General features: G+C 34.5%; 4 protein-coding genes and 1 long non-coding RNA gene across 6 annotated transcripts; 3 read left to right on the top strand and 2 right to left on the bottom strand.

Annotated features, from left to right (window-relative positions):
• Positions 1 to 24,380: 24,380 nt before the first annotated feature.
• Positions 24,381 to 27,575, bottom strand: LOC100796298 (uncharacterized). The gene has a single exon (XM_003533070.1). It carries the CDS (start codon positions 27,573 to 27,575, stop codon positions 24,381 to 24,383), a length of 3,195 nt encoding a protein of 1,064 aa, XP_003533118.1.
• Positions 27,576 to 32,100: 4,525 nt separating this feature from the next.
• Positions 32,101 to 32,472, top strand: LOC102666440 (uncharacterized). Its single transcript, XR_005886334.1, has 3 exons — positions 32,101 to 32,175; positions 32,265 to 32,309; positions 32,419 to 32,472. It is a non-coding gene; the product is annotated as an uncharacterized lncRNA (long non-coding RNA).
• Positions 32,473 to 36,942: 4,470 nt separating this feature from the next.
• Positions 36,943 to 37,521, top strand: LOC121172838 (uncharacterized). The gene has a single exon (XM_041005479.1). It carries the CDS (start codon positions 36,943 to 36,945, stop codon positions 37,519 to 37,521), a length of 579 nt encoding a protein of 192 aa, XP_040861413.1.
• A 9,458-nt stretch (positions 37,522 to 46,979) lies between these two features.
• Positions 46,980 to 47,915, top strand: LOC100795238 (chitinase 2). Its single transcript, XM_003533068.4, has one exon. It carries the CDS (start codon positions 46,980 to 46,982, stop codon positions 47,913 to 47,915), a length of 936 nt encoding a protein of 311 aa, XP_003533116.1.
• Positions 47,916 to 65,320: 17,405 nt separating this feature from the next.
• Positions 65,321 to 69,325, bottom strand: LOC100794710 (myosin-binding protein 3). Of its 2 annotated transcripts, XM_006587188.4 has the most exons (5): positions 68,081 to 69,325; positions 67,700 to 67,936; positions 67,443 to 67,589; positions 66,020 to 67,194; positions 65,321 to 65,911 (listed from the first exon to the last, which is right to left on the bottom strand). In XM_006587188.4, the coding sequence occupies exons 1-4, from the start codon at positions 69,024 to 69,026 to the stop codon at positions 66,053 to 66,055; spliced, it is 2,472 nt and encodes an 823-aa protein (XP_006587251.1). In that variant the 5' UTR covers positions 69,027 to 69,325; the 3' UTR covers positions 65,321 to 65,911; positions 66,020 to 66,052. The 2 variants fall into 2 exon arrangements, with proteins under 2 accessions (XP_006587251.1, XP_003533115.1); XM_003533067.5 differs by having other exon boundaries at positions 67,700 to 69,324.
• Positions 69,326 to 72,089: the final 2,764 nt, after the last annotated feature.

Genomic DNA, 72,089 nt, shown 5'->3' with positions numbered 1-72,089 from the left:
ACTAGATGTCTCGACATCAAAGAGGGCCAAGAAATCTGGGAGAAAGGTGCCTGGAAATGTTCCTGATGCACCATTGGACAACATCTCATTCCACTCCATTGGCAATGCTGAAAGGTGGAAATACGTGTATCAACGCAGACTTGCCTTGGAAAGAGAACTGGGAAGAAATGCCTTGGATTGCAAGGAGACCATGGAACTCATCAAGGCTGCTGGACTGCTGAAGACTGTCACCAAGTTGGGAGACTGTTATGAAAGCCTAGTCAGGGAATTTATTGTCAACATTCCCTCTGACATAACAAACAGAAAAAGTGATGATTATCAAAGAGTGTTTGTCAGAGGAAAGTGTGTTAGATTCTCCCCTGCTGTGATCAACAAATACCTGGGCAGACCAACAGATGGAGTGATGGATATTGCTGTCTCTGAGCATCAAATTGCCAAGGAAATCACTGCCAAACAAGTCCAGCATTGGCCAAAGAAAGGGAAGCTTTCTGCAGGGAAGCTGAGTGTGAAGTATGCAATTCTGCATAGGATTGGTGCTGCAAACTGGGTACCCACCAATCATACTTCCACTGTTGCCACAGGTTTGGGTAAATTTCTGTATGCTGTTGGAACCAAGTCCAAATTTAATTTTGGAAACTATATTTTTGATCAAACTGTTAAGCATTCAGAATCCTTTGCTGCCAAATTACCCATTGCCTTCCCTACTGTATTGTGTGGCATTATGTTGAGTCAACACCCCAATATTTTAAACTACACTGACTCTGTGATGAAGAGAGAATCTCCTCTATCCCTGCATTACAAATTGTTTGAGGGGACACATGTCCCAGACATTGTCTCGACATCAGGGAAAGATGCTTCAGGTGCTGTGTCCAAGGATGCCTTGATTGCTGAACTCAAGGACACATGCAAGGTGCTGGAAGCAACCATCAAAGCCAACACAGAGAAGAAGATGGAGCTGGAACGGCTGATCAAAAGGCTCTCAGAAAGTGGCATTGATGATGGTGAAGCAGCCGAGGAAGAAGAAGCAGCAGCTGAAGAAGAGGAAGAAGCAGCCGAGGAAGAAGAAGAAGCTGCTGAGGAAGAGGAAGATGCAGCAGAGGATACAGATCCAGATGATGATGATGATTCTGAAGCCACCCCATGACCATCAGACCTCTATTTTTGCTTTTTACTAGTTATTGGTCTGTAATATTTGCACCTTAAGTTCATGCATTCTACTTTTGTCAAATTCTGTCTAAAAAGGGGGAGTAATAGTATTATGCTTGCTATTATGCATGATTTTAAGCAGTAGGATACTATGTATGCAATAGTCGTATTATGCATGATTGATACGATGTATGGCAGTAGGAAACGATGTATGCATGATTCATGATTCTGAGGGGGAGTTGTATGAATATGATCTTGAGGGGGAGACTGCTGCTGCTGAGGATGACTGATGTAAGCTACTAGAAGCTGATAGAAGATGCTGCAGTAAGAGCATGAAGACAGGGGGAGCAGAAAGCGCCTGGAAAAGACTAGTAGCTGATAGAAGATGCTGCAGTAAGCATGAAGACAGGGGGAGCAGAAGCAGAAAGCTGATGTCACGTGAGATGTCTTGACATCCTGGAGAAGACTTGTAGATTTGCAACTTGAAGAATTTCCGCTGTGCTTGATTACTCTGATAATGAAAGTTGCTGATCCCACTTGCATAACTGCTCGTACCTGCTCAGGAAGTGTCTAAGTATGTTTTAGACAAAATTTGCCAAAGGGGGAGATTGTTAGTGCTTAGCTCTACGGAGTTTTAAAAGATTGGCTAAGATTTTGTTAAAACATAAGCACTTAGACAATGAAGGAAAGCTGGAGTTGCTGCACATGATGTCCAACGTTATGTCAAGGAATAAGATCGGGCTGCACAATGCACAAGGCAAGATAAAATGTCAAATGAAGAATTGAAGTTGCAGGATCCACGATGTCGGATACAATGTCCTGACATCCTGCCCGAAAATACTGGAGTTGCTGCACAATGCATAAGTCAAGATAAAATGTCAAATGAAGCATTGAAGCTGCAGGATCCACGATGTCGGATACGATGTCCTGACATCTTGCCCGAAAATACTGGACACATAAATCTGTTATATCTTTAACAGATTATTGTGCAGTTAGCAAGAGATTAGATGATCTATCTTTAGGAACGAATTAAAAGATAATTAAAGTTCGAATTTCAAAGTAGAAGAGTTCGTTCAGGGATTAAAGATTAAAGATAAAAACTAAAAGATCAAACTGTATCTTTTAGATCTTTAAGTGCAGATTTTCAGGAAAATGATAGATCTCATCCAGCACAAGCAGTTGCAGCCCAGAAACGCACATTGCTATATAATCATGGAGGCTGCACGAGTTCTGTACCAAGTCCGGGATTGAAGAGTTATTTTGTGAGTTTTTGGACTTGAGTGTTTTGTGAGCCACCTTGATGTTATCCTAACATCAAGTGTTGGACCTGTGTGTGTAGAGTTGATCTCTAGTGTGTAGAGTTGATCTCTTGTGTGTAGAGTTGATCTCTAGTGTGTAGGGTTGATCCCTTTTGTTCAGAGTTGATCTCTGGTGCGGGAGTGTGGTTGAGAGGGAGTGAGCGGGGTTCTCATATCTAAGAGTGGCTCTTAGGTAGAGATTGCACGGGTAGTGGTTAGGTGAGAAGGTTGTAAACAGTGGCTGTTAGACCTTGAACTAACACTATTTTAGTGGATTTCCTCCCTGGCTTGGTAGCCCCCAGATGTAGGTGAGGTTGCACCGAACTGGGTTAACAATTCTCTTGTGTTATTTACTTGTTTAATCTGTTCATACAGTCAAAGACAATCTGCATGTTCTGAAGCGTGATGTCGTGACATCCTGTACGACATCTGTCCCCAGTATCAGAATTTCACATTGAACTGCTGTAAAGAAGCAAAATATGATGTCGCTAAATTTGGTGTATTCAAATCGACACCAAATAAATTGGTCATCTATTCATGGTTGGTTGTGCTGACTTACTCGCTAGTCCAGCTAAAAGTTTGATGAACTGGTGAAGAAGTACAATACATTGACTGAGGATGTGGAATTTCAAAATGTGTTTGTTCAACACTTGTCCCTGCAACATTATGGGTAATTATTGTGCGTGAATCATTTAGCTGTTGTGCAATAGACAAGAACAGAGTAATGTTTTTCCTATACCATTCCATGTACGTTGGTGTATGTGTCACTATTCCTTCAACCCATTGCCCAGTTAAAACATCATTGCATTTGTTTTTCCAGATATTAATTCACTTTGCATGATATTCCATTTAGTCACTATAATGATTGTCTCGCATGTCAATTTGGTGAAGTCGATCAAGATTCATGGGATCAACAAGAATATCTTGTTGTAGTCCAAATTGTAGCTTGACCTGGTTTGTTTGATGCCATTTGACTATCAAGAAACAAATAATTGAATTACATGCAAACCAAATCTCCATGTCTCTGTATGCATGTCTCGGTAGGTGTTCTTCAAATCCTCTATATGGGACCCAAGAAAATTGAAATATATGCTAACAATGCAACATTAGTATATGTTAATATGTACATATTGATTGTGCAGTTCATGATAGTATTATACCTCATGACTCTCCATATGATCTATACGAGATTTATATCTGACTAAGTCACCATGAGGTGTGGCCCTATATTCTAATCTACCACCACTTCATCTAAAATGTAAAACATACAAAATCAGTATTCATTGTACTGTTATAATACGCGTCATTGAAATTAAATTTTAGATTTCACTATATGTAAATAACCTTTTAGCTAGTGGATAAGTTTTGGGTCGTGGGATACTTGGTGCAATAAAAGACATGCGGTACCAAGCCCATGACTGCAATAGCATGGCACAACCACCCATAACTTTACCAACCTTCGATGATGCTCGACATAGTTCTCTATACAAGTTTGCTAAACAAGGCAAACCCCAACTATATTTTTTTATGTTGTTCAAATCACGTAATAGGTTCAAATACATTAAATGAACTCTATTTCTAGATTTATCAGGAATTAAAGCACCGCCAATCATGTACATTATGTAAGCTCTACACCTGTATCGTAGTTGGTGTGTTGTTGGTTCTTTAGGCAATGGTGCGTGCAAGATGCTTAGTAACCATGTCAGTTTCAGTGCAGCTCCTTTACGCGCATTTTCGGGAGGGACTTCCCCTAGTAACTCGTCGCATAAATCATCCCAATGTAAGAAGCTAGGTCCAGCCACAACACGACCATCGATTCTAATGCCTAGATGTAGTTCAACATCTTCGAGTGTGATGGTGCACTCTCCCCATCGCAGGTGAAAGGTCTGTGTTTCAGGCCTCCATCGTTCAACCAATGCAGTGATCAATGCAGAATCAATTCTACATTGTTTGATTAGGGCAATATGTTGAAACCTGGTACATGATAATAATGGTATAATTTGTGGTTTTGGTTCAAGTATTGTATGGTAATAGGAAGTGATTAAGTCATTAATTGTAGTACGTAAACAATGAATGTGTTGATGACACAATAGAGGTTTATGAGCCATGACAATGATGTCAAATGGTAAACCGAGTACAAATGATATAAAATTTGAAGTTGGGTGATGCAAATGTGGTGTTGACATGCACCTCCCATCTATTTATCATATAAAATGCATTTAGATTCCAAAGCACAAATACACTTTATCTCTTTGTAAGGCCTCAAGATTCCAAAGCACATTTATAATTTGTCTCATGTAAGGTCTCGAGATTCGAAGGCACGTTAACACGACTGTGCTAGTGTCACACATCGAGATTCTAATTCATGTGAAGCATGGACTCATGATTGATTGCATATATAAACATACCATATCACCCAACACTTTCCATAGTTGCATCAAATCAAATTGTGAGAGTAACAGAGAGAGCAATCAATGAGGTCAGAGCCAATTTGTGCGTACGTTTATATCAATGGTGACAAGACAAAATTGTTACTATTGAATCAATGGAGCAGAAGCTGCATAATTTCCTCAAATTAGAACGTGTGGTGTTGCACACTGTTCACTCATATGCGTATGTTTACCGCATTAACATGGTTCTCAACAATCTGAATGGGCTCGACATTACACTTAATCTCATTGTAAGGTCTCGAGATTCCAAAGCACATTTATAATTTGTCTCATTGTAAGGCCTCGAGATTCCAAAGCACGTTAACACGACTGTGCTAGTGTCACGCATCGAGATTCTAATTCATGTGAATTATGGACCCATTATTGATTGTATATATAAATGCACCATATCACCAAAGACTTTGCATAGTTGCGTCAAATCAAATTTTGAGAGCAAACAGAGACAACAAGCAAAATGAGGTCAGAGCCTATTTGTGCGTATGTTTATATCAATGGTGAAATCATTCAAAGTTCAAGTACAAATGTAGTTTTCAGAGGTGACAAGACAAAATCGTTACTCTTGAATCCAACAATGACTCTGCCAAACATAATCACTGCAATATAGTCATCAATTACAGATAATGATGTTACGCCTATAATTACTGCACTTTGATATTGTTGTCCTGTATATGAATTTAATGGTGAAGTTCAATATAGGGCAATTCAAATTATTGACGAAGAAGGTGTTTTGTGCATGTTTCATACATTTGTAAATATGGCAAGTGTAATATGTATGAAACTTAAAGTTGATGTTCATAATTCCTTATCACCTACTCAAGTTAATGACCTAAGTTGGATTGACATGGAGCAGAAACTAGACAATTCCCTAAAATTAGAATGAATAGTTTAACATACTTTGTTGTTGTATTGCGTTTAAGTTTTTCTCTGTCTTTATTATGTAGTTGTAGTTGTTGCATGCTTTGAAGTTGTTATTTTCAATTTACTTCAGTAACAATAGTCTACACATGCATGATTTCAGAGATGCAGAGGAATGTCAGACCTAACCCTCACATGCACCGACAACCCCATTAATGTGTGGTGTTGCACATTGTTCACTCATATGCATATGTTTACCCTATTAACATGGTTCTCAACAATCCGCGTGACCTTGGCACACGATATAGAACACCGCGGTCAACATTCATGATGCAATGAACAATTTGTCTGTCATGTACATTAATGTGTGGTGTTGCACATTGTTCACTCACATGCGTATACTGTTTCGCAACTGCATAGTATTCACTCACATGCACTGAATATCCCACCTAACTCTCGTAACTAACTTTGCCACCTAACCTTCCAATCTAACTCTCTTACCTAACTTTGCCACCTATCCCTCCCACCTAACTTTGCCACTTATCCCTCCCACCTAAGCCTCGTAGCTAACTTTGCCACCTAACCTTCCAATCTAACTCTCCCACCTAACTTTGCCCCTAACTCTTGTACTAAACTTTCTCAGCCTATATATAATCTCCCCATTTGACAACATATCACACACAATAACATTCTTACAAAACAAAACTTGATTTGTAACTTTCACCGTATTTCCACTCATATCCCACAAGCACCACCATGACTCCACCTAAAGAAATTTCGACCGTCATTTATCACAATGGTCACATACCAGACAACCCAGTTCAGGGATCGGTGTACACATGTGCAAACCTAATATTTATTTACGTTAGTCGTTCTATTACGTTAACATAATTGATTCGGAAAATTAACAACTGTCTCCCTACTCGAGCAACTGAAAAAGTTTCTCAATTATTATTTCGTGTCCCTATTTCATTTCATCGGGGTCAGACACATTACATTTCAGCACAACTACTCAACAATGACGATCTTAGAGGCGCGGCGGAAACAATTCTCCAGAATCCACACTTGAATTCTGCCGAATTCTATGCTGTTACTGACTTTATTCCTCAACTACAATCATCGTCTCCATAACCCTCATGTCCACAACTACAACTACCGCCTCCACAACAATTATCGTACAACAACCTTGACCTTAATGATCCAGTATCTTCATATAACAGCCTTGAAACACAAGACCTCTTTGACATTTATACTTCATACATACAACTATTATTCGAAAATGATTCTTTTTTTTATGCCCAACAAACCTCCTTTGACCAAAAAAACCATCTTTCATCCCCCTTTACATCACCCTCACAACAACCACAAACACAAACATCAAACCGAAATGAACATCCCATCGCTAACGAAGATCCAATTATATGATTTCATGATGAAAACATGGATGATTTTAGTGAGGATGAGGATCAATAGTTCTTTCATCACATCAATCACCAAAGTGATTACCAAAGCGATGACGAGGGTGTTGGCAGACCAATGACACCTCCGTCACCTCCATTGCAATATCGCCAACCTAGGTGTCCAGTAGACTTGAACTTTGACCACCTACCACATTGTAAACGAATTCGACAGACACAATCACACATTTATTGTAATAAAGACCCAATCCCCACTTCAAACACCTAGACCACCTGAAAGGTTTAGAGTAATGTTACAATCCCAAAAGTGTGTGATTGTGATAAATATCAGGCTAAACACTTACCATGTTCTCACGTGTCATGGCTGCCTGTAAATTTGTCAATGTTGATCCCATGAACTTTGTGATGCCGTTATTCACTTTACAACACATTTTGCACGTTTATGACACCTTATTTGGTTTACTTCCACACCAATCAATGTGGCAAGAATATGAAGGAGATCAATGGGGTCCTGATCCAAGGAGAAAGATGACTGCAAAGGGTCGTTTCGTTTCAACTCGCATTCCTACTGAAATGGATGAAGACAAAAATGAATGGGAAAGTAGAAAAAATGTGGAATTTGCTGGCAACATGACCATAACAGAAACAATTGTCCCAACATATCTTCATCTTAAGTTTTTCCTTGGTCAAATGTGATTGTTTAAGTATTTTATTGATAATGTAGTATAATGTTCTTCTATAAATAAATTGTTAAACAAAAAGTATTATCATTTTCAATTAAATCTAATGACATAAAAAAACAAATTATATTTAGTAAAATAATGATATTAAAAGTTTTAATTTATTTTACTAAAATAAATATATTATTAGACAAAATTCAGATTTTTTTAAAAAAAATTTACCTAAAAAATATCTTAAGTAAATTAATTAATATAACAAAAATAATTATATTTAATAATATCATTTTCTTATTAAAAAATTAATTTAATCAACTCTTAAAAAAATTTAAAAAAAGTAATTCAATAAAAATGTAATTTTAAAACCAATTAAAAATATATTTATATAATATAATATTTATATTTTTTTAATAATTTAAATTAAAAAAACAAAAAAAAACAAACTTCAAGCACGAAAGTCGGGGTGGTCAAAGATTTTGAAAGGCATGAGCCTAGCCTACGATGAATCTTTGAGGCTTGAGCTTGGCCTATAGCCTATCAAAGACTTTTATTTTGGCTCGGCCTGACCTTTTTAAAAGTATGGCCTGGCCTGATAGCCTTTTTAAAAGTCTTCTTTGCAATAAATATTTAATATTTTATGGATTAGGAACGTAATAGGAAAGTTAAAGAAAAAAGAAAGTCAATCAAAATAATGAGGAATATAAAAGGAGACATAACTCACACCTAAATTATAATTAAAGTCCTTGATCATAGTAATAGAAGTTACGGAGCAGTAATGTGTAATCAAAGTCTAACAGTTTAACAAAAATTAATTGTATCCAAAAAATAATATTATATATTGGTACCCAAAAAATAATATATATATATATATATATATATATATATATATATATATATATATATATATATATATATAGGCCGGCCTATCAGGCTTCTAAGGCTTTTTAATAAGCCTAAGCCTGGTCTATTTAATTTAATAGGCTTTTAAAAAAGCCTGAGCTTAACCTTTTAATTAAATAAGACAGTTCAGGCCAGACTTTATGTAGGTCAGGTCGTAGGCCCCTGTAGGCTGGCCTGGCCTATTCCCACCCCTAGTTGTAGCCAAAAGTACTATAGATTGGGAAAAAAAAATTGAATAAGTATATTGTGGGAATATTTAGGAGAGAGAGTGTATATGATTTTTTGTTCGTAAATACACATTCTCTCTCCTATTTTTTCTCAATCTATACCACTTTGTAATTTAATTTCCAATATACACTACTTTGGACTTTTTCTCTTCTTTTTGTTTTTTTTAAGTTAACATATTATAAAATATAAATATTATATTATATAATTTTTTAATTGGTTTTATAATTACTTATTTATTAAATTAAATTTTACAATTTTATTTTTTTAATTTTTTTTAAGAAAATGATATTATTAAACATAATTATTTTTGTTTTATTATTTAATTTACTTAACATATTTTTTAGGTGAATATTTTTATTTAAAATCTGAATTTTCTAATATAATTATTTTTAATATAATTATATTACTAAATATAATTAGTTTGTTTATATCATTAGATTTAATTAAAAATGAGAAGACTTTTTGTTTAACAACTCATTTATAGAAAAACATTATATTAGATTATCAATGCAATACTTAAACGATTACACTTGGCTAAGGAAAAACTTAACATGAAGATATATTAGGACAATTGTTTCTGTTATGACTATATTGTCGGCAAATTTCACGTTTTTCTTCTTCGTCCATCTCATTAGGAATGCGAGTTGAAACGGGACGACCCTTTTCCATCCTCTTTCTCCTTATATTAGGACGACCCCCCCACTGATCTCGTTCATATTCTTGCCACGTTGATTCGGGTGGCAGTGAAAAATAATTGCTAATTAAATATCTTTAAAGATATTTTTAATATATTTTTATTATAAAAAATAGGTCATATTTAGCTGTTATCAGTATCTTTTGAATATTTTAATATTTTCTTTTCATATATGCAAATCATAAATAATAAAAATATCAATTCTTATCACTTAAGCAAAAAATAACTGCTAAATAAATATTTTTAAAGATATTTTCAATATAACTCTTACTACTCTTTGAAATTTTATGTCTATTGTATAAGATAGATGTATCTATTATTTTTTTACTGTGTTTTTTAGTTTATTTTAATACTATTAATTAATTTTCTTATTTTTTTAATTAACGAACATAACAAAAAAAATATCAACAACACATAAATTTAACTACAAAAGTACATGTAAAGTAACTAAAAAATTGTACTCTAATTTTATCCAATTTTTTTATTTTTCTTTATCTGTATATTTTTTCTTTAGAAAAATAAAAAACAAAAATTATAAAATTTAATTTAATAAATAAGTAATTTTAAAACCAATTAAAAAAATTATATAATATAATATTTATATTTTATAATATTTTAAATTGAAAAAAAAAACAAAAAGGAGAGAGAAAGTTCTAAATAGTGTATATTAAGAATTAAAGTAATGTAGATTAAGAGAAAATAAGAGAGAATGTGTATTTACAAAAAAAAAAAACCGTGTGCATATTGGTAAAAAACCCAAAAGAGATCATGTATTGAACAGAACAAAAAATACTCAATAGATCATGTTAAATTTTAAATATATCCATTTTGATTTCCGACAAAGACAATTAATTATTGAAACACGAAAATAAAAATTTAATTCATAAATATATACAAAATATGACAGATTTGTTGTATAGTCCCTTATACTCTTAATCCAATTATAATCGAAAAATCAGCATGTGTTACTTATTGATTGAGATTAATTTCTTAACATATTATCAATGGATTAATTAACCAACTGTGAAATTGTTAATTTTTTTTAATTTAGTACATGAACTTAATAGCTTAATTATGTAATGTTATTTTAGTCTGTAAACTTAATTACTTAATTGATTTTTTTTGAACTTAAATGCATATTGATTTTGGTCTTGAATGTACTTTTTAATTTTTAATTAAGTCTCATCACCATCTTATTTCCTTAAATATCTATAATCTATAGTTGTTTATCATAATTTTGTGGAATCTTACAAGTCCATACAGACTTAAACATTTTACATAAAATTCACTCTAATGCTAACATTGATGAAATGAATGGTTGATTTAATTTTATGGGTCCTACAATGCTTGAAATATTTTCTTGCTTATGATATAAATTTGTTAAGCAACCGTTGTTTATAAAAACAACATCATATCATCTACTCCCTTGGGAAAAATGTTATGCAACAACCTTTAAAGTTAAACAACTCATGTAAATACTCTTATTAAAGACCTTCTTACAAATTATTTCCATCCAATATCTCATTATTTTCACATTTCTCTATCAAACTTTATAATTCATCTTGACTTTTACCTCCACCATTTACATGTAAAGTTTATCGGTTGTTCAACTAAGACATCAATTCTAATAAAAAAATAAATAAAACAAAAACATCTATAAAAAATTAATCAATTTTTTCAAAAAAAACATTATGGAGTTTCTTTAAGAGATTATATATCAATTAAATATTTTAAAACAATTTCTTCGATACTCTCAGATAATCATTACATTTAAAATTCTATAATATCTAACAAAATCCTTTATTGATACTAGTGGAAACACGAGAGCAGCAATGCCTATTTGTCCGCATTTTTATTTTACTATTGTGTTTCTTTATATTAAGATTTTTTTTTTGGAATATGAGAATTTTTAAAATCATAAATTTTACTTTTAAAAAATAAATTATTTTAAAATTAATTTTTTGTTGTTGATTTTAAAATTATATAAAGCCATTTTTAAAAATAGGTTTATAATTATGTGGCATTTTCCGAGGATTTTTTTTTCTGCTTTTATTTTTCTAAAATTTATTAATTTTTTTAAAAACAAACAAATTTTTTTTAAAAAATAATTCTGCTTATATTTTTTGAAATTTACACTAAAATGTATCATAATTTAGAAAACAATTCAATACTTTAAATTTATGTTTTATTTTAAAAATATTTTTCATTTAACCAAATTGATGGTTTACTCACTTTCACAATTATCTGTATGCAATTTTAAAATTTATTTAATTTTAAAAAGGGAAGGAAATTTTAAAACTTGAAAATTGGATCAGATGAAGAGGTCTTTTTTTTTTATATCCTGATTCAATTTTAAAATTAAAATCATAATTTTCACTTTTAGAATAAAAGTTAAAAAATGCAGTCTTAAAAATTGAAGAAAGATATTAAAGTTGAAGTAACTACCATGCTTAATCCAACCATAATAAAACCAAATAAAAATACTTAAAAAAATTGTGTACTCACACCGGACAAAATGCTTTATAAATAAATATAAAAAAATAAAAACAAAAGGCTCATGCAAACACATCTATACTAAAAAAAATCCAATCCCTTGGGTTAAACTTGTATGATTACATATGTATCAACACAATAAAGTAACGTTAGAAACTACAAAGATCATTAAATAAAAGTAGAAATGGATGAACAATACTCACAACTACAAAAAGCATATTCTACATCGGTCAAACTAAGCTATCTACGTCGGGCCTCCCACCGTCTTTGTTACAGATGTCGTTGTAAGTCGACAACAACGACATCGGTCAGCCCAACCACCGTCTTTGTAATGTCAGAAGACAACGTCAGTGCGCAATTAACAATAGTCGTTATATAACATAAGTCAACGACGTACTTACCAGAGCACCGTCGTTGTTCGGATCGATTTCAACGTCGGGTGTGAATGGGGCCCGTCGTTGTTTCAGAAATCTATAAAGACGGGTGGAGGTTGCACCCGTTGTTGCTTTTAAAAATTTCAACATCGGGGTCATGCACACCCGTCGTTGTTGAAGGAAGTTTTAAAGACGTGTCGTGGAACGACCGTCGTTGTTGGAGGAAGGTATAAAGACGGGTCGTGGAACGACCGTCGTTGTTGGAGAACTCTATAAAGACGGGTCTACTAACGACCGTCGTTGTTTTAGAACGCTATAAAGACGGGTCTACTAACGGCCTTCGTTGTTTTAGTTGCCCTGCTTACAAAATTGGGTTATACCATTCACGCAGAAAGTATAATTATATTAGGAAATAAACTAAAATAAACTATATGGGAAAAATAAACATAAAGTGTAATTTGGGTTATACCAATTTATCCATCAGTTGCAAGATCAACTTATTTTTACATGAAATTCCCTGAAAATCACAAAATCCAGGAAGCAAAACACCCAACAGAACATGTTATAAAATTTCATACCTGATGAGAGAGCATTATATCAACAATCTTCAATAGATCTTCAATATATCAACAAGCACATCAGCCTAGACATCAAGGGAAAGGGACATGAATCTTGTAGAAAAGTAAAAGATAAAGAAAACATGTTTTATATTAAAAGAGCTAGTTAGTTCCTGATTTAGATTTTGATGCATCATAAGCCAATCATTTGTACATTGGAATGAACAGGCAAAAAAAGAAAAGTAAAATGTGTTGATCAGTTTTTATATACACCACCCCAAGACAATAAAGAAATCATTTGTTTTAGAGAAAGAAAAAATATATAATGATCTATCAGAATGTTGTAAAAACTAAAAATAGTAATGCAGAAGCCTGTTTGACATAAGGAAAATATTTTCTATTTCTATTTTCACTAATAACTACAAACACCATTCCTAAACAGAGAAATGGTAGCAACACTGTCTCTAACACATTCTCTTGAACACACTCTTTTTTGTTGGCTCAAATTTCTTAAAAATCACAAATTTGGCAGGTCCCACTACTCATATGATGAGTCATTATTCTAATTTTATAATTCTCAATAAATTGAGGACCAACAGTGGAGAGTGTGTTAAAACTCTAATAAGCTTTATATATAAAAGTCTATATATATAGTGCCTCTTCTTAATAATTATACCTAACACGCAGGAAATCTTATTAGTTTATAACATGTACCTCTACCAGGCAACCATCCAATGACTGTGGACACTTCATTTGTTCAGTTAACTGCTGCAGTGCCAAGCTTGGTGGTACTATAGCTGCACTAAATTCTTGCTGTGGTAATCAAATGCAGATGCAATGCAGTAGAAGGGGGTAAAGACAATATATTACTACAATTATATGAACAGAAAACCATTGCACGCAATCACCATTATAGGATTTGTGATTCATTATGAATCACAGTAGCATGACCGAAAATAAAATAGCCGCTGTGTAAAATAACATAACAATTGTCTCAAATACAGGAAAAAAGAAATACTCCTACGCCATCATTAGCCGTTTTTACTTATTGCCGTCTTTTAAAAAAATGTTGCCCATTTTTTTCGAATTGTGGTGATGATGTCGATGTCCAACGGTGTGTCATTAGCAAACCACTGCAAGTATTCATAATTGTAAGTTAGTACTGCAAATATAAAAATTCAGTTCCAATTGCACTGAAGTTTATGCATACCATGGACCAGTCACTCTTTATGTCGCTGGTTATGATGTTCCAGATCCAATGCATTACATAATATCCACATTCATAACAGCCAGTTTGAACGTGACTCTACATATGGAAAACATTTGAACATCGTATACATTACATAATTTCATGACTTAACTAGACAACAATAACGCATGGTACATAGCTGACTAACCTTTACTTCAATCCACTTAGGTGCAACTGCCTTAGTTTCAGGAGACAAGGTCGTCTTCAATTTCGTCATTACACTGCTTTTAAAAAACCACATCAACGCATATACAACATGTCAATCAATAATTCCCATTAAAGAAGGCTTGTAAAAATTTATATGGTATGAGATAACCTATTAATTGTAGCTTTGATATGCATATCAGGTTTCCTATGCAAGGAACAGAACCAAACAACAACATGTTGCCTAGGACACAAAACTACGAGTTGCCAATGTGCCCTGCATGTGATGCACATTAGATACGTATACACCCAAACATCATTTGAAGTATGTTTGTTAAATAACACTTACTGATGGAAGTAAGGTCCAATGTACACCTCTCGGTCAGATTCCTTAAGCCATCTTAGAAGATATTGTTCGCATTCGCTGCGTCTTTCCTTTGAACAAACCAACGACTGTGGCTCAAGGAATGCATACATGAAACCTTGACTGAATATCTGACTCCACTCATGCATATACCTATTCACATGATTTGAAAGTATTGTAGTGGATCATGATATAGAATGAATGACGAATAAATAAATGAAGGATTTGACTTACATTAACCATAATTGTATGACAGATATGTTCAGACTTTTGTCTCCTGCTATTATTTCACTAACATCTGAATATGTAATGAATATCGATGCAGATGCATCTACAATTCCAAGAAAGCTCCCATCAAAGTTGATTTCAAGTGGGTTGTCGTAAATATCGAAACTGTACTTTATCAATCCACGCAATGGATCATCTGCGTCCACATTAGTCGGCTTCGGCACATGTGCATCCTCGTTGTGTGGAATACTTTGTGGAACCTACATGGTTAATGAAAGTGGGTGAGTATTTGTACTGTAATGTATCAATGTTTTACTTTATGTATGTCAAATCAAACATGTTACCTCATCTAATACAGCTTTCACAAGGTGTGTGGGCCAAGCTACAAATGTATCGACGGCCTGCTTCACATATTGTATTTCTGAGGTGGCATAGGGGACCTCAGCCTCAGGATCAATAACTGTTTCTACACTTACCCTGACAACATCATCTGCATATGCCACTGTGTGTATGACTGAATCCCCCTCCATTATTTTCCCCATGGCCACCAACCTTAAATGAACCATAAACAAAGCAAAAACTAATGCATGTAAAACACAAACTAAACGATGAACAAAACACAAACCAAACCCAACAATTACAACTGCAATAAAAAACAAAAGTCCGATTAAATTGTAAGTAAGGTAATATTTCTACAAACCTTGTTGTACCATCCTTAAGCTGCACATACAGTCCCATCAATGGTATGGCATCAGCATGATGTTCTTGTGAAGCCTGGACATTGGTAACAACATTACTTCCCTGTGTGCTGACACGCGCAGCTACTTGTTGTATGTCCGGCTGAATTTGGAGTAGCTCTGGGGATCCTTTATTTGACAACTCTTTTTTAATAGCCTCTTTCAATGCATTGGTCATTATTTCCAAGCTCTTTTTATTTTCCTCTTCTAGCTGAGTCCTCAATTCTTCCTTAATTTGAGTCCTCAATTCTTCCCTAATCTGCCCAGTTATGTCTTCCCTAAGCCTTGCAACAACTTCATCTAGTTGTTGTTGGCTGATGGATGTGGACGAGCTGTTGCATGTCCTTGATGCCCTTCCGTAGTACTGAGTAATAGTGACACCTGAGCCTGCTGCCCGAACGCGACCCCCATGGTCAGGTCGGCCAATCGCAGTGTTCAGAATGTCTTGCCGACCATGGGGTACAAACGAGCCCTGCGTTACCTGCTCTTCTAAGGAGTCCTACACAAAACAAGTGACACAAAAATACACAACGTGCAGTCATTGTCATTACAAAATACTTAAACATATGAACATTGCAACATATTGGTGAACCTACTATTTTATCTGCAATTTCCTGTGCAGACTCAGATGTCATATTGCCAACAGCCCTGGTCCGAGCAACCTTCCACTTAACATGTCTTTTTATTGGAGATGGGGGTTCATCAAGGCTTGCTGCATTTTCACTCAACAATGCTTCCTCTTGTATCCTTTTTCGTTTCTGGTCTAACAATTTCTTCTCAAGCAAATCATATCCCCCACATGAAAGTACGTGGGGGCAGTCATTGTGTTTTTGAATTGATTGTGCTCGTTTCCTAATACCCTGTAATGTGACATACATAATTGCGAAGATTTTTTCCAAATTTAAATAATCAAATTGGTAAACAAATATTCATTTTAAGTTACCATAAACAGATTCAACTAACCTCCCAGTTAGGTGTGAGCCGGGTTTCTTCAAATTGTTTCCATGCTTCAGGATCTAGTCCATATTTTGTCACAACATCCTGTGTTTGTTGACCTTCACTCTTAGCAAACACAAATTTGCTAGTCAATGTGGACTTAAATTGCCGCCATCTCGTCGCTACTGTTGACATAACCTTCGTCTTCACCTTCGTAGCTTCTGCGATATCAAACTTTGCCTACATAAATACATTAGTCAAAATAAAGGGTTAAAGGCAGCCAGATGTATATCATTATACAATACTAGCAATGAACAAGTAGTCAATGATAATGTTCTGCCACAATACACCCAATAAAGCAAAAGCATGCAATCAACATATAATGTAAGTTTAGCATGCAATGACAGCCTTCAAATTTAACATCCAAATTGAAGAAATAATAAATGAAATAAAAAATTTTGTTAAACTGATAACAGTTATTGCCTTAAAGTATGAATTCCTATAAAAACTTGTTTTCATGGTTTGTTAAGAACATGGTTCAACCTTCGCAGAAACTGTCAAAACTTTAGCCAATATGATATATGACAAATGACTAGGAAGAAAATTTATCTTTTTTAATGTCTGATTTAGAAGCGATTAGCACGGCAAGACCGACGAACATCAAGGGATTTTATACCTAAATTCATATCTAACTTTCCCATTTGAAGATCGTGCTTTTTAAAACAAGTCCACTTATTAGGCAGCGAAACAAAAATATCGTTCAAGTCATACACCATATACTCAAATAGCAAGTAAATAGATGATTCAACAACATATTGTCCAACACTTTAACTCTATATGATATAAATCTATGAAGCTGTAATAAATGAAAATATCATTTGCAAGGGATGAAAGAATGTTGACAAGAGTAAGAGCCAAAAGAAATAACAAAATTTTTCAAAGCTTAATCGTAAAAGTCAAAGCTAAACAAGATTCAACCAATTTAGACTCCAATTAACTCTTATTTCTATTAATTTGAACATAAATTGAACAAGTAATGGTATATGTAAACTGAAATTCTCATAACAGAATTTGTCTTTTGTCATTTCAGACTATCAGCAACTCGTTATTGTTGTTCCCTAATTACTAGCACCAAATCCTTGCAGCATTTCCATTTCATTGACACCAGTGCAGGGCTTCAGACCTTCAAACCAAGTCTTTTAGGTACGTGGGACTGACAATCCTCTTTTTAGTTTTACTCACTAATTGCACCTCTTTGTTTGGTTGGTGTACCCCTGTTGTTGATACTGTAGCATCTTCTTGTTGACTTGCTATGTTATCCCCTGTATTTCATGAGCAGTCACTTGGCATATTCTGTAGTTAGTTTTAATGATTGACTACATTATAAAAAACTAGAAAGCAACTGTGTGTCTTTGAAAAGGAGATGAATTAATGAATACATTGTGATCTTGTTTCAATTCTTTTGTGGACATATTGCAGTAGAGGTGTTCAATAGTCTACTAATATTGCACAAACTGGTTTAAGTCAGCATGCTTAAATTTGCCCTGGGGTTTGTATGTGGTGTGGTGGATCGGCTGGTTTTATGTATTCAATTGGTGGGTCCTAGGCTTTTTTGCTTACTCTGAGTTTCATTTACCAAATTAGTGCATTGCATATAGTTTGATCCATATGTAGCTTTTCTAAAGTGGCTAAATAAATCTAATTTTATCTTTGATTCTGTTGTAATGTGTGTTAATTTGGTATTTCCAGCTGATGGTGGCATAATATTGTTTCAGCATATTAAATAATTGTAGAGAGAAATTATTGAAAGATATGAATGAATTGGGATATGTTGCCCTTGGGGCAAATGATTTGAAAAGGAAACTTTACAAACTACTATACTATTGGAAAATCAAAAAATTTGAACCATAACAGGGCATAACAGGGTATCTAACAATACACCCAAGCACATCGGGGCTGTACTTAAATTTGCTTCAAACCCACCCAACTTCAGAATTATTAAAATCCATACAATATAAAGCGCTTTACAGTTATTCCTATTTATATGCAGTTGCTGGTCTACAATTCATAACCAAAACCCATCCTTAATGGGCTTAATTAGTTGCAGGTGCAGTCTCCTTCTTTTCCTACATGACGAACTAATGCCACTAAGTAACTAACTATTCCACTATGGGTTATCTAACAGAATATCACTATGGTCTGTATCTAAACAAATCTCTACTAATGTGTGCACTGCCAAACTAATTGCATTACATTTCTGTCTATCTAGAATAGCATCCTAGATATGAAAATAGATAATACTAGACATAGCACTGGCAGAACATAAAAAAAAACAGATATATTGAATAATATCACAATAAAGCACCCATATATATGTTGATATCCTCTACAATAATATCACTCTCAGAGGCAAAGAAGTTAACATACACAATCAAAGGCTTCAGAAGGGAGATTATAGTGAAGTAAAAGGAATCACTGCAGCCCAGGTCTAATTCTTAATTATGCATTAATGATTGTATGTTCATACACATAAATACATATCACAGTATTATATAACTGCAGGCACATGTTAAAAAATTGTCTTATTATAAATTTATTAATATTTATAAAAGTAAGTTTTTTTTTTTGAAATGCAAAGATAATTTATATTACTAAAAAAGTACCAGAGGTACTACAAGATAAAAAGTAAGGGATCCTGTACAAGCAGGAACAAAAATAAACAAAAAACAACAAGCCCCCACCCTGCCCTACAATGAAAACATTAATTAAATACTAGAGGCATTGCTGAAGACCACCACTGGAAAGGAACCTTGAAGTCCCTTTCCCAACCCCTCAGCCAAGTCCACATGAGAAAAAGAGTTGAATCAGCCAGCTTAGAGATATCGAAGGGTTGATTATGAAAAATCAACTCATTTCTGAACTTCCAGATTGTATTTGTAACTGCTATCCACCACATCTTCCATCTTCTATTAGACCCCTTTGATCCTGCTAAAGGATGATGCTGGAGGAAGTTATCGATGGGCCTACAATGGATGACCCTATCTTCCTTCACCCAAGAAAATAAATCCCACCAGAGAGGCAGAACCTTAGCACATGAGAAGAACAAATGAGAAGCGGATTCAGGTTGGCTATGACAGAAGGGACAAAGGTCATTGTCAATGAGGATTTGTCTCTTAATTAAATTGTCCTTAGTAGGGAGTCTATCCCATAACAATCTCCAAGCAAAAGTTAAGGCTTTAGGAGGAATTTTAATCTCCCAAAGTTGCTGAAAACCCAGGTGCTGGCCTTCATAAAATTGCTCAGATTTGATAACTTGATATGCAGTTTTAGTAGATAAATTCCCATTAGGTTCAGCTCTCCATGTCCATGTGTCCTGCAGATTGATGTTAAGCTTAATTGCTGATATTTGATCAATAAATTTTGAAGTTGTCTCCATCTCATTATGAAATAGATGTCTTCTCCAAGAAAGGTTCCAGACCCACTCATTTTCAGAGCAAAACCCCATGTCTGCCACCCTACAAAGTCTTTGGGAAGAAATTCTGAAAAGTTCAGGGAATTGGTCTTTTAAGGGAGTCCCCTCATCAGCCCAAGGATCTTCCCAAAAGAGGAACTGATCTCCACTACCCACCTTCCAGCAAATTTGGTTAAGAGCAGGATTCATACTCTGGTGTTGGATGATGGCTCTTAGGTCAGCCCACCAAGTAGAAAAATAGTGCTTTTTAGGCCCTTGATCTAATCCCCTCCAACCATTGTATTTGGAGACCAAAATCCTTTTCCAAAGCTGATGATGCTGGTGGAACAACATCCATTTCCATTTGAATAAGAGAGACTTGTTTAGTTGTTATTCATTATGGTTCGAGTAATAATAACGATAACAATTCAGCCTGAATTGTTTCATATTGATTTTCTTTCTTGCAGAAAACAAAGAGGGGAACGAGCAACAATTTGAAGGTTGTACATTCAGGAACTAAAGAATTCAAAATAGCTAGTAATAAGAGGGATTTGTTTTTGGGATTTTCTGAGCACCAAGAGGGGCTACGCAAGAAGCTTGCACTTGAGGAGAGAAGCATATTTGTAGCTAATGAACAACTTTCTTAACTATTTGTCGTGCAGATTTGACTGTTTATTTTGCTAATATGTAAATATAAATAGTATAAGGCTATGGCTTATGGACATGGTCTTTTTTACCCCTAATAATCTTAGAAGTAAATATAGACCATGTTTTACGCCATAGCCTTATACTATTGTGATTTACATATTAACAAAAAGAAACAGCAAAGTCTGAAAGGACAAATAGTTAACAAAGTTGTTCATTAGCTGCAAATTTCCTTCCCTCCTCAAGTGCAAGCTTCTTGCGTAGCCCCTCTTGGTGCTCAGAAAATCCCAAAAACAAATCCCTCTTATTACTAGCTATTTTGAATTCTTTAGTTCCTGAATGTACAACCTTCAAATTGTTGCTCGTTCCCCTCTTTGTTTTCTACAAAAAATCAAATCAATATCAAACAGGTTTTTCCAGCAGAGATTTTCAGAACCTATGCAGTGCAGGCCACAGCTGAATGGGATATCCTTCAGTAACATTGGCCAGCAGCAAAATCAGATGTTGGTGTGTAATTTTTATGAGCAGGAAATAAGGGCTTTCAACAAGGCACTACTTGGAAAATGGAGGTGGGATATGCTTCAGCAAAGTAACAAGTTATGGTCCAAGATAATGCATTCCAAGTATGGTGGATGGAGATCATTGGTGGAAGGCAGTAGAAGGAATAATGAGTCAGGTTGGTGGAAAGACTTAATGGAGGTTACACATTACCAACAGATGAATTCTATCCTCCAAGATGGCACTACTTGGAGGGTGGGATGCGGGGATAAAATAAAATTCTGGGAGGACTCATGGGCTGGACACGGAAAGGCTCAAAAGATGAAATACCCAAGGTTGTATAGGATATCACTTCAGCAGCATAAACTCATTCAGCAGGTGGGAAGTTTCAATGACTCCTCATGGGAATGGAACCTCTCATGGAGAAGGTCTTTGTTCGATAATGAAATCGCATCTGCTGCAGGTTTTTTGGAACAAATTTGTCAGATTACAATCCAGCCACATATAGCAGATTGTTGCAAGTGGGAAGCAGAGCCTAATGGTTGCTACTCTACAAGGAGTGCATATAACATGTTACAAGAAAGTTCAGTTGGAGCAAATCCTGATGCAGCACTGCAGAACCTTTGGAAATTATAAATGCCATCCAAAGCTGCAATTTTTGCTTGGAGACTCATCAAAGATCGATTGCCGACTAAATCTAATTTGAGAAGGAGCCAAATAGAGATAAATGACAGCAAATGTCTACTTTGCAGAATTCAGCAGGAGGATGCAGCCCATCTCTTTTTCAATTGTACCAAATCTCTAGCCTTATGGTGGGAATCCTTAGCGTGGACTGGAATAGTTGGGGCATTCCCCATAATCCCTAGGTACCATTTTCTGCAGCACCAAAATGGGATGAATGGAGGGAAAAGAAACAATAGGTGGAAGGATGTTGACGAAGAGAAGGACAAGGAAGAACAAAATAAAAAGAAGATTAAGGAAGTGTCACATGAATGCTCCTTGGTGAACAAGCACAAGGCCATTTGGATGACAAAGCCTGAGGAGATCACAAAGGAGGAGTATTCTGCTTTCTACAAGAGTCTCACCAATGACTAGGAAGAGCATTTGGGTGTCAAGCACTTCTGAGGTGAGGGACAGTTGGAGTTTAAGCCTATCCTCTTTGTTCCTAAGAGTCCACCTTTTGACAACTTGACACAAGGAAGAAGCCTAACAATATTAAGCTTCGTGTGATTTAAAAGTTGGGATGAGTTAAGAGTTAATTGACAAGCTTTGTTCTGTCCCTTCCCCTCACTTGCAACTGTAGCTTTTTTTGGATGTTGCAAGTTTTGAACTAAAGACTTGAGGCTTGTGACATTTAATTAAACAACGAAATAACTAAAGACTTGCAAGTGTAATATAAATCTTCATCTATTTTATGTTAAAGTTGTTGACAATGTGCATGCCACAATAAACAAGGAAATAACTTCTGCCTGCTGGTACAAACCTTAACAATATTTTGGTTTTTTATTTCCTATTTTCCTAAATAATTATCATCTTGTGTACAGTTTATTTGTGACCTTCAAAGATTTGTATTAAAAACGGTGAAAACAACCAAGTTCATGTCACATTTTAATATTTCTTTGCGAAAACACAGAGTGAAAGCAGGAAATCTGGTAGGAAATATTTAACGTTTAACGTTGCCTTGAAATTGAAATATGGCAAAAGAGCAAAAGGTAAGAAGTGATACCTTAAATTTGACACTATTGCATAATGTCAAGGATTGTACCAGTGATTGAGGATTGATGTGGGGCAAAAATGCCTTTAGAGATTAGCATTAGAAGGTGCTATTCTTCCTTCCCAGACTTATCTCAACATGTTCCACCGCTAGTAGTGGATGTTTGGACCACTATAAAACACACACAAGTACACCCATTTTACTATCCACTTATTTCCCAATTCAACCATTTGTCACTCTTTATCTTTTTCATTTCATGAATCAATTCCTACATTACGCAATCAATACTGATCCATCTTCCACGTATAAAGAACACTTTACAGAAACATTTACCTTATTCAAATAAAATTACTTGCGTAAATTCTGCTTATATAAACAAAATTAGTTAATAATAGACTGTCTACTACTACTGTTCAAGAAAGCAAATCAAAGTTGCTGATATTTTAGCAAAACAGTGTCTACTACTACTGTTTTACAATTTTTGACATTGTTCCTTATTTCATTGGTATTACATAATTAGCATATACATGTTTCATCCACGTGGTTTAGTTATCAATTTAAATTTGTGAAGTTATTATACACATGATTTGTTATGTTCTGTATCTTTGATCTGCCAATATTTGTTCTCTACCTCATCTGAGTAACTAATATTCATATTTAAAATAAAAACTGCCCTTGTGCCATTCTTTACAAATATGGGAGTCTACGATATCAAATCAACTATTCAAATAAAGGACAAGTCATTTAAAATAAAGGGCAGCAAACACGTGTAGAGATTATAAAGGACAAATGTTTGATATATGCACAAATATGTTTTTAACAGAAAAATTGATGGGGAATTCAAATATACTATTTGGTATGAAGGACTTACTAGAATGTCATTCCACACTATGTCCTTTAGCGTTTCAGGTACGTCTTTCCAATTATTGTGGATAATGGGAACCTTTTCTCGCGCCACTACGCCTAGGTAGCTGTGGAACTTTTCACGCATCGGTCCCGATGCTCTCCCAGTAGCGGGATCCACATAAACTGCCGGTCTAGGCTGATCCACGGTTCTTAATGTCAATGTTCTCAGCCGTGTCGTTGTTCTACTCCTCTTGGAAGTCGCCTCTGATTGACCATCGGACTGCGGGGGAGACGTCGGATCTGTGGCCATGATCCTGTAAAAAAATACACAATTAATATTAATCTTCAGATTTACAAATTAACCACAGCAAAGGCGTACTAGTAAAATAATCATTATATTTACACATTAAACAAAGCAAAGGCGTACTAGTAAAATAATCATTATATTTACACATTAAACAAAGCATTACTTTCGCACTCAGCCTGTAGGAATGTTTTCCCATAGACCTTCATCATGATCTACACGATTTGCATGTCCATCATCCACTTCATCAGCTTCATTCATTGAAGGCAATTGTTTTGAAAAACCAGACATTTGACCAATGTCAAGGGTTGACTCATCGTTATGGTAATTCATTCCACTTGGTCTTCCTTGCAGAACCACACACAAACTTGAATTACATGGATCTTGTACATAGAAAACTTGTCTGGCTTGTGCTGCCATAATGAAAGGTTCCTCCATATATGCCACCTTACTAAGGTCTATCAAAGTAAATCCCAATGGATCTTGAAACACACCCGTTGTCCCGTTGACCCACTGACACTTAAAAACAGGCACTCTAAATGCTGTATAATCAAGCTCCCAAATTTCTTGAATGACACCAAAGTAAGACATGGATGCTCGAATGGGGTTGTTGTCCGATGTACTGCAAAAGTGATCCGAATCAGCATCAACACAGACCCCACTGTTTTGTACTGAACTTTTATCATCTTGGGACTTTGTGTAGAATGAATAATTGTTAATGTCATACCCCTTCCATGTAGGGACATTCAGATTTGGGCCAATGGCTAACAATGCCAGTCTTCTGGAAACAGTTTTATCAGCAAGTATTGTTTGTCTAAACCAATTTATGAAAGTTTTGTTGTGCTCTTGCAATACCCTCATCATGTTCATTTTGGGGTGACTATCTCTAACATGTTTTTTGTGAGCCTCAATGTATGGAAACACCTCTGTTGTGTTGTTTAATATATACAAATGTGCTTGTGACACGTCATGTCTAGTCATTGTCACAACATTGTATCCACGAGTACCCTTTTCGGCTTTTGGCTGGTCATGCCGGGATGCAGGAACACCAACAGGTTTCAATGAGTCAATGTACTGTGAGGCAAACTCAATGCATTCTTCAGCAACGTATCTTTCCACTATTGAGGCCTTTGGTCGATGTCGATTCTTCGTATAACCCTTTAAGACCTTCATGTACCGCTCAACTGGATACATCCATCTAAAATACACAGGACCACAAGACCTTATTTCCCTTACCAGATGAACAACTAAGTGTACCATAATGTCAAAAAATGAAGGAGGGAAAAACATCTCCATTTGACAAAGGACAATGGCAACCTCATCTTCCAAAGCATCCAAATGTTTAGGGTCAATGACCTTCGCACATATAGCATTAAAAATGAAACACAAGCGACTGATTGCAACACGGACCTTCTCAGGCAATGTTCCGCGGATTGCAACAGGCAAAAGTTGTTGCATTAACACATGACAATCATGCGATTTCAAGCCAACCAACTTAAGCTCATTCACAGACACAAGACTCTTGATGTTTGAAGAGTAGCCTTGTGGGACTTTCATATTACGCAAGCATTCACAAAAACTTCTCTTTTCAGCTGTTGACATTGTATAACAGGCTGGGGGAAGATATGTCCTGGTACCTTTTGAGATAGGATGCAAAACCTGACGTATACCCATGTCAACCAAGTCTTGACGACACTTGAAACCATCCTTTGTCTTGCCTTTCATGTTTAGGAGGGTCCCAATTAAAGAATCACAAACATTTTTCTCGACATGCATCACATCTATACAATGCCTAACATGATGATCGGACCAGTACAGAAGATCAAAGAAAATAGACTTCTTTTTCCACATGTTTGAAGTGGATGATGGTTTTTTTTGGGACTTGTCGAAAATATTTTCGACATCCTTGACCCGCTGATATACTTCATCACTAGCTAATGGAATTGGCACGGTTTCATGTTCTTGAGCTCCATCGAATGCCTTCTTCAATCGTCGATACGGATGAAACTGTTTGAGAAATCTTCGATGCCTAGTATAGACAGTCTTCTTTCCATGTTTAAGTTGGCGGAAACTTGTATTTTGCTCACATATAGGACATGCGTGATGTCCTTTGACACTATATCCACTTAAATTTCCGTAGGCTGGAAAGTCATTTATGGTACAAAAAACCATTGCACGCAACTTGAAAGCATGCTGCAAATTTGCGTCCCATACATCAACCCCTTCATCCCACAATTTCCGCAAATCGTCAATTAAAGGTCTTAGATATACGTCGATATCATTACCTGGTTGTCTTGGACCAGCTATCATCATACTCAGCATAACATACTTTCGCTTCATGCACAACCACGGAGGGAGATTATAAATGAACAGCAAAACGGGCCACGAGCTATGGTTAGTAGTTAAGGTTCCAAATGGGTTCATTCCGTCTGTTGCAAGACCAAGCCTTAAATTTCTAGGCTCGGCCCCAAAGTCAGGATATAGACGATCAATTGCCTTCCATTGCGGGCTATCTGCAGGATGTCGCATCAATCCATCTGATTTTCTGGTATTTGCATGCCACATAAGGTTTTTTGCATCTTCCCCATTAGCAAACAACCGCTTAAACCTTCGTATTATTGGGAGATACCAACACACCTTTGCTGGACGGCGGTTGGCGGCAGATACTAGAACAGTAGAATCTCCGTTGCTCGTTTTGTACCTTGAAACCCCGCACACAGGGCAGTCATGTAGTTCAGCAAATTCATCTCTGTACAAAATGCAGTCATTACAACATGCATGAATTTTTTCGTACTGCATCCCAACTGGACATAAAATCTTCTTTGCTTCGTAGTGATTCTTTGGCAACACGTTATCAGCAGGAAGAATTGTTTTCAACAACATCAGCAAATCACTAAAACTCTTGTCACTCCACCCAAATCGGGCCTTCAAGTTAACTAGAGCTAACACAGCAGACAACTTTGTGAAAGATGTGCAGTCGGAATACAAAGGCATTTTTGAATCAACTTCTATGTTGTCATACAATGCTGCATGTGCCTCTTCAAACCCCTCTTGCCCAAGATCGCGAATCATTTCTTCTATAGGATTTCCACTGGCTGTAGTAACATCGTCAGGCTGTGACATGTCAGCTGTATCGAGGGATTCCCCATGCCATATCCACTTTGTGTAGCTATGAATTATTCCCTCACAAATAAGATGAGTTCTTATGTCATCAATTGTTTGCCACCTCCCATTTCCAAACTTCACACATGGACAAAAAAATTTCCCCCACATAGGTTCCGCTTTACTTTGAGCAAACTGCAAAAACTCTTCAACACCATTCTCGTACTCTTCAGTTATACGTGATGCGTTCATCCAACTTCGATCCATGTTACGCCTTCTATGTAAAATGTTAGTGGCTTAGGGATTACTTGACATGCATCACAAGCATAGAGCACCAATTGCAGTAGAAAACACAGCAGCACTGCACCGTTTGTACAAAACGCTGCATTACAAAACACAATAGCAAGTGCAGTTAGTTGGACCAACAATGCTAACAAGTCAAATGGTGCATGGCTGTTTCAAGGGATTTGGCATTTTTCAACAAAAACTGCAGAAACGACAGCATCAAAATTGAATGACGAAAGTGGTGCAATTCAAATTCAGCTTCATTTTTCAAACATTTATAAAATATCAAATCAGCTGAAATTGGGAAAAATAGTCTGTGTCAAACACAATTTTCGTAGTTACCAAATTTATTGGGGAATTAGAATCTATTTATAGAAAGGTTTGAAGGGTGATGTGATTGTGGTCCTAGCTGATGTAGTGTATAGGGTTTATAGACTGATGCAGATTGCTTCGCAATCATCGTAGACTTCGAAGTTATAAAGCCTGCGTTACTGCAATTTATAATGTAATTTTCACTTACGTTGGGGTGATTTGGCTTTCCACAAATGTACTGAGTACATAACGTAAGATGTATCAAACTCACCCGACCGTAGCTATTTCCCTATGGATATTGAATTTTTCTATTAATTAATTTATGTTGTATAGTATGGGATGAGTTACTAATCAGATAGAAAATTATGGAGGCAATTGTTGTATTTACAAGTGAGATACCACTTCGTAGGATGAGGGACTGCTAGCTTAGCTCCAATTAGCTGGATTTGCAGGATGTGGAAAGCTCTGTTTGTTTAACCGAGTCCTGTTTAGAAGATCGTACTTACAGTTTTCCTTGTCCAACAGAGCTGCAATTGGAGTAATTAAACTTGAGACATACCACTTCTTCAATAGTTATTCAACTTGAATGCTCTTCTCCCCCATTAAGTTTGTGCAGATTTCTGTCCATTAAAAGCAGCCTCCTTTAAGGAGAATTTTCATCTTAGTAACAAGAAATGAAAAGTCCCATTCGTAATGACATTTGGAAACTATTACTTTTGTATTTGGAGATTAAGATTATATTTTTCATGTTATCTTCTTCAGACATTTCTAATAGAATGCAATTCCCATACAATTTTCGTAGTCTATAATTGCCTCTAGGTTTCTAATTGGGTTAGGTAGAAGTTTTTATGAAGTCTTACATGCAGCCTTAGGGTGTTTTTTCCCCTAAAGTCTTACATGTAGGGTTTGTTAGCACTCTTGACACTATTATTGAAAATTTTTGTTGGCTGTTGGGGCAATCCATTACATCTGTTCGAATCATTGTTTGAGGGCAATTATCGTGGCAGAGGTTCCAGAGGTTCTTGGAATGGAGCAAATGATTCTAAACATGAGTATTACAGTCTTGTTTTCAACTTTAAAGAAGCAGTTTTTCGCATAGAAAAATAGATAGAGATACGTCGATTAGATAGCTGTCGAACTTGCAATGGTTCAGGGGCTAAACCAGGGACTACACCATCCGTATGTAGCAGTTGTGGAGGTCAAGACCGGGTTGTCTCATCAACGAGAACTCCATTAGCCATCTTCCAGCGGTCAATGACATGCTCTGCATGCAAGGGGACTGGAGAAATTTGAACAGCTTGCAATACATGTTATGGGGATGGTCGGGTAAGGAAATAAAAAGGCGGAGATGAAGAGATTTATTGTAGCCTACTTCAGTACACCTAGTACTGAATTTTATACATAATATATTTGATTTTTCCCGGGGAAAAAAAACAACAAAGGAAGGGTAAATGCTGAGACCTCTTCCAAGAGGTGCAGCATACATGTACTTAAGTTATGGGCTGTAGCTGGTCCACAATACCATCCTCTAATTTCATCTTTTGAACCACAATTGTGTTTAAACTATACTTGTACCTATAGTACCTGTGGTACTCTGGTAATTGTATGACATAATAAACATCATACTAGACAGCTCAAAAGAACAATTACACCGCATGAATATCAAGGCATTAAACGCATACATGTTTTCAGGCATCATACATGTTTCTCATTTGTGGAATTTAAAAAACATATTTTAAACTATTACTACAAACAATAAACACACCTGCAAATAATTAAAAGAGTTCTTTGGTGATTATTTGGTGCCTGATAAATAATAAGACTTTCGTCAATCAACTGCATATATGACAAACATTTGTGTAATATGTAGAAAATAATTTGCGGCAATCAACTTCATATTATAAAGAATTAAATTGCAAGTGGCTCACTAATGTTTGCTTCTATAATTTCTTCTCAATTGTAAGGTTCTTCCCCAGTTTTAATAACCTTGAATTCAGCACATGGTTGACTTCAAATTTCAGAGGTCTATTTTTGCATGTTTCATATCAGGCCTTGCTGTATATGTATAATTTTTTTTAACAATAAACCTATCCACCACATTTAATGATATGATAAATTGGGAAATACGTAGGGGCACACATGGTTTTCGTAAAAGGAAGGACCCCATGATGGCATACTTACTTGAAAAGGAATATGTGTTTGTCTACTTGACAAATATAGATACACTGATAGACCCGCTGAGATATGTTCTAAAGTTTGACTAATGACTTGAATATATGAAAGGACTAATAAAGAATAAACTGAACCAATACCAAAAAAACTGCAAATATAAACTGTAACTACTAAAAACTAGTCAGACAGGTTTTGATTTTTGTAAATAAAAAGAATTTACTCAGACAACGCCATTTTACAATACTATTTCAAGCGGCTAAATAACACTGTTGTAAATAATGTCATGTGTGAACTTAATTTTGAACGTAATTATAATGGTACAAACTTGTGAATGGAATGTCTATTACTGATAGTGTGTAATGTTATTATATAATTTGAGTATAAGTGAATATCACTTTACTAGTTCAACTACTATTTGTGTAACTTTTTTAATTTTTTAGCATATAATGTAATATAAATTACTTAATTTATATCTATAAATTTCATAATAGTGGTTATTCCACTATCTACTATCCTACTATACCAGTTATGGGGTCAAATGCTCTGCATCAGTATTGAGGGTGGTTTTTCATGCCATCATCAATTTACAAGAATATTAATTGATTTAATTGGAGTCTTTGTACATAATTACCTAATACTTAATTTCTTGTTAGAAAAGTACATTGGCCAAGAGTTTACTTTTACTTTTCACCTACTGTTTATAGGGAAGTGGAAAAGCTTCCTACAACTTGTATTTCTGCCTTGATATCTACTAAATTACTAAATTGGCTGGTTTGTACTGTAACTTTTTTTTGGGGTTTCAGAAAGAAGTATCCCGTTTGCGTGGTCTAGTTGGTGGAGGAGAAATTCAGGATAATGACATTTCAGTTGTCAGCTTCCCAGGTTCTCCTGGATCCTTCAAGTGGGAGGGTGTGCAAGGATCATTCAGTCCATTAACCTTTGTTAAAAGGATATCTCAGGTTGATATTTTTTGTGTCCAAGAAATCATTCAGTCTCCCATAACCTTGTTTACTGATAAGCATCTTTCTCTTTTTGCAGAAAAAAGACTATGACATTGCCCTTGTTGGGGCCTTTAGAAGGGAAAATGACAAAGAGATGGAATTACAGGCACTAAGAGATGAAATTCAAGCGTCCATGAAGCTGGTATCTTTGAAAAGCCATATATTTCTTATTGTTTTGTCATCAGTTTTGAATGATTGATTAATGAGGGAGAGAATAAACAAGTTTTGACCTATAAGTAGCAATTTATAATTATATATGAGAAACACCTATCAATTTAGTCTGTTGTCATAGAGCTCCATTCTAGTATTTTCAATGTTTTAATTTATAATCACTTTTTTTTGTTGATTTATCAATAATGATAATTCTTGATGTTTTTGTGATGAATTAAATGATTGAAAATATGGGATGATTTTAGGTGAGACAAAGAGAAGATGAGATACAAAGTTTGAAGATGAGACTACGTTTTCGAGAAGCTAGAATAAAAAGATTAGAAACAGTTGCTTCTGAGAAGATCTCAGCTGAGACACACTTGCTAAAAGAAAAAGAGGAGCACTTGAAGGAAATTGAGGTCTTGCGGGCCCAGGTGGATCGGAATAATGAAGCAACTAGATTTGCTATGGAAAATTTGCAGCTAAAAGAAGAAATTAGAAGGCATGTTTTATTGATACAGCTAAAATACTTTTTTGTTGCTTTTTTTTTATATTCATGTGCATGCAAAAGTAACTCACTTTGATTTCATGATTAAAGTAAAGGTTGGGAAGTGGCATAGTTACTCTATGACCAAAAATCAATCTTCCAGTATGAACAATATATACATTGCCTATTATATCCACAAATATGAAAATATGTAAATCAGTTGAGGCAAGAACACAGCCTTATGGTATTGTCAAACTCAAAAGAAACTAGTCAACCAACCAGTCCAAGTTCTCCAACAAATTAGTGCTAGCTAGATTACCAGTGACTTTTCTGTGATATACATGTTTTCCATAATGTCATGTTGCTAATGCTTATGTATCTTCAAAACAGGTTAAAGTCATTTTGTATGGAAGGTGAACGAGAACGGATGAGTGAACAAATCATGGTATTGGAAAACAAGGTATGAATGGATGCTTTTGTACTTTGTAAAATTTTCAGTCAATCCCTCTCATGTTGATTTTTATTTTTTCCTTTCACTTGTATGTGTAGTTGTTGGAAGCACTAGATTGGAAATTTATGCATGAAACAGATCTGGTAAGGGTTCAGGTTTTCACTTTTTTTAGTGTAATAATTTTTTCTTGTGTCTAGAATAAAAGGCACTACAAACTCCTATCTTGACCTCTTTGTCTTTTGCGAATGTTAGAAAACAAATTCTGATTTGATGATCGAAGATGTACATAATGATGGTAATCTCATCTCCAAACAGGTAAGAATGATATAGTATTTCCTGCATCCATATTCATGTTTGAAGCAGTGAATGTCACAATAGCTTACTTCAACATAGATGTAAGCTAGAACCTAGAATCTGATTTTCATTGTGCCCATTTATCAGGTTTTCAGATTAGCAGTCACTTTTCAGTGACCCACTGTATAAATTTCATGAGTCTTTATCTAAGTTTCTGAAATCAACATAATTTACCAGTTTGGTGTTGTCATCAAATCTTGCTAAATTAAGCTTTCCAGTATAAATATTGGTGGACATATATTGAATCTCATGAAAATGGAAAAACAGGCCCATCTCAATTAGTGTGTTTTAAATCTAACATGAATAATACTGGCGCTCAACTAGTAGTAGGTAGTGGTAGACATGGAATGCAGTTTAGACTATACATTTTGTTTCTTCATGTTCTTCATTTACCACTTTTTAGAAATGGTCAGGGTGGAAACTCTAAATCATCTATTTTTCTTCATTTACCACTATTATCACATTGTGGATATTCTAGAAGCTCAGTCCATATGTCAATCATTGTCATATGGCCAGTCATTGAATAAGGAGCCCTAGTAATTATTTAGATATTCAATGTGTAAAAAGATAGAATGTCTTTTTGCTTAATTATCTTACATTTATAGTTGTTTGTAATTTTTTGTGCTTGCATTTTAAATTTTCTGTGAATATGACTTATTCAACTATTTAATTCTTATTAATATTTGTCTTTAGGAGTTAAGTTCAAAATCACGATGGCAGTCTTTGGTTAGGGAGGAAAATGAGTTTCTCAAGATTCAGGTCTAGATCACACTTGTTTGTACTCTTATTTTTTTAAAAAAAAAAACTTTATTCAACTTACTAGTCCATTTGTCTGTCACATTCTCTCTGACTTGATATGTTTTATCTATGACAGGCTATACAAAACCAGGCAGAAATGGATACAATTTGCAAAAAGCTAGAGGTTTTCCTTGAAGAGAAAGAAAAATTAAAAAGGTGCTGTTTACTCTCTCGCACTCTCATTTTTCTCATATAAATAATGTATAATTATGTGGGGGTTGTGTGTTTCTGATCATTATTTGGATATAGTTTTTGCCTAAAGGTCATTCTCGACATATTTCTTTGTTCATATTCTTTCTGCATAGACGCGTATTTCTCTTTTGTTGTTCATCATGAACAAACAATGCTTAAAATTTATCCTCTAAATTTTATCTTGCAGCCATGTTGATGATTTGATGGCAAAATTAGAACAAGAGAAATGCCAAACAATTAATGAAGGAAAGGAACAAATGGATCTTCCATCAACAACTGATATGCCTGTCATTAACAGCAATGACCAACTGGAGTTGAAAGCAATGGTTGATGCTATAGCTTCAGCTAGTCAAAGAGAAGCAGAGGGCTTGGTAGAGGTTTAAAGTGGGCCTCTATCAGGAGATTGGTTGGGCAACACAAGATAGATCTCCTCTGTTTGCAAGAAACAAAGAGGGACACTTCCGATAAGGCAGTGTGTCAGTCTTTGTGGGGCCAATCAGACTTTGAATGGGAATGGATTCCTGCTGTGAATACTGCTGGAGGTTTATTGTGTATCTGGAATAATAATAATTTCCAGGTTGAGGTGAAAACTGCTGAAAGGGGATTCATCATGTTGGAGGGAGTTTGGATGGCAGAAATGCAGAGAGTTGTGGTGGCCAACATCTATGCTCCTTGTGACATAGAAAGCAAAAGACAGCTATGGGAGAAGCTGTTCTCAAAGAAGAATCAGTCCCAGATTCAGTCTTGGTTCTTGGTGGGAGACTTTAATTGTATTAGACATCCAGCTGAAAGAGTGGGCAGTAGACACTCTAATTCAGAAGCTAATCTTATAGCAGAATTCAATGAGTGGTTGGCTGATATGGAGATTCATGATATCCCCTGTGTGGGGAAGCCTTTCACTTGGGTTAGGCCTAATGGCTCTAGCAAGAGTAAGCTTGATAGAGTGTTAGTTTCTGATGCGTGGCTTTCTAAGTGGCCTGATAGTTCCCAACTCAATCTTGAAAGGAACTATTCAGATCACTGCCCCATCTTATTGAACTCAAAATGCTTTGATTGGGGCCCTAAGCCTTTTAGGGTCTTTGATGCTTGGCTGTCTAACAAGGACTATACTAAGGTGGTTAGGGATTGTTGGTCTGAAAACCAGCCTTTGGGTTGGGGAGGGTATGCTCTAAAATGCAAACTTCAGAACCTAAAACATACTAAAATCCTGGAGTAGAGATATCTGTGGAGATCTAGGCAGCAAGGTGAAGCAAACTCAGAAAAAGCTGAATGATCTGGAGGATTCTCTCACAGCTCATCCCTCTGAACAGGACATTCAACAGCTTAAAAAAACTCAGTCTGACCTTTGGGAGCAATCTCTTCTTCATGAATCAATCATGAGATAGAAATCTAGAAGTAAGTGGATCAAAGAGGGTGATGGCAACACCTCTTACTTCCACAGAATTATTAACCTTAGCAGAAGAAGGAATTCCTTGAGGGGGCTTCATATTGATGGCAATTGGATAGATCAACCTGCTGTGGTGAAGGCTGCAATTCTTCAGCACTTCCAATCTAGATTTGCTGAACCTTCTTTGAACAGACCTAACCTAGATGGGGTTTTCTTTAATGTTCTGTCCAATAATCAGAGAGAAATGATGGTGGAACCTTTTAAAGAGGAGGAGATTTATAGTGCTGTGTGGTCTTGCGGGAGTGACAAAAGTCCAGGGCCCGATGGCTTCAATTTCAGGTTCCTAAAGCATTTTTGGAATGATTTGAAGCCTGAATTCCTAAGGTTTTTCTCGGAATTCTATGCAAATGCAGTTTTCCCTAAGGGTCTTAATTCATCTTTCATTGCCCTTATCCCTAAGATAAAAGATCCCCAACTTATTAGTGATTTCAGACCTATATCCCTTATTGGTTGTGTTTACAAAATTGTTGCTAAAGTCCTATCAAATAGGCTAAGCAAGGTCATGAATCACCTAATAGATGAAAGGCAACTAGCCTTTGTTAAGGGCAGACAATTGCTTCACGGGGTTTTGATTGCAAATGAGGTTGTAGAGGAGGCCAAGAGATCTAAGAAGCCTTGCCTGGTATTTAAAGTGGATTTCGAAAAAGCATATGACTTGGTGTCTTGGCAATTCCTCTTCTACATGATGAGAAGAATGGGGTTTCATGAGAGGTGGCTTGGATGGGTAAAGGGCTGCCTTACATCAGCATCCATATCTGTTTTAGTAAATGGAAGCCCAACAGAAGAATTTAAACCCCAAAGAGGCTTGAGACAAGGAGATCCTTTGGCTCCTTTTTTGTTTGACCTGGTTGCTGAAGGTTTGACAGGTTTGATGAGGGAAGCTGTGTCTAAAAATTGCTACAACAGTTTCATGGTAGGCAAGAATAGAGTTCCAGTCAACATCCTCCAATTTGCTGATGATACTATCTTCTTTGGGGAACCATCCATGGACAATGTCACAGCTATTAAAGCTATCCTTAGAAGCTTTGAGTTGGTATCTGGCCTTAGAATTAATTTTGCTAAGAGCCAATTCGGTGTGATAGGCAGATCTGAGGATTGGAGTAGTCGTGCTTCTGATTACTTGCATTGTAGGCCTCTGCAGATTCCTTTCTTATACCTAGGGATGCCTATAGGTGTTAATCCTAGGAGGAAGGTGGTGTGGGAGCCTATAATCAGAAAATTTGAAGCCAAATTGAACAAGTGGAACCACAGAAGCATCTCTATGGCTGGCAGAACTACTTTAATCAATGCTGTCTTGACAGCTTTGCCCTTATTTTATATGTCTTTTTTCAGGATCCCCTCAGCAGTCATCAAGAGACTCACTGCTATCCAAAGACAGTATCTTTGGGGTGGCAATTCAGAAGGGAAAAAGATAGCTTGGATCTCTTGGCAGCAAGTGTGTGCTCCTAAAGAAAAGGGAGGGCTGGGAATTAAAGACATCAAGGTGTTTAATAGAGCTCTCCTCATCAAGTGGAAATGGTTGATGTTCCAACAACCGTATCATCTTTGGAGCATAATTCTCTCTTCAAAATACAGGGGTTGGAGAGGCTTGGAAGAGGGTCCTCATAAACAGAATTTCTCCTCTTGGTGGTCTGATTTAAGATCAATAATAATGGCACAGTAGTATGACTGCTGCCAATAAGCACTTTCTTTGGAAATTGGGCAGTGGAGATCAAATCTTATTTTGGGAAGACTCTTGGGTGGGTGATGGCTCTGTTCTTAGAGAAAAATACCCAGATTTATATCAGGTATCTTCTCAAAAACTTCAGACAGTGGCAAGCATGGGGATTTTTGGAGAAAATGGCTGGGAGTGGAAATTTTCTTGGAGAAGACATCTTTTTGATAGTGAATTGGGGGAAGCCACAGCTTTTATCGACCAGACCTCAGCTATAAGTCCTGTTGCAGACTTGAAGGATGACTGGGTGTAGGGAGCTCAACCAACGGGAATGTTCTCTACAAATTCTGCTTACAACTGTCTCAGATCTGAGCAGCCTCTCCATCAGCCAAACAATGGCTTTAGACAGCTATGGGAAATCAAAATCCCCCCTGCAGCTTTATCCTTTGCCTGGAGATTACTCTGGGATAGGCTTCCTTCTAAGGATAATTTAATCAGTAGACAGATTGTCCTCCAAAACGATCTATGCCCTTTCTGCCAAAGTCAAGTGGAATCTGCTTCTCACCTTTTCTTCACTTGTTATAAAGTTATGCCATTATGGTGGGAATTCAACTCATGGGTGAAGGAAGATAGAGTTTTGCACAGCAAGCCTATGGACAACTTTCTTCAGCATTGTTCATTGGCTGGATCGAGGAATTCTAACAGAAGGAGGAAGATTTGGTGGATTGCAGCTACCAAATCCATTTGGAGCCTTAGAAACGACATGGTTTTCAACAACCAGTCTTTTGACATATCTAAATTGATGGACAGATCTATTTATCTCACTTGGTCTTGGTTGAGGGGATGGGAAAAGGATTTTACTGTTCCTTTTCACCAATGGTCCTCTTATATGTCTTTGTCATTCATTTAATGTGTCATTTGTAGGGATGGGTTTTATTGATTTTGGTGGCTGTTGGTTATTTTTCTGTGTTTTAGGGGATGCTACCCTTTGTTTTCCTGTAGTACCTCTGGTACTATGCTTCTTATATATATAATATTATTTTTGGCCGTTCAAAAAAAAAAAGAGAAGCAGAGGCTCATGAGACAGCAATTATGCTGGCAAAGGAGAATGATGAACTCAAGATGAAACTTAAAGCCTTGATTGAGGATAATAGTAAACTAATTGAATTGTATGAACAAGCTGCTGCTGAGAACAATAATAGAAATGTTAATAAAGGGGAGGATGGTCAAGAAATTGGTTCCAAGATTGACAATGGTTTTTGTAGGGTGGTTTTTCTTTCCTGTTTTACAGGTCTACTATGTATCTTGTAGTACCTCTGGTACTTTTTTAATCAATATATATATATATATATTTGCTTTCCAAAAAAAAATAAATTATATCAATGAAGAGTAAATTACAGTAAATGTCACTGAAATTCCCCCTGATATCCCTGTTTTTTCTACTCGTACACTAACCCTATTAATTGTTTGCAAAACATGACACTAATATCCTTGTACATTACACTATACCATTAATTGATTGAAAATCATTGCACCATGTACCCTTGTAAGAAAGCAGCTGTAAACGTTAAAAAACCAAGGGTTTTGTGCAATATCAAAAACTTTTAAGGGGAGTTAGTGCAATTTAATTTTATATAAAATGTAAACAATTTGAATTCAAAACAAAAGACGCGTCATTTCACAGACAAATTGTTCCAATGAATCAGAACGCCTTGCCACTTTCCTGGCTTCAACTCTTTTAAGTCAATTTATGAAAACACACTCATTGATTGTGTAGGTATTGTTATTTCAGTATTTAGAAACTTAATGAGAGAAATGACAGTCAACAGTTACAAAGTAGGAAACATATCATAACAGGGGAGTTCATGTCCACCTCAAATGCAATAAACAATGAAACTATAACTGATAGAACGAACGCAGGCAGAAGGTACCTTAGATTGAACAACACACGATGCTGGCCTCTGTGTTCTGCTGGCAGGAATGACGACCTGCGATTAAATTAGGGGTCTTTGGTCTGGTCATTTGACAGATAGTATAGATTAGGGTTTATAGTTTTTAAAATGTAAATATATATATATATATATATATATATATATATATATAACTATTAATTTAATCAAGGGACGAAATTAAGGTTTAAGGATGAGAACCTGCAGAAAATCACGGTGCTGCGTGTGACTTAGCGAGTTAGGGTGTTGCAACTGGAGGATAAAAAGCACAAATTGAGGACCAGAGAGAGCTCAGAGCTGTTCCAATGTTGTTGAAGACAAGATGTTTAGAAATTTTTTTGTTTTAATTTAGATCATTAAAATTCAAAAAGGGGTAAAAAATAATAGAAAAAACATTGTGGCAAATTATAGCCGCCAATAAATGCTAAGACCAAATAAACCACAACTGTATGCTTTGTGACGTTTATAGCCAATCAGTATTTTAATTTTTAAACCGCGACAATGTATATATTGTGTTGGGATAAAACACAACAATCCATTTTATCCCACAAAATAATGGCCATACCATAAAAAAAACAGAAACAACTATTTATCACTTTATCTTTATCATGAAAATTTAATTGATTTTTTTCACCATCAATCTAATCCAAACACACTAGTAAGTTGAATTCCAAAGACAATTCCTATGGGGGGGAAAACCAGATAGTAGGAAGATTGCTTGGATTTCTTGGAGCCAGTGCTGCTCTCCTAAGCATATGGGAGGGTTGGGGATTAGAGATCTTCCAAGTCTTAACAAGGCTCTGTTGTTCAAATGGAAGTGGCTGATGTTCCACCAACCAGACCAGCTTTGGACCAGAATTCTGATCTCTATGTACAATGGCTGGAGGGGATTGGAGTATGGTCCTCAAAAGCAGTATTTCTCTACTTGGTGGGCTGATTTAAAGGCCATCTTTCAACAGCAAAATGTGGTCAGTGCTGATAATCAAATCAGGTGGAAGCTGGGGAGAGGTGACAAATTCCTCTTTTGGGAAGATCCTTGGGGTGATGAAGGAGTTTCTCTAAAGGATCAATTCCATGAGTTATTCAGTATTTCTTCCCAAAGAGATTTAAGGGTGGCAGAGGTGGGATCCTGGACAGAGAATGGATGGGTCTGGAATATGGTTTGGAGAAGACACTTGTTTGATAATGAGGTGCAGGTAGCCTCTATTTTCATTGATCACATCCACCAAATCAGAGTTAACAACAATCTCAATGATACCTGGGTTTGGGGAGCTGAATCCTCTGGGATTTTGTCAACTAAATTTGGTTATCAAGTTATTAAATCTGAGATGGTACATTCAAGGTCTGTACCTGGGATTCAAGAAACTTTGGGAGATCAAACTTCCTCCTAAAGCCCTTTCTTTTGTTTGGAGGTTATTATGGGACAGACTTCCCACGAAGGACAACTTGATCAAGAGGCAGATTCAGGTAGATAATGATTTATGTCCCTTCTGCCACAATCAACCCGAATCCGCATCCCATCTATTTTTCACCTGTGGCAAAACTATGGCTATATGGTGGGAATACCTTTCTTGGGTAAAGGAAGACAAGGTGTTTCACTGTAGGCCTTTGGATAATTTTATCTAGCACTACTCCTTAGCAACTTCAAAGGTTTCTAACACAAGAAGGACAATGTGGTGGATAGCAGCTACAGTTTAAATTTGGAGGCTCAGAAATGCTATCATTTTTCAGAATCAAACTTTTGATATCAATAGGCTGACAGATAGCACTTTATGCTAACTAGGATTCTAAATTTTGGGGAACTATTCAAGATTAGGAATTTTATGTTATTCCTGGAGTAGATATTACTGTCCTACTTTTCTTTATTTAAGACAACAACCTTATTTCTTAAGGATTGAATTTTGATTTGACTTTAAATGCAGGACCTATCAAACTTTTACAATGGGTTTGGTATACATGAATGAAAATGGATGAAAGTGTGAGGAATGAAAAGAGATGAAAGAGAGTAATGTATACTATTCTCTGAGTGGCTGTCATTTGTTTCTAAAAGGAAACATCATACTGACTCAATAATTATAATATAAACACAAAAAACAAAAAAAACATTTGCATTTGGATATACTTATTAGTATAAATATGATAATCTGCTCCTAAATACACCATAATGATCTGATATCCTACTGTGGGTCGTGTTGAAACATTCAAATAAGATCTAAGTCAAAATGATTTTAAAAAAATAATCCCTTTGCAGAGGGAGCCACAAATTGTAACGCAGCAACTACAGAATCTACAGAAACACCAAAGATACACCAACTTACCAACCAATAACAACCCATAAGAAATTTTTTTTTTAATCATTTGTAAACGCACAATCAAAATTAATAATCAAAAAGTACCTTGTGCCAGCAATAGATGCAGAAGGTGGTTCAGTCCTTATGGTCTTCAATTTAACCTTGTTGAGTAAGTCTTCCAATTGATCTAAGTTCCTCTGAAAAATGTAACAAAATTAATTCAAACCCAAAGTACACAACGCAAATAATTATCCAACTTGAATAGCAGTTATTGGACTCTTAGTTTCAGAAAAAGCTTAATTACTCCAATTTGTTGACTATGTAAATGAGTGAAAAACCTGTATACATTGTTGATCCGATAACCAAGTAACACATGTTTCCACAAAGAAAATAAAAGCGAAGCTAACTTTTTCTGACTAAGTAGAGAAATGCCAAAACAACACATAAAAAATGGAAATACTTATAAAATCAATGATTTTAAACTGCATTAACTGCACTTTTACACGTAAACAAGAAAAAGAAAAAGAAAAAACACATGGTCAACAAAAAAAAAACAAAAAACAGATTAGGATGTTACCTCTTATAATCTAACCACGTTCGGATGCTTCAGTAGCTTCAAGGTGGATATTTCCCTCTTTATCTGCTATGAAAAAATGAAGATGAGAAAACTGATCTTATGTATTAATTTGAATCATAAATTATAAGCAAAGAGAGGTAAAGAAACAAACAAACATAAAATTTGCACAAAAATTGCCAAACAAAACCCAATTACACTGTAAGAGTGTATGACCACCTAATTTCCAGAACATTTTGGCACATTTGATTCATGCTTCTCATTGAACTGTTCCCATGAATTGGGACAAAACCCAAGTTTGAAAACTCCCAATTTGATCTTTTGTATTAATTTCAAAACTTCCTTTTGTCATTTGAATCCAACAGGTTATGCATATGTAATAATGGAAGAAAATAATCGAAACCACAAATGCATATGTAATAAATCCAACAACATATGCTCGAAGTGCACCAATCCAGATAACAAAAACGCGAAACCAAAACAACCAACAACATCAACTTCGTTAGTACTCTGACTTAACTAAACCCTTTGGCCTTCAAACCCTTTTCGCATATTCAACGATGACATTGTTAGGGCAACTCAAGAAGTCGATAATGACATTTTAAAAGTCTTATATTATGAAACAAGAACTAAAAAACTTATATTATGAAACAAGAACTCAAAAACTTCGACATGCTTACCTTCACACTAGCAAGGTCGCGACACCACTCCAAAGGGCACGAGATCGGATACGTGGTGGTGGTCAGAACAATGGCTAGAGTTTTTGTTCTTGGTGGTCGAAAAGGCAATGTCACGGTGGGCACGACAGAGTCGTCGCTGGGATGACTTCAAGCAACAGAGCGCATGCGCATTAGGGTTTTGGTATAGCTTTTTCGAGGACGCGAGAGTGTTGAATCATCGCGAAACAAGGAGTATTTAAAGAACAAAATTAAAGACGGTGCACACGTAACACCGTCTTTGTCTCTGACCACAACTACGACGGTGTCTATAAACACACCGTCTTAGATTAGTTCCACCAAAGCTACAAACGCGGCGTTTAAGTGAAACGTCGTCGTATACGAAATGCGCCGTATATAAAACTTATATATTTACGGAAATGCCACCGTGTGCACTACTACGTCGGGTTATGTACGACCGACGTAGAATGTGCGTCGTAAAATAGAATATTTCTAGTAGTGACTTTATTCTGCAATTCCAATTTTATGAGGGAAAATGGACAAAAATGGGAGTTGGGGGAGATGAAGTGTGAGAGTTGTCAATGATGAAAAACTATATATAATTTTTGTATGAAAGAAAGAGAAAATTAAAAAGAAATGGTCATGTTGCATCTGATAGAAGGTGATATGTAGTTAAGTGGGAGGAAAGATACTGTTGCATCAGATCCACTCTTATTTTACTTTACATTCTTTTTTCCCTTTTTATCCTCAACTAAAAATTAGGGGTGCATAAATAAATCGGTTCAGATTGGATGAGAGTGTAATCATACTTAAATCGAATTGATTTTCTCAAATTAGTTCAAGAAAAAAAAAAGTGCACTGTTTCATAAAATCAATTCAATTAAGTCGAATTGTTTTTACAAGACCAGTCAATTAACCAAACTGATTTTCACTTGAATATTTTTTTATTTAAGTTAAAAAATCAATTGGTCAAGTTCTTAAAAATAATTTAAAACTACTTAAAAACCAATTCAGTTAAAAATCAATTTTTTAAAACCAGTTCGATTATGAATTGATTTATAAACCACTTTGACTATTTGAATATAAAATCAAACCGGTTAAAACAATTTAAAATCAGTTTGGTTTGATTTTTTTACAAAACTAATTTTTTCACATCCATACTAAAAGCATGAATTTCTTTATAAAGATAATTATACATGAACATAAACATTTTCTAAAACGAGAAAAAAAAATTAACAAAAATGATATTTTTTTAAATCTATTATTATAGATTCGGATGAGACTCCTTCACCATCACCTCTATCCCCCCCTCCCCAATCATACTTTTGGCACATTCTCGAGTAACTTCACTGTCATGAGAAAGGATTTCTTGTTGAAAGAGGGGCAAATTTACTGTAGGGGGCTTGTTTTAAAAACAATTTACCAAATAGGGTCTGTTTTAAAACAAATTGCAGGGGGGTCTATTATTTACGTGGGTGCCGTCATTGTTACTGGCGTGAAGCTTGTAACGTCATTGGCAATAACGGGAACGGCGATGCCGCCATTGGCAGCAGCGGGACGGGGAGGAGAGAGGAGAGAGACCCGCCATTGGTGCTGGCAGGACAGGAAGAGAGAAGAGACCCGTCATTGGCACTGACGGGACATGCCAACGTGGACAGTCCCGCCATTGGGTCCTACGACACACTAGGCGATTGTTGTTGCTCATATCATGTCTTTTGATTTGGTGGGAGCTTATTATGCTGGTGAGTCGTGAAGCATCTTAGGTGGCACAACAACACAAACAGCTGCCTTTGGCCCTGTGCTAGCCATAGAGCAATAAAGTGACTAAGTTTTATTTTTTATTTTTAATACAAAAGACATTTTAATTACAAAAATAAATCAGCTAATTTGATCCGGGCCCACTGACCAACAGGTTAGGCTAACCTGTGTTGCTCATTTGACAACTCTAGATAATATATAGAGATTCAGAGAAGATGAGAAAAAGAAAAAAAAATTATTTAAATTATTTAAATATAATAAATTATTTCCCTAACTATTCCTCTGCTATGAAATTAATTACATTAAGTTATATTAAATTTTGCTCTCGTTTCCTTTTACCAAAAAATTATTTGATAGATATTAATTAAATTCTTAAACAATTTAGATCTAGTAGATAAATAAAGAACTCCCCAAATTAATTATCAAAATGTGTTTGGATTTATAATGTCATTTCTCTATGACTAATGACGAAAAATGTATTAAGTACATCTTTTACAAAGGCAAATTAATAAGAATGATTTAAATTACTTGTTTTTGAGCCAATGCTAAAATAAAATCCTGAAGAATTGACATTTTTTCCAATTGATTTTTAACTTTTCAAACAAAGAATAAAAATGGTAATTAGCTCAAGTTACGCTGTTGCGTTATCTCATTTTAATATGTCCAACATGAAAACATCAACAAATTTCATTGAGGTTATGTAGTGGGAATCAAAACTACACGGTAGAGTCATTAGAGTGAATAGTGAATAGTAAATACCACAAAAAATAATTTAAACGTTACCTATTTTGGGATGAGTTGGAACAGAAAAAAAAAAAGATAAATAAGAAAAAAAAATAAAAAAATGATAAAATAATAGAAAGAAGATGGAAATGAAATGAAAGAGAAAATAAATATAGATTTATAATAAACCATAAAATTGAGAGCAAATATATAATATTCGTCAAGGAACAACATTTTGGCATGTCCCGCGAGTGCCAATGGCGGGTCTCTCCTCTCTCCCTATCTTGCTAGCACCAATGGCGGGTTTCTCTTCTCTCTCCTAGTCAGCCTTGTCCCGCCAGTACGAATGGTGGTATGGGCTTCTTCATCTCTCCTAGTCAGACCCCGTCCCGCTGCTGCCAATGGCGACATCGCCGTTCCCGCCATTACCAGTGGCATTACAAGCTTCACACCAGTAACAATGACGGCACCTACGTAAATAACAGATTCCCCTGCAATTTGTTTTAAAAAAGACCCTATTTAATAAATTGTTTTCAAAATAAGCCTCCTACAGTAAATTTGCCTTGAAAAAGGCATCAATTGAAAGAGGCATCAATTTCAGGGTTAAGACATTTTGTCATCCAAGACAATTTAACTTAAGGATATTGCCGTGTACCTCCCGTACGTCCAAACAGCAATTCCTCTATTTTGTAACTTAGGCCCTTGTATTGTTTTTTTCCTACATCTTTTTGTTTTGGGGGATATATTCTTATCCGCCTACACCTTTCTATTTCTCTTAATTAATTATTTTTTACCTTTCACTGATTTATATTTTTAAATTTTTTAGGGATATGATAAATATATTTTTTTGTATAAAAAGTATAAGCAACTTCAGGTATATATGATAAATTGTACAAATAGTATATTTTTAATTTATGGTTCACTATTTCTCTCAAAAAGAAATTTATGGCTCACTATAAAATTCTTTACTAATGGCTCAATAATGTTTTATTTTAGTATCAAAAGTATTTTTTTATAAACTTATATTATAAATTTGATTTTTTTATTATCAAACATGAAGATATTTTTTTATTTTACTTTTCCTTTTCATTGGCTTCTCGTGACATATCATTTTGCCATTATTTAATACTTATTTTTATTTTTAAAATTATCAATTATTTTTAACTTTCCTTTTTATGTTGAATAATTTTTTTCTCAGTATTATGTTTGACTATTATTAACTTTTTTATATTATTTTTGCAAATATGAACTACTTTTACTCTTCAATTAATTACTTTTAATTTCTTAAATTGGCTCATTTCCTCTAAATATAAATTATTTTCTCACTTATTTAAATAAAATATTTATAATTTTACATATTTTTCTTTATATTTATAAAAATTATTTAAATTAAAATATGCATTCTATACACAATAAAATACTTGCTAGCTATAATAACAAATTCTTAATATATATTAAATTAAAGTTAATCTCTTTTATATTTTAAAATAAAATTTCACGTTAGAAAACTGAATTCAAAATTACTTTACGTTATCTCGTAGAGTGTTTTTAGAACCAAATATTTTAAAAATTTATTTATTTTTTAAGATATATATATATATATATATATATATATATATATATATATATATATATATAATTAGTTATAGAATATAATTTTACTTGAATTTTTTATGGGATTGGACATGACCCAACTAATATGTAAGTTTTGGCAAACTTAGACTTTCAATATTTTTTCTTATAAATGGCATCAATAGAACATTTTCATGAAATAGATTATACATATGTACAAATTTTTATTCAACTCAAGTTTACTGATGCATTCCGCCACTTTATTTATTTTATTTAAAATATAAATAAATTCATATTATTAGATTATATATATATAATTATATATATATACATACATACATACAAATATCTAAATTATTTTTAAAAAATTACGCATAATTATAAGAACAACATCACTTCATTAAATTGATAATATACTCATAATTTATATAAGAAAAATATAAATATGTCGATTTACTAAAAGTTACGTGCATCTCGTTGCATATAATAATCATGTCAAATTTTATATTCTAGTTGTCTATGGATAAAAAAACTCAAACTTAATTGAATGGAGGTTTTCTACTGCCAAAAGAAACAAAATAAGAGCTTCGGCCAAAGCTAATTAAAATTGTCGATCAATTTCAACGTTTCTGAAATATAATCAATGAAGGACGACCATATGGGCACGAACATGCATCGAATTTTATATTTTGCACTTCATTTTCCATTCTCAACATTCATATATACTCTATCCATTATATATAAGCGTACCAAAACAATGCATCATCACCAAGCATAACATTAACACAGCCTTTGAACTCTAGCTTAATTTTCTTAGTGACGTGATGACGATGGAACTTTTTCCCACTTCCAAGCTTTGCACTCTTAAACCTTTCTTCCTCATCTTCTTACTACTACTCACATCAACCCATGCAACCCCCTCCTCAAGCTCAAACTTATTTCGAGAATACATTGGAGCTGAGTTCAACAACGTTAAATTCTCTGATGTTCCCATCAACCCAAGTGTCCAATTCCACTTCATTCTCTCCTTCGCAATCGACTACGACACCTCATCATCCCCCTCTCCCACCAATGGAAAGTTCAACGTCTTTTGGGACACCGACAACCTTAGCCCCACCCAAGTTTCTGCCATCAAGAGAAAAAACTCAAACATCAAAGTAGCCCTAAGTCTCGGAGGGGACAGTGTCGTCGGAGGTGGCAACGCTAACTTCAATCCATCTTCCATTGATTCGTGGGTTTCCAACGCGGTTTCTTCACTCACAAGCATCATCAAAGAGTACAACTTGGATGGAATTGACATTGACTACGAGCATTTCAAGGCAGACCCTGAAACCTTTTCTGAGTGTCTGGGAAGGCTAATCAAAACCCTAAAATCCAATGGGGTCATTTCTTTTGCTTCTATTGCTCCATTTGACGATGACCAAGTTCAGAGTCACTACTTGACCTTGTGGAAGAGTTACGGGAACCTCATAGATTATGTTAACTTCCAATTTTATGCGTATGATAAGGGCACTACCGTGGACCAATTTATTGGTTACTTCAATGCACAAAGTTCAAACTATAACGGTGGAAAAGTCTTGGTGAGTTTCAGTACTGAAGGGAGTGGTGGGTTATCCCCAGATGGTGGGTTCTTCACGGCTTGCCATACACTAAAGAGTCAGCAAAAACTCCATGGTATCTTTGTGTGGTCTGCTGATGACTCGATGTCAAATGGTTTCCGCTATGAGAAGCAATCACAGGCCCTTTTAGCTTTACCTTAGTAAATTGAAGTAAAGTGGTATGTTGAAGAACAACTTTAGTATATATGTATTGGTACTCTTGAGACTCGGTATATGTTGTGGATGTATGCATGCATGATGATATCTATTGTTAGATAATATTAGATATATTAGCTAAGGAAAGTTTAGTCGTTCCATCATTTATATATTACTCTTTTGTGTCTTGTATTATACATACTTCACAGATTGCTAATGTTATAGAACCCTAGCTCCATTTCTTCTTCTCCACTATGTTTCTTCTCTTCTCTATGTTAACATGGTATCAAAGAGTTTGGTTCGTGATTGGGAGTTACTGTAGCGATGTGCACAACTTTTATGGGGTTAAAAATTGATTTGTTCAACCCAATTTGTGACCCTGTTCCCAACCCAGTTTGCGATCCAGTTTTGTCGCATCTACCTCTATGGTTTCGCAACCCCAACTTCGTCACGCTTCCAGTTCGTGCATCATCTAATTGTTGCAATCCTCTATGTTCTTTTGTAGCTTTGTTTCTATTCCGACTTAGTGGTTCGACAATCTGATTTGCTGTGTTTTTTTTTTGTTGCACTCTGTTATTATTTTGGTCAGCCAAATATGGTGGGTGAGAAAGATGATTCTCTTCAATCAATTAGTGTATAGTTGAATGGACAAAATTATTCATATTGAAGCTATGTAATGAAAAATTTCTTGAAAGACAAGACAATGTGAGATTATGTTGATGGAACTTTTGCTAAGCCTCAACATGAGCAGAATGCGAAACCTGCAAAGGAGTTGGAAACTTGGGAAGTCAACAACTCAACGATTATTACTTGGACCAATAATTATATTTCAAAATCGATAGGGATGCAACTTGTAAAGTATGATTTGGCTAAGGCTATTTGGGACCATTTGAAAATGTTGTATGTACAGTCTAATTTTCCAATACAATATGTTTGAACTCTAGGATAGTCCCGAACTTTATCGGAAAGTGTACCGAGTCGTTAAAGTAATAACAAAACGGTAAGAAACCGAGTATTGAACTCAGGGAACTTGTTTTATTTGGTAAAGTTTCATTCAACAAGTAGACATTGATATAAAGCCATGTAAACAAAATTAAATCAAAGATGTATGTACTGTAAATCTAAAAGAACTACAAATGCGCTTATCAAAACAGGAGAGAAAACAGATGATTAAAACATTGGGTCCTTCTACTGAACGTTTGATGTAATTAAAATATTAATCTCTATTTAATGTTATTTCTGTGTTCTATGCTAAGGACTAAAATACCAAACATCGATTCCTCGCGTGAATGGACTAATTCTAATTAAACCTCGTTCTCGGATGTCTCGTCGAACTTAGCCTAACCGAACAACATTACAATCACAACATATCAAAAACTAAAACCCTACACTCTATGTCTAGTAATGCAGTTATCTAGCCCTGCTCTATCCAGTTCAAAGGATTAATACATTTTCCAATGCTAAAAATCCTAACTTTATACACCAATGGGTGATCAGACCAAAAACATGCAATAATTAAGTGTAGATAGAAGCAATGAACACATAAAACAACTTTCAATAGATAGTTAAGAATTTACATCATGTTCCAGCAGAATTTCCCAACAGAGATACTTAGTCTTCCATCATAAGGCAACACCTTCCAGCTACAAGATGAGGGTTTAAGAAGAAAATAACAGATTACACAATGGTGGGGATGTCTCCTCCACCTCTAGGAACCTAGAAATTACTCCTAAACCTAAGATCCTCTTGAAAGCTAAGGTTTTTGGCTTCCTTGCTCTGTTTTTTGCCTCTGTTATGCTCTCTATGTTCTAATCCATGCTCTATGCTTGATTTTTCTAACTTCAGCCTTAAAAAGGACTTTCTGTCCTCGAAGGCTTGCTTAGTGCCATTTTTGCGCTTAGCGCAAAAAGAGACAAATGTCTCGCAGAGCGAGTTGATGATGCACTGAGCGCGCAGATGCTTCTCAAATTCTCCTCCAGATTCTCCCAACTCGCTAAGCGGGCTGAGTGCCTCGCTTAGTGCATGACTCTCGCTAAGCGCACAAGCCTCGCTTAGCGAGACACCAGCTGCTAGCCTTCACAAATTTCATCCTATTTACTTGAAATTGAAGTTGAAACACATTAAATTCATAATGTTGGGCATTTCTACTGAACAAAATTAAGCTAAACCTAAAAATATGTACAAATCTACAAAAAGAACCATAAATTGGGGGAAAAGACAAACATTTTATAACACTTTTCTATACAAAAGTTAGTCGTAAATGACGACTAACACAATACTAGTTGGAAATTGATATTCAAGCTCTTAAGTAGATAACATGAGCATTCACAAATTCTATTATGTTATGTCTAATTTTTGGGGTCAATTGGATCTTAATGAACCTGCATAATTGCAAGCACTCAAAGCGTATACTGAATTTAGAGAGCTACAACATTTGGTTCAGTTTTTGTGGCCCTTCAAGATTATTTTGAGGGGCTTTATGAGATGATATTACATTGTTGTCCCCTTCCCAATGTTGATGTTGTAGTTAATGAGCCATTGGTAGAAGAAATATGACTTAAGTCCAACTCTGGTTCTGACAAAGGAATTCTCTACCCCTCCATCAGTTTTTGTTGTTTAGTTTAACAAAAGTAAGTCGCAAGGAAAAGTTGGTCATGATGAACACAATTACTATAAGGGGAATGATAATTGGAAAGCACAATGTCCAAAATTGTTGAAGTCACATCAACAATCTCCATGGTGTCCTCCTCATAATTAGTCAAACCAAAGAAGCTTTAAATCTCTGTCATCCAATGTTGTTGTTCCTGGTGCTAGACACACACATCCACTTTTGATGCCACTTCACAAGTAGATCTTGCAGAATAGATTCAAAATTTATTGTTACTCTATCACATGCAATGTTTGCCTCCACCTTAAAAGGTTTGTCTTTCCCTAGTTTGTCAAGTATGTCATCATCCATTTGGATTCTTGATTCTGGAGCATCACATCACATGCCATATGATCCTAAGTCTTGTGTCTTTAAATCCTATCTTGTTTATATCAATCATAATTGCTGATGGTACCCCAATGCCATTAGCAGGCATTGGATTCATCTCCATATCTAATTTGTCCTTTTTGAATGTTTACTATATTCCTAAGCTCATTTTGAATCTTGCCTCTGTTGGTCAACTATGTGATTCTAGTTATTCAATATTGTTTTCTTCCACTAATTGTTATGTGCAGGATCCACAATCGGGGAGGCTGTTTGGGATAGGGCGTAAACATAGGGGACTCTATATGTTGGATGAGTTGAAGGTTCCAGATGTTGTAGGGTACACTATTGATCTATCATCTTTTTATCTGAATTCATCATCATCTAGTTTCTATTTATGGCATTCGTGTCTCACACATGTTTCTTCCTCTAGATTAAAATACTTGGCTTCTACTAGAGCTTTAGGAAAGTTACAAACCAATGATATTTCTAATTATTGTGGTTGTAAACTTGCTAAATTTCCTGCTTTACCTTTTAGCAAGAGTGTTTCAACCTCTTATGCACCCTTTGACTTGGTCCATTTTGATGTATGAGGTCCCTCATTGATTCTAACCAAATGTGGATCTCGATATTATGTATCATTTATTAATGATCATACTCATTATTGATGGATTTCTCTTATGAAACATCATTCTAAATTTTTTTTATATTTACCATATGTTTTGTGCTTTGGTTAAAACTCAACATAGTATTGTTATTAGGTGTTTTCGATGTGATTTGGGTGGTGAGTATTGATGCAATCCTCCCAAGGAGGAGACCTATCACCAGAGCCATGACTAGAATACTCCAGGAAGATTAGGCTAGGGATATAGGAGAAGGCCCTAGGGTTCTCATGAGCCTTAGGGTAGATTTTTGGACCCATGATCTAAGTATGAGCCTACTTATCTTTGTACATATTAGTTTAGGGTTTCATTATTTTTTTGGGCATTGTATTTAGGACTCCATAGTGTAGGGAGGATATCCCACAAGTTTAAGATACCCTAGTCATGTAGGATTTTTTAGCCCTTGTATTTTAGGTCACCTAGACTAGTTTTTGTATTTGGGGTAGTTTTTTAATTTCATATGCATTAAGTGCACTATTTGATGTGTGTGTTGGGAGAGAAATTTAAATGAATTGGGGAATAAAATGGTTGTGAGAATAAGAAAGACAACATGGTATTGATCCTTGGGAAATTTAAAAGGATCACCAGTATCCATGGGAAAATGATCCTACAAGGTCTGATTGATCTCACTCATATTGATCATTTTCCCATGGATAGTGGTGATCCAAATAACTTTGAGGTTGAGACTTTCCAGGTTGAAACTAGTAGTTCTATAAATCAAGATGTCCCCATGGCTTCCAAATAACCTCCCTCGGTTGTTGATCCTGCTCCTCCTATTATCCTCCACTTGTTTGTAAGTCCATTAAATCACCAAATTTTGTTTACTCCATTTATTCTACTTCTTTTGCTTCTTTCCTAACCCCCATTCACAATTTGTTTGAGACCTCTTCTTACAAAGAGGCTATTGTTGATCCCTTTTGGCAACATCCTATAGGTTTTTCTCATAATCTAAGGGAGGTTTTTAAGTTAAAGAAGACTTTTTGTGGCCTCAAACAAGCTCCATGAGCTTGGTTTGAGAAGTTCTCCATTGTCATTGCATCTCGGCTTTTGTTCTAGTGATTATGATTTTGCCTTGTTTTTGAATATCACTCCTCATGGTTGTATTATGCTCTCCTTATATGTTGACAACATTATTATCACAGGGGATGATGTGGATGGGATTGCAAAGTTAAAAATGCAATTAAGAAGAAAGCTTGAGATGAATGATTTAGGTTCTCTTCATTATTTCTTGGGGATTGAAGTTGCCTATTCTCCTAGAGGTTATCTTCTCTCTCAATCTAAGTATATTGTCAACGTTCTTGAACATGCTTGTCTTTCTGATACTCGAACAATAGACACCCCTCTTAAGCTCAATGAAAAATGTCTCCTTTGATGGTGTCCCTTTACCTGATCCCACTTTGTATTGTACTATGGTTGGAAATTTGGTGTATGTCACTATTAATAGACCTAATATTGCTTATGTTGTGCATGTTGCCAGTCAATTTGTTGTTTTTCCTACTACAATGCATTGGGAAATTGTTCTTCGAATTCTTAGATATCTTTGAGGCACTCAATTTCAAGGTCTTCTCTTTCCCTCATCTTTTTCTTTTGTAGTTGTGTGCTTACTCTGATGCAGATTGGGTTGGTGACCCCATCGATTGTAAGTCTACCACAGGTTTTTGCATTTTCTTAAAAGACTCTCTTATCTCTTGTAAGAGGAAGAAAGAAGACATTCTCTCTCGTTCTTCTACAGAAGCCAAATATCGTGTCATGGTTTTTGCATTTTCTTAAAAGACTCTCTTATCTCTTGTAAGAGGAAGAAAGAAGACATTCTCTCTCGTTCTTCTACAGAAGCCAAATATCGTGTCATGGCTTTTACCACTACAAAGGTAGTTTGGTTCACTACTAAAAAAAGGCTTTCTACATCGCTCCATTAACATCGATTATTTCAAAAACCGATGCTAACGAAAGCGCGGTGGCATTTTTGTAATTAAATGGAGTTACTTAACATCGGTTTTAGCAAAGCCGATGTTAACTACTTCATGTTAACATCAGTTATTTAAAAAACCGATGTTAACATGATGTTAAGATGAATATGGTAACATCGGTTTTGGCAAAACCGATGTTAACTTCATAGAGTTAACATCAGTTTGGAGAAAGCCGATGTTAAGGAGTTGATCTTAACATCGGTTTTTTTAAAAAACCGATGTAATCTATTTGATGTTAACATCGGCTTTTCCAAAACCGATGTTAACTATATTCAGTTAACATCGGTTATCCTTAAAAAAACGATGTTGTTATGTTTATAAGTTAAAACTTGACATTTCACAACCCGCGCGCTCGAAAACCTTGCCCTCCCTCTTCTCTTTGTCCTCCTTCTTGAAATCGCTCTTGTCTTTTTCCTCCCGCCTGAAATCTTCCGAAAACCGCTCCCTCGACATCCACATTGTCCCACATTATTTTCAATAGTGCCGGAAACCCCTCGCTCGAACCCACAAAACCCCCTACACTGCTCTTGGAAGTGTGGCTCGAAGAGAACCCTACATACACTCTTGGTACTAGGGTGCTGAAACACTCATGGGTGCTTAAAGCTTAAAGCTTTCTCCGCGAGGTACGTAGGTCAACTTCGTGTATGCTAAGTTTCCATGGGTGTTCATGTTTTATTGATGATAATAATAATAATACGTCTTCAATTGTAGTATTGCTGATTGAGGTACGAGGAAAGCTTCAAGTTTCATGCCATTTTGTTAGATCTCACAGCCATTGTCACTGTTTGGGTTTGAGGTAAGCTTGGTCTCTTTTTCATTTGTAGTATAGTTTACTCTTTTTCACTGCCATTGTCTCTGTTTCAGTGGGTGTTCACTCTTTTTCATTGTCACTGCCATTGTCACTGTGTGTAAAAGTAATATAGTTTACTAATTTGTCCTGTACTTTTTTGTTCAATGTTGTAAATAGTGGTTAGGTATGAAGTGACTGATTGGGTTAGTGAAAATTGATTGGGTAGGGTCTGAGCAGAAAGATGGTCCATCTATTGTTTGCGTTGCTTTTTCTAGTTTCTTCAGCAATTTTCAGGTATCCCATTTCTTCAATTTTTGAATCTTTGATACTAGTTTACGTGTGTGAACTGCAATGCATTGATTGTTGGTGTTGCTGCAATGTTTGAATGTTTTGATGTAATTGCTAGGATAGCAATAACTCCGGTAAGGCTACCTACTTTGCTGCTTTTGTTCCTCTGGTCAATTGCTTGAGTCTTTTGGTCAATTATGTATATTAGAGTTGTAGGCAATTGATGAATACTAAAGAAATGAAGAGAAAATGCTTGACTCTTTCTCATCATGCTGATGACACTAGTTTGTAGGTTCAATATCCTTTAGACTTGATAACATCCCATATTTGTAGCCCATCAGAAGCATAAGGATAGTCCTCGATCAAAAGTCGAACTCCATGGGGAGCAGATGGATCCTTAACAGCAACTCCTCTAAAGGATCAAACCTTGCTTCATGAAGATTGGTTAGTCTTTCCACTAGGCTGCCATTTGTACTCAGAAACAACATTGCTAGCTTTAGAGCCTGGCCCATGCTACATGAAACTTGCTATCCCTTTCAAGAGTTCCATATCAAACTCGCTCATTTATTATTATCTTTTTCAAAATCTGCTACTTTCACCATTGCATGAGAATTTAAAAATTCACCACATTCATTGTTTTGATTGATGTTTAGCGTTTCTCCTCCTCCATCTCCATATCCACCTTTCCTTCAAAGCTTTGAGATTTTAGTTCATACTCTTTTGGTTGTCCTTTGTAAATACATCAGTTAACTTCTTTTTTTATTAACCATGTAACTCACCCCATCATATTTTAAGCATGTTCCATGTTCCAAGTTCCAATCCATTGATGAATAGCAAAGAGTAGTAACACCCTTTAGGGAGGGTAACTTCGTGTTTATCGCTCAACCACGAAGTAGCCTTTAGTTGTACCTACGAACTCTGTGGTAAAGAGCTAATTGCTCCAAGCATCTTGCTCATGCATGTTCATAAAATAGAAGGGCCTTACCATGAGCAAATTAAGCCAGGAGATAGGGTGATAAATAAAGAAGAAAAAGAAACAAGTTATTAAAGAAGCAGCAAAGACCCAGAATAAAATGAAACCAAACAAAACTAATCGTCCAACATTAGGTTCTCCAGTCACAATAACACTAATACCATTGCCAAAGAAAGTTGGAAAACATTGGTTTACTGAACTATATGGTCTAAATCCATATTCAATTCTCAGACCCCAGAAAGAAACTAAACACCGTCCTTTAAATGACACTATAAAATAGCTAACAGACCCTTCACCATTGTCCAATGTGATAAAGAAGGAACAACTCTACTCTTTCTTGGCCTGAAGCCCTTTTTTCTTCTTATGTCATTAATGACTTTTTATATGATGCATTCATGTGTTCCCCCGTTGTATGCACTTTGTGATTTCTTTTGTCTTTTTAATTTACTATCAAACACAAAACTACAGCTGAATCAGAACAAGAAACTGTTTCCAACACAAAAGACTAGAGCTGAATCCAAACAAACAGAAACAATCATGGCTAGAAATAAAAATAAATAAAATAAAATTAGATTGATGGAAAATTTGGGACTGCTATTCGTTTGTTGGCGAGACTGAGAATGAGGTGACAAAGTTAATTTCAGGCTTATTAGACCAGCCTGGGCTTTGAAATAGGCTAGGTGAGGCCTTAAGAATTGGTCCATAACAAGCGTTGGTCCCTAGGAGGTAAAAACCTTGATTTATTTTAAACACTAAATTGATCAAATTTACATTTTATAAAAACTAATTAAAAGTGTAAGTTTATAAAATTTGGCAAACAAGCCAAAGACTAGAGAAGGTAGGTATATAAGTGACTTACATACTAGGAAAAGATAATAAATTAATAAGTAATTATTGAGTCATTAAATTAACCTAGCTAATATTCTTATTAACCTAATTTTTATTTTGCTCAACTTCTTCTAACTAACCTAATAATATAAGGCTATGTTGAACTCGTTATTATTTTTATTTTGCTCAACTTCTTCTAACTAACCTAAAACTTGAATAAATAATGGACCTAAAATTTTCTCAATATTTGTGTTATTTATGTTGAATTTAAACCTGTTTAACTCCTTATTATTTAGAACCACAAATGTTGATAACTAAGTATTGTTTAATAAACTATTGTACCCAAAGATATATCACTGTCATTTTCTTTATTAAGTAAGTGGTAGCAAAGTACTGTGTCATATCTAGTCTTATATAGCAAGTAAAAAATTACTTGAAATATAGGTATGATAAGTGATGAGTTGAATGCAGATGTACTTGAAATATATATCCTTCGACTTTTCGTGTAGTGTGTCATTTTCGCTTCTTTCTTTAGTCTTAAGGTTTTGAGTGTCTCTTGCTGGAAGAGACGAGGTCCATGGGTCTGCTGAACTAGTAGGTGGGGGTGGTGGATGATTTGTTAGATTCATACTCTTTTCTCATTTTTAAAACTGTTTTGAAATTAGTATTACCAAAAAAAAAATCTTTTGTTTATATTATTCTTTAAACTTGTTTTACAAAATAGTTTAACAAAATCAAACAGACCTAAATGGTAAGTTTTCTTTTGTTTGTTTTGATGTTTGAAATTCTTTCAAGAGTAATAATATACAAATTATTATTTTTTTATTTCAAACATCCTACAAATATTTTTCATTTCTCTTTATCTTGGGTGTTTATTGAAGTGTTTAAAATAAAAAATGATTTGTGTATCATTATTTTTTCTTGTTCAAATTGAAAGAATCTAAAACTTTTATATCAAAATGGATAAGATTTGTAGCTTGAGACGATAATATTTATTTGTTCTGTTTTCATAATTTTATAGAACAAATGATCAGTAAAGTAGTGTAACAATATTTTTTTATTTTTTACTTTTAAGACTAGATATGACACAGTAATTTTTGGTTCCTCTGATCATGTTCATATCCACCCAAGCATGAGGGAAGTAAAGCGTTTGCTCAAGGCTCCCAAAATAACTAATTTGATCATTATTTTCTTACTTGTTGTCCACTGTAGCATAATCAATTAGAGAGAGAGAGAGAAGTCTATGTATCCATAATCAAGGTAGTAGCAGTAGTAGTAGGAACACCCAAACGGTAGAGTAGTGAATGAAATTAGGGAGAGGAGAGGACGAAGGGCTTGTCCTTTACAGATGTTAACCTCCTGCCCCTAGGATGTGCTGTAAAAAAAGGAGAGAAGAGATGGTGGGAGTGCCGTAAGAGAAGATTGTGAGGGAAGATGGTAGGTAGGTAATTTTACCAATGTTGGGGGATGAGATTTGGGGGTGAGACTAGAAACCCCCAACTAATTAAACTAGAGTCACTTTGGTTCAATTCTATATTTAATCTAAGCCACTTATGTATGACAGGCCACTTTTACTAGTAACAACACCTATTTTATTAAACTAATTAAGACACAATTTATTATCCTTTTAGTTATTCTAAGTACTAATATAATGTAAACAATTTATTCTAAGATTCCCATAAATAGACTTTCTCACGAATCGCATTTTTCGAATATAAAAAAATTTCTCCCTTACCAAATGCATCCTCAATGTTGAAAAATCTCTTTATTTCCCTTTCAAAGAAACACGTCAAAATGTGTCAATACAATTGTTTTTGGATTCAAGTGTGTACGTCAATACAATTGTTTACAGATGCATATGTTCTAGTTCCTGTACCCACTGATGAGGTTTCCTTAGTGGGGCAGATACTTCACACCTTCCTTGTTTGGTCAACACATATGGTCAAGTCTTTATCACAACAGATACTTTACTCTTACTATATGTTTCTTATTTTTAAATTAATTCATTCAGCGTGCCTCAAATCAGGCCATTTTACTTTGTTTAATGAACAGGTAGCTGTGTCTTCGGCAAAACCACTTCCAAAGCCCGATCCGGAGGTCGATGATCCACTTTATCTGATGACATTGACCATCTCAGAACTTTTCTTGAGGCCTTATCAGGTTACATGGGATGCCACCGTGTTCGGGGTCTTTAATCCAGATTTCCCACTCTACATAAAGCACAAAGACCTCTTCGAAATCGCACACGGTGGTCAATATCTCAGCATATCAGTGTTACAGTTGTGGATTCTGTAAGTCATTTTATATTACTTTTAATTACCTAAGTTATTGCTTTCAATTCATAAATATTTAACTTTGACTTAACATAAACAGGCATCTCACTGAAACATGTATGCGAGCGGGGAATTCTAATATCTATGGATTCCTCGAGCCACAGTCCATTCAGAGGTATGGGCAATCGCAGTTTGAGTCTAAAAGTTACATAAAGACTTGGATGCAGAGTTCAAAACGCGATGTCTATCTTGGAGCCTACCTAAATGGGTAAGTCACACAAAATAACTGAATTTAATTAATGTTTACTAATATACTAACCCATATTCGTCTCCGCTGCAGCGGACACTAGCAGATGGTGGTCATCCTGCCCAAGGAACACCTAATTGTCTGGTTTTGTTTATTGCATAACAGGCCAGACAACTACCTTAAGGGGATTATTAAGAGGCTAGTGTTCTTTTCAATACATTTTCATTGAAATACCTCAACGTACAACACCAGTTTTTAATTGTTACTCATTTGGAATAGTGCTTTAAAAGGTCTTGATGATGCTCCACAGCCTAAATCAAAGGCTCCTACTAGGTGGATTGTCGTCAAGGTACGTCATTTACATAAAACTTCCACTTATATATATTTCTTATGTGTCTAACACTAGTTGTTTAATTAATATCCAAATTTCATTATGTATTTAGTATAATAGACAAAAAGGAAGTACTGAGTGCGGCTACTATGTCATGCACTGGATGTCCACCATCATTTTAGGAACTTTTAGGAATAACTGGGAAGCGGTACGTTTATTTCAAACAAATTCAATTTTTTTATAATTTGTATTACATTATTAACTTATTATGATTTATTTCATCATGCAGTATTTTAACGATCCTAGACCAATGGAGCCAGAGAGATTAAAGGCGTTGCAGATCCAGTGGGCACAGTATTATCTCTGAGTTAAAGATCAGACCTAGGATTTATGGACATTAACTTTAGCTTAGTTTACTTTGGTTTAACATTTTTGACGTTTCCTATGTAATTTGAACATTGAATTCATTTGTTGATTGTTCTTTATGATAAATGAATTATTCGATGTTTATTATGATTAAAGCTGCTTGAAACCAAAATAAAATGTTTATTTGCTGTGAATTGGGTCTAAAATTGAATTTTACAGGTACAATTTTGGGTTTATTGTAAAAACATAAAGTTTATATAAAAAAAAACTTGAAAACAACATCGGTCATTAACAAAAATCGACGTTAATATAGTAAACAACATCGGTTATTTACAAAAACCGATGTCCACATGCAACTTAACATCGGTTATCATAGAAAACCGATGTTAACTTTTGTATATTAACATCAGTTATTTGTAAATAATCGATGTTATATACAAAGAACTACACCAAATAAGTGTATGCGTCATCAGCGTTGACATCAGTTTTCTAGAAAAACCGATGTTAATGTAATATATTAACGTCGGTTTTTGTCAATAACCGATGTTAATAAATTACATTAACATCAGATTTTCTAGAAAACCGATGTCAATATACAATATTAGCATCGGTTTTATTACAAAACCGATGTCAACGTTCATCATGCATTCACTTTTTTTGCTGTAGTTCATTGTGTTTAACATCGGGTATTTAGAAAACCGATGTTATTGTATGTATGTTAACATCGGTTTTCCAAAACCGATGTTAACAATGATACATTCAACATCGGCACTTTCAACATCGGTTTTAGAACCGATGTAGAATGCCCTAAATAACCAATGTTGAAAGTGTAATTTCTAATAGTAGTTATGTTGGCTACTCTCTAACATGGGTGTTTTTCTCTCTGGACCCACTTGTATGTACTGTGACAATAAGAGTGTCATCCAAATTGCTCATAATTTGGTCTTTCATGAGCACACAAAGCATATTGAAATTGATTATCATCTTACTCGTCATCATCTTCAACATGGCACCATTACTTTGCCTTTTGTTTCTTCAGCTATGCAAATTGTTGACTTGTTCACCAAATCTCATTCTATTAAACGTTTTCATTTTCTAACTAACAAACTCTCGATGCTTTGTGCTAATGCATCGTGAGTTTGAGGGGGGATGTTAGATAATATTAGATATATTAGCTAAGGATAGTTTTTTTATTTCATCATTTATATATAATGCTCTTTTGTGTCTTGTATTGTTCAGACCTTCCAATTGTTGATGTTATGAAACCCTAACCCTCTTTCTTCTTCTTGACTATGTTTCTTCTATTCTCTATGTTATCATTTTTATCTTAATTGTTAAAAATATAAACTAGTTTCTACATGTGTCACATATTCTCAATTTAGTTTCTCTATATAAAAAATTATTAAGTCATTCTATATATTATATATATATTACCGATTTGGTCCCTGTCATTGTTAATCCCTTTAAGTATTTTTAATTTAGTCTCTATTTGTAGGAACCCTTGATTTGATCCTGAAGAACACGCTACACATATAGAGACTAAATTAAGAAAGCACTACATATATATAAACCAAATTAAGAATGTGTAAGGAAATTAATAGTCAACATATGTCGACAAGAGCCAAATTGGTAATGTCACGTATAGTAACAAATTTTCTAATTCTTTTTTTACATATAAAGACCAAATTGAAAATTCGTGACATGTGTAGGGACCAAATTATATATTTAACATATCTTAATTAAACCTTTCCGATTAAACATACTTCTATTTGAATTATGATCCATTTATAATCGAAGTACTTGTGGATTTTGTTTCGGCGTGGTTTACTAGTAAGTCAACAATTTTAGAAAGCATGTGACCAAAAAATTTTGTTTGAGCACCAACCTTTTCTATTTACACTTTTCTTATTTGCTAAATATACTTTTTTTTTATTATTATCATAAATACTCTTTATACTAAAACTGCCCTTTATATAAAAAATGTACAAACCTCATTTTCTATACCCCATCTTATATGTCTAAACCTTTACCTATTTTCTCCCCCCCCTCCCCTTGTTTATCAAAAGTATTAGAATTTTGTGTGATCTATGATCAATTTCATCATATCCTTCAATGTCAACATTCTTTGTTATATTTAATTTTGATTGTAATTTCATTATATTTAGCAACATCAGTTATGCACAATGAGGAATCCTATTTTTTCGATCAATTGCAAAAAGTATTTTTCGGAACACTATATTCAATATTCTATAAAGTACTTTTTGGAATATTGATTATATTGTGTTCCAAAAAGTATTTCAAAAAGAACGATTATGTTCCAGAAAGTACTTAATAAACCAATATATGTGTGATATTGAATGAGTTTTAGTCTTGTTTTTGCATGTTTTTTTACATAATTTGTTGGCAAAACTCATGGAATTCTTTTAAGTGTGATGCAAACATGATAAAAGTTGAAAAAGCTAAGAAAAGCTCACAAAAAAGACTAAAAAAAAGAGAACTCTGATGAAGAGCACGATTATGTTCTTTAAGACAACAAACGTGCTCATTCCAACACACTCATGCTCTGATTTTCAAGAATTAGGAAACAATGTCAGATTTTTCAAGAACAGTCGTGCTCCTCATACCACGACCGTGCCCATCAAGAACACTCTTAGAACACCCTCATGATGGTCATTCTCCAAATTCCGCAATTGGGCTTTCAGTGGCGTTATTTTCTTGAACTACCATGCTCTTGTCCAACATGATTGTGCTCCCTTCCATGTTAGACACTCTAATTGTGTACTATAAGTAGAAGAGGGGGGGGGGGGGTAGGTATCCTTTGCTTTGTGTTATAAAATACAACTCTGAGGTTGTTTGCGCCTATGACGGGCTAAACTCCTCTGTTCTAGGATTATGATGTAATATGCAATTGAGTCCCAATTTTATCAATTCAATTTGTTCCCGAATTTGCTATTTAAACTCTTCTTATTTTTTAAATACCATTTTACTTTTTTTTAATATTTATTATCATTAATACTCTTTATACTAAAACAGCCTTTTATATAAAAAATGTACAAACATTATTTTCTATGCCCCATCTTATATCTCTAAACCTTTACCTATTTTCTTCCTCCTCCCTCTTTGTTTATCAAAAGTATTAGAATTTTTACCTTAGTTTCGTTGCATTACACTTCAATCTCGATACCGAGTGCGATCTATAATTAATTTCATTATATTCTTCAAGGTCAACAATCTTCGCTATATTTAATTTTGATTGTAGCCCACAACGTATTTAATTTCATTATATTCAGCCGCATCAATTGTGCACAACGAGGTATGCCATGAACCCTATATTTTCGATCAATTGTGGAAAGTATTTTTCGGAACACTATATTTAATATTTTGTAAAGTAGTTTTCGGAATAGTGATTATATTGTATTTCAGGAAGTATTTCAAAAAGAATTATTATGTTCTAGAAAATACTTTTCCATAATATTGAATAAGGATTTGAAATGTACTTTTTAAAAGAGTGATTATGTTCTAGAAGATACTTTTTAGAATTGATTTTCTTTTACTTTTTTTACTTTGCAATTGCTTTTTCTTCTTCTTTCATATTCATGTAATATTTAAGAAAAGTGTGAAATTGAAAGTTATATAGGTGAATTTAAATATAAAAAAGGTGAGTTGGAGTGTATTTAGTAAATAGAAAGTTAGTTAAATAGTAAAATCCTTAATGATATCATGAGACTTGATTGGGCCTTAATTCACCATTATTATTTATCCAACTTAGTGGTAGAAATATAAAGTTTAAAGAATTTTTTTAATCAACTAATAATAAATGTACAAGATAATAAGTTCTAAAAATAAATATTAAGTGAAATTGAGTGAAATTAATAAAAATGCAACTAATAATAAATGTACAAGATACTAAAAATAAATATTAATAAAAATATAATAACATTACAAATAATAAGTTCTAATCACATCAAAAAATTAAGTGAAATTGAGTGTAAAGTGAAGATTCCATATAGTTAGGGTTTGAATAATTTAAATCTCTAAAACTTATATATAACAAGTATTAATGAGTGGCATTTTTAAGACATTAGACTAACTTACTACCTGAGTAAGGGATACAAGATAATCAACAATAGCCTTGGTTTGGTAGGTGGACGGAGGTATCCACAAAAGTGGAGATACTATGTTACCCAAAGAATGATTTTGTCTTTACAAATTTCCCATTTCAAAATCTTTTTTTTTTCTTGCTCTTCCTTGTAAGAATCTACAAATTTTTCTCTTTAATGAATTTCTTTTTGCCACGAGATACAATTTAGAAAAAAGAACTTTTGAACCAAGATTTTGCAAGATATGTTATGGATCTAGGAGGCAAATATTCAACCAACCTTACTCATTGGAAAAATGGAGTAGCCATAGAGATTCATCGGGAAAATTATGAAATTTTACTGTGGTGTAAATTGCACAGAAAAGAAGAGAAATGTTACACATATGGGTCTTCTTTGCCTTTTAACAGAAATAAAGAATGAATAATGGCATGGAGTTTAAGCTCAAAACGTTACAGGTAGGTAGAGCTATGCATGTTGGAGAATTTTTTTTTTTGAGGTATTGGAAAAAATAAATTATCCAAGCACATTTTTGAATTTCAAGCTAAGATATCTTATATATGAAATCAACATGCTAATTGCTTTTCACCCCAAAAAAGTTGCTCTATTACTTGCCAGTCTTTCTGTGTGATCACATGTCCAATCTCATTAATTTAATAAAGGACTCAATTATATAATTGATTCTTTAATGGACAAAAAATAATAACGGAAATGTTTTAAACAATTAAAAGATTTTAATTTTTTAATAATTGACGAACTCAATTGAATTTTTAATTATAATTAAATGACGAATTATATAATTAAGCTATTAATAAAAATAATTTCTTTTAAAATAAAATAAAATTAAAGTATCAAAAAAAGATTTTTTTTATCCACAGAAATTAAATACTATATCAATCTATTGAGCTAGCTAGACGTCCTTACTAAAATTGTTTAATTTAACTAATATAATAATAACGAAAATAATCAGAGTTTCAAAGTCCACATTTATTTTTATTTAACTTTTTATGGTCGATTAAAATAAAAATTTGCTTCTTATTCTCTCTCTTGTATTGGTTTTGAACATTCATATCTATCACAAGCTTTACAAGTAACAGTAACCAAAGTATTTCCAAGCAATATAAACAAACATTAACTTTTTATATGATTACAAATGAATACATTATACATTTACTTTAGTGTACTGTGTACACAAGTGAGTGAAGTGACTCACCTTTTCACTTTTTCCTGCTTAGAAACAAACAATCCTCTTAGGTGCTTTTAATAATAAAGAACCTAATTAAAGTTTTTTTTTTAAATAATTAAAGTAAACGATTCAACTTTTTGATAATTAAAACATCCAATTAAATTTTTAATTATAACTAAAGAATTAATTGTATAATTAAGCCATTAATAAAAAGTTAATTTCTTTCAAAATAAAATAAAATTAAAGTACCAGAAGAATATAACAAACATAATCTAATATAATCAGAGTTTCAAAGTCCACACTGTTTTAAATTTTTATGGTCCATTAAATTAAAAATTTGCTTCTCTCTCTCATATTGGTTTTGAACATTCATCTGATCATCTCTATCACAACCTTTACAAGTAACAGTAACCAAAGTATTTCCAAGCAATATAAACAAACACTAACTTTTATATGATTACAAATGAATACATTATACATTTACTTTAGTGTACACAAGTGAGTGAAGTGACTCATCCTTTTCCGCTTAGAAACAAACAAACCTCTTGGATGCAATAATGCAAAAAGATGAGAAAGAGAAAAGGAAGAGGCTATTCACCTCTTTATTCTATTCTCTCTTCCCCCCAAAAGGTTAAAAAAATGACAAAACTAGTGGCCCTCATTCTGTCTGTCTAATAAACTAAATCTTGGTACCTGGCCCCAGAATCTTAGTTGGATTTCTCACAAAATACAAGTGCCAGGGTGGCTTCACCTAGGCATGTACAATAACTATATATTTTACCATCATTTTTCCATAAATGTAATGATGCACACATACCACAAAAGTCAGTTTTGTTTATGACCATTGTGGTAACTTGACCATACCATGATTCTTCACTTTCCATCAAGGAACTTTCAATTGTTAGGTTAAGTTGATGTAATGCATTGATATGTCCGCTGTCCATATCTATGTAGGGACAAAAGTGGTGCTTGTGTATGCTTGATTTGCAATTTGTACATCAACTCCAACATAACATATGATAACTACAATTAGCAAGACCTCAATACATCAATAAATGATATCTCAATAGATAAATCAGAGAAATTTATTATTCTAATGTAGAAATGTAGAATGCTGAGTGTCTTACTTACCAATGATCTTTTTGGCATAATTGAGTAGAGTTCTTACACAGAAATATCTCCCATGTTCATGATTCTGAGTTCCACATTCCTAAGATCACGAAGATGTTGTAAAATTTCTTGAATAAGATCTAATCCCTTGTCCCCTTTCCCCAAGGAGCTGATACAGTGCTTTAAAAACTCTCTATCTGCCTCTAGAGCTTGTAGTCTCTCATAAACATGGTCCACCTCTACTTTTACATCAAGTTTTTTCTTCTCTAATTGGACATTTTCATCTGAACTATTTTGCAAGGAAGTAAAATCTAACCCATTACTCATGACCCCGTTTTCTGCTTTTGTACACTTGGTTTTCCTTCCATCTTGATGCTTAGCATTTGCTAATCCATTTACATGAACAATGTAATCATTATGGTCTTGGTATCCATTTCCATTCTCTTCACAAAGATGTTCTATTGATTTAATACCATCAAAATACTCTTCTTCATAATTCAATGTAACAAGCTTTTCTTCCAGCATATTCAGTTGTTCTAGAATTAATAACCTCTCTTCCTCAAAGTTTTCCAATGACTCCTCCAAATATAAGACAGCATCTTCATGAGCATTCTGGTTGCTGAACTCTTGATGGGTATAATTACCATTTTTTTTCTTTAAGTCTCGACTCAAATCAATAGATAGTTCATCACTATCTAAAGCATTGCTACAAGAGGGAGAAGTTCTGCTTCTCATATGACTTTCTCTTCTTGACATCACCATTTCTCTAACCTCATATTCATGAACCTTTTTTCTATATATTTCAACCTCCTTTTCTAGCTCAAGTTTCTCTTTCTCCCTCTTTACCATAAGGTCATTCAAAAGCTGCAAAGCTTCCTGGTCATACTCAGATTGTTCTTCCATCATTCTCTCATACTGCAAAGCTTCCATCTGCATTGCTGCTTTCTCTTCCTGAAGCCTATTTATCACTGCCATTGTTTGATTTGCTGCTATTGCAGATGCACTCCTCTCTTCTTCTAGTTCTGCATATACAACATTTAAGGCCTCCCTTTCAGCTTTCAGTGCTGATTTCAACTTCTCAATTGTTAACTCACCACATTCTATATCACACATGACACTTCCTTCTAATGATTCTTCTGTTCCTGATTCTTTCCTTCCAAGCAGTTGTAGCCTCTTGCGTAGCTGATGCAGATTCTCTGCATAAGTGGGTGTATCAGCCATCAGGAACTGTTTCTTCTTCCATCTTATTAAGCTCCAAATATGATGCAAATGGTCATTTACAGTTTGCATATTCATAACAAGTGTCATTGTTTTAAATTCTTTAATTTCTTTGAATACCTAATTATATATTTTAAAATAAAAAATGAAGGAAAATGGTACAGCTTATAAATATTACAACTGTAATGAACTTGTGAAAGAAAAAAGAAAAACAGTTGAAGCTTACCACTATCATCTTGGATAGTAAAAGTAGTAGAGCTAGAAGGTGGGACTTCTTGTATTTGTTGACTCGAATCCTCAAGAATATCTTGATCTTGAGTTGAGACTTCTGCTTCTAATTCATCACCCCTCATTTGTGTTACACCTTCAGACACTGAAGGAACAGAAAAGTATTAGAACATGGTTTGCACAACCAAGAAAATAGAATAAAAATAAGAACTGACTAGAGTAGTAGACTTATATTGATGAATAAAAAATTGTCACCTTGAGGTACAACTGAACATAATTCCACATCTCTTCTTTTCATGTTTGCTTCAACATTACCATTGATGCTTGAGTCTTCAGTTGATTGAGCAAATTTCATATCTAGGTAGTTTTGCTCCAAATGTTCACTTCTTAACTCAAATCCATTGGCCTTGAACACCTTTGTACACCCTGGATCCGAAAACAGTGACACAGTATCCCCGGAAGTGTGCCAATTCTCAATAACAGGTGCAGACTCTGCACCAGAATTTATATCAAAATCCAAAACAACATCTTCATCCCCACTAAACCCATCATCCCCCACCTTATATCTATGTTGGTTTTCACTTTTTGTAGCAAAGGAGTCACCAAATTCAACAGGAATCAAAAAGCAATCATTACCATGAATGACAAATTCCAAATGTTTGGGTGGAATCTGCTCAGTGTTCTCACTAGTGCAAGAAACTTGATGAGTGGTCTCCTCACAAGGTTGATCATCCCGAGGGACATTCAAAGTTTCCTCTCTAGTTGGTTCTTCTTGCCCTTTCCCTATGCCCAAATCAAGCTTGTAATTTTCACCATACACAGTTTCTTTGCCACCATCACACATAGAACAAACACTAATGTCATCTGCCCCCTTTCCTCCTCCACCAGAACCCTCATTAACATAAAAAACCATGCTGTTTTCCCTGTTTTCTACAATGTTCTGTTCCTCTACAGGATGATCAAGCTCAAAATCATCTCTGTCATGATCTGAGTGATGATGTCCTTCATCAATCTCTGCCTCAACTCCACATTCAGTGATCGAATTCTGTTTCTGGGAATAATCCAAAACCCTCAAAGAAGGCTTGTCTCTAACAAAGTTGACACCACAGCAAGAACACTTCAAAGGCTCCACCCCAGTCTCAAGCACCTTGTTATTATCATCAGCATCATGTATCATACCCTTTTGCTGCATCCATGAAAAGAAGCCAAAGCTCTGAGACAAGTCCACAAAATTTTGGTGACATGAAGATGAGCAATCCTCACACATAGTTTCTGATTCAGCCAGTTTCCTATGATTCAAGCAGAAATCCAGTTTGGAAATCTCAAAAGCATGAGCTTCACACACAAGATCCCTGCAAGAGCCCTTGTTATTTTCAGGCTCTATGATGCGATCAATCCTTGTGCACCATATGCAGGGCCTTTTAAGGCCAAAGTAAATCACAAACTTCATGATCAGATAGGAAAAGAAGGAATTTAGAAGGAGGAGGAAAATCAGAATCCATTCAAGGATTGCATAGACAAGAACCAGGGTGATTTTATTGGTATTTGTAAGCAACATGGTTGCAAATTTGTTGGTAGCCATGGAAACCTTGTTGTTGATATGTACAAAGAAAAGTTACACAGGAAAAGAGATTTTTTTTTTTTTTTTTTATCAAACTGCAACCTACGAAGGGAGACAGAGAGCAAGATGGGAATTTTAAGACAATATGACAAAATTGTGTAATGTGTATAGTGAATGAGAGAGAATAGAGCAGAAGTAGAGAGCAATAATGGTTTTATTTAGAGTGAGAAAGGTTGCATGAATAGAAATGTGCTTAGAGTCAAAGAATTTTATTTTATTTTCTAACATTATCCTGAAATTTGTGTTTTGGGATCAAAATGGCACTTATGCTAGGGAGTGCATAAAGTGGTTCAGGACCACTGATGATTTTCTTTTATAGAGCTTGGTTTCTGTAAGATTGTTTTCATCAGTTTTTTCAAATTCCTGAGTCCTAAACAAGTTTGGTGAAACGAGAAAATTGTATTTTGATCTCTTTTTTCTTTGTACATTTTCAAACATAACAAAGAAATTAAGAGATGTAATTAATAATTTTATTTATATTAATTTCACTATTATTTTTTTCTTCTAAAAACATGAAAAAACACACTGTCGTGCATGTCGGTTCTTATATATATAGAACCATCCATATTTGAGATTTAATTTAAAAAAGTTATATGATATTAAATCTTAATCATCTATATTTGATTATATGATTCAGATTTAATCTTCTACTTTTATATAAGATATTTTTTTTTCATATAATTTCTTAACATTAAATCTTGACCTTCTAGTTATATGATCCAGATCTAATCATCTCTCTCATATAACTTTCACTCATAAAATATAAATAACTTAGTAATAAACATTATTAAAAATTTATTAATTACTTGTATGAATACATAATTTAAAATATAATTTTTTTTATTTTATTATTAACACTTGAAATAATTGTTACGATCAATATATATATATTTTAGCATGAATTAACATTAGTAGGCTATAATATAAGTTAAATTTCAGTTAAATAAAGAAACAAACTAAAATTAGTATTTTAAAAAAAATCATACTTTGGATTCTACTTAAAAAAACTATCCCGTATATATATTCATATCAATTTATAAATGAAAACTAAAATTTGTTCTGATAACTTTAGTCTTCCATTCACATCATATCCTGCCAATACTTCCCCAAACAAAGGACGGATTATGTCCAAGCATGGAGTCCATAACATTCACATCTAGAAAATATTTAGATTTGGAGACTCTTGCGGCAAGTGTGTTAGGATTGGACAAGAAATTCCAAACATGTTTGCTAATTGCTAAATTTGAGGAGTGAAGGTGCCTAAATCCCATTCCTCTAACTTCCTTCCGGAGAGACATCCTCTCCCAAGATAGCCACTGAATATCTAAACTTTGTTTTTGGACGAAGGATTTAAAATTTTTTAAAAAATTTAAATATACAACATTTTAATTCTCTTGATTTAATTTTTTTTATTTTGTAAATATTTTATTTGAAGGAAGTAATTCAAATTCTTATATTTTGAATTTCTTGTTTGAATAAAGTAATTCAATTTCAATGAAATTCAAATTTTCATTTTTAAATATTTATTTAAAAATTAAAATTTTAATATTGAATAAAAATAAATATTAGTCATTTTTAAATAGTTAAATATTCAAAATAAATAAAATGTTATACAATATTTAATAATCAATTTTTTAATATTTAATAATTAAATAATCAAAATAAGGTTAATGCTAAACAATTTTGAATCTTACACAATATTTTTGTATTAACACACAAAAAAATCTGGATTAAACAATACTACAAAATTAAAGATGAATGATATGTAATTCCTTGTTAAAAAAAATTCAATTACCTAGTCTCGCGATAATTTTAAAAAACGTATTGAAATTAAACAATTATGTAATTTAAGGATAATCATCTCATACAAAATTCAAATATTGATATGAATTTCATTGTTCGTAAGAGAAGAAAATACTTTAATCCATGTCAAGACCTAAAATCATATATCATCCACATTGATGTCACTTCACTTATAATACTCAATCATTCATGAATTATCTTGCATATTAGAGGGTCCAAAAAAAACAACATAATCAAACAATGTTAGAAGAATCAACTTTTTTTCTTGCTTTGTAAGAACGCAACTCCTCTCTATTCCTTGTTGATAATAACCTGGCATAGAAAAAACAACTTAATCTAAGTAAGAAAGACAAATATCTATCGTGAAAATATAACTTCAATGGGCATCAAAAAGACATCATTTTCTAATTTGAAAGTTGAAATTGAAAATGTAGACAAAAGGTTATTCACCAAGTTTTATTTTACAAGATGTGTTAAAACATAATCTGTATTTTCGTGAATTAGAAAGGCTTTCACAATAGCTAACTAATTTGGATTGTCAGCTAACCATTTAATAGCTTTAGCCCATTGTTGTCTATTAAAATCTGGTATCAAAGCTGCCTCACGTAACACTTCTTGAATATTTTCATCATCGACTTTGCCATCCATTTTTTCTACCATTCCGTCAAAATAGTTGGCCATTTTATCCAAAGAAGTTGTTATTCCTTGTTTTTCTCCCATCTTTCTCTTGTGAGAATGTGTGTGGTAGAAGAAGTTGAGAACCTGTTCTTTTTCCTTTTGTATTAGCGCTTGAATCTTCTAAGTCTATAGTAGCAGCAGCACCTAAACCCATGAATTCCACTTCATTTGTTTCTCTACTCATCGCTTCATCAGCATCCATAGCAGTTCCAGCTCCATGACCAGTGACTCTATCTTTAGCACACAAATCCACTATATCATCCTAGTTTTGAAGCACCTTAAATCGAAATGGTTTAGCCAATTTATGCGATGGGAAAAAAAGAAAAAGTCAAATCCAATCTGCTTTGAATAACAAATAGCAATATAGTAAAGAATACTTACAGTGCAATATTCATTCCAAGCATTTTTCATTCTCAACTGTGATCATGTGCTTAGTGCCATCCCAATGAAACCCCTTCTGGCCAAGGATGTCGCTTACAATACCATATCATGATCTCCCTAATTTGATTCAATTTTTGACATTACTTGATGTGACATTAACAT

The sequence above is a fragment of the Glycine max genome, chromosome 9 (genome assembly GCF_000004515.6).
Source record: "Glycine max cultivar Williams 82 chromosome 9, Glycine_max_v4.0, whole genome shotgun sequence".
Taxonomy (NCBI): Eukaryota; Viridiplantae; Streptophyta; class Magnoliopsida; order Fabales; family Fabaceae; genus Glycine; species Glycine max.
Note: the sequence above shows the minus strand (reverse complement) of the source record. Positions and strands in the feature narration are given on the sequence as shown.

Excerpts from the sequence above, each read along its gene's own strand:
- LOC100796298 (XM_003533070.1), bottom strand. The coding sequence starts at position 27,575 with ATGGATCGAAGTTGGATGAACGCATCACGTATAACTGAAGAGTACGAG.
- LOC121172838 (XM_041005479.1), top strand. The coding sequence starts at position 36,943 with ATGTTCTCTACAAATTCTGCTTACAACTGTCTCAGATCTGAGCAGCCT.
- LOC100795238 (XM_003533068.4), top strand. The coding sequence starts at position 46,980 with ATGACGATGGAACTTTTTCCCACTTCCAAGCTTTGCACTCTTAAACCT.
- LOC100794710 (XM_003533067.5), bottom strand. The coding sequence starts at position 69,026 with ATGGCTACCAACAAATTTGCAACCATGTTGCTTACAAATACCAATAAA. Across the intron at positions 67,590-67,699 it reads ATGTTCAGTTGTACCTCAAG|TGTCTGAAGGTGTAACACAA; the intron begins GTGACAATTTTT and ends CTGTTCCTTCAG. Across the intron at positions 67,195-67,442 it reads TACTATCCAAGATGATAGTG|AGAATCTGCATCAGCTACGC; the intron begins GTAAGCTTCAAC and ends CCACTTATGCAG.